Source organism: Seriola aureovittata, chromosome 8, assembly GCF_021018895.1.
Source record: "Seriola aureovittata isolate HTS-2021-v1 ecotype China chromosome 8, ASM2101889v1, whole genome shotgun sequence".
NCBI classification, from domain to species: domain Eukaryota; kingdom Metazoa; phylum Chordata; class Actinopteri; order Carangiformes; family Carangidae; genus Seriola; species Seriola aureovittata.
Window position 1 is genome coordinate 2,015,250 of NC_079371.1, and position 72,089 is coordinate 2,087,338.

Consider the following 72,089-nt stretch of genomic DNA (forward strand, 5'->3'; position numbering starts at 1 on the left):
TTTTTGGATTTGGTTGAGATTTACGAGTCTACGAGCATCACCTGAATGCACCAGAAGCTGCAGAGGAGGATGAGGAGGATGAGGAGGAGGAGGAGGAGGAGGAGGAGGAGGAGGAGGAGGTAAAGACGGATGAAAACAAGAGAGAGAACGAGTGTTCGGGTTTTGTCATGTGTCCATGTGTCAGCATGTGTGCTTTGTGCGATTCTTTTACACTCATGGACACATCTGCATAATTGTGTTTTTGTCTACAGACAATTAATGATGTGAAGTGTGTGTGTGTGTGTGTGTGTGTGTGTGTGTGTGTGTGTGTGTTTTCACCCTGCATTTAGGTGCTATTTGCTGAACTCCTGAAAACAAGCTGCTAGAGATTACAAGAGTGTATCTTCACACCATCATGGAGAGGATGCTTCTTTATGTTGAGGTGTTTTACACACACACACACACACACACACACACACACACACACACACACACACAGTTTCACAGCGGGAGAATAAAAGACTCGTGCTGACAGGACGGCTTAGGAAGCTTCATCGTGATTCCGACATCAGTCAACACTCTGCAGTGGAAGATTAATGTGGCTTTATTTGGACCATTCAAACAAGAAAACTGTGAGTGTACAAGGACTTCCTGTGAAACACACACACACACACACACCAGCTGTGTGGGGTTGGTATTAGTTTATGAACAAGACTTAGAGGTAGAGACAGAAGAGTCATTAAAAGTGGAAGAGTGATTTACATTCTAAGCCTCAGACCATATACAATATATACACATATACAATATATACACATATATATATATATATATATATATATATATATATATTTATATACACACACTCACGCCTCTGAAGCCTCTGAGGCAACACTGTTTATGATCTGTCAGTAGATCAGAATACAAGAAGACAAGAATACATATATATATTTATTTTCTTGTTTTCTTGGCTTCATCTTTTCATGAAGCACTTGAGCTTTTTATTTTTATTTTTTTTAATGTGCTGCATAAATAATTATTAAATAAAAACAGAACAACTAATGAGACCAGTTTATCAACATATGTCACAATGTCTGGTGAAATAAACAAAAGTAGAATCAATGTTGAACATCAGGTCATAAAGAGTCTGTGTGATCAGAGCTGGGACTGAAACGTTTTTCCTTTGCACAAACACAGAGCAGCTTTAGTTTCTGTCCCTTGCTCATTGGCACTTTGGCAGCATTGATGTACCTACACATGTCATATATCTATACGTTCGTACAGTCACTGGCTCCCTGACGCAGGCTGGGATTGAACCCACAACCTCTCTGCTGTGAAGTCATCCTCCCTGCAGTCTCCTCCGGAAGGAAGCGCAGGTTAAATCCCCGACCTCCGGATCGACTCCCACCGCAGGTACCTCTCCCCTAATACCCTGCGGGGATCATTAAAGCTGCGGCTGAGAGTGAAATCAGACCCATGGAGATTTGCTCGTCCTGTACGGCGTCTCCGGGAGGCCTGGTGGAGCTGCCGACTGCGTGTCAGTAATAAGGAGCAGAGGTGGAGGAAGGATTCAAATCCTTCACTTTGGGATAGAAGTCCATTAAAATTCAAAGTCCTCTTTTTAAAATGTTATTTTAGTATGAAAGTAGTTACAGAAACATTTACTAATTATTGAAAGTAGAGGTTCCCACAGTGGCTGATGCCTCTCAGTGTCAGCGCCACCCCGACTCAGTCAGTGTTAGTGCTCCATTGGATCTTTTTTTAGCTGGTGTTTCTGATGCATCCACCATGGGCTCCGTCTCCGTCTGCGGTCTGTGGGAGGCGCTCTGACCTCCTGTTTTACAAACCGAATCAACAAGGTCTGACCAAAGTTTTCTTCATCTTCTAATGGCAAAGGGAAACTGCAGCTCCAGGTGGAGTGTGCAAATAAAAACTATTTCCTCTAACACAGTTAAAGATCAGACGGTCCGTTTGGTGTCAGCAGCCTAAAGTACAGAATTTGAGGTGATGGCTTCTGTTAACCGAGTCCTGACCACCGAGTCAGGCAGAGCGAAGCCGGTGTCGTAGAGTCCGGTTGTATTCCTGCAGGTCTCAGGTCTGTGTGTCAACAGGAATAATGGACGCTCCAACAAACCATCTGTATTTAAATGATGAGTGTCGCTGCTCTTTAACCGACAGTGGTGGAATGTAACTAAGTACAGTTACTCAAGTATTTAAGTACAATTGTGAGGTACATGTATTTGAGTACTTCCATTTGAAGCTACTTTATACTTCACTACATTTCAGAGGGAATATATATTCGACTTTGAAGATCGAGAACATGAGCAGCTCATAAAAAAATGAAGCATTATCACTTCTCAGCAGTATATACAGTTAAAATGTTCTCCACCAGATGAAACTTTAGAACATTAAAATGCTCTTTAAAGCATAAGTAATAATAAATAATAATCCAACGATTGAGTACTTTAACGTATGATACTTTAAGTTCCTTTGCTGCTACTTCTTGCTGCTTTAAATTAATTATGAATGCATGATTTTAATTGTAATGGAGTATTTTTCTGGTGTGGTGGTGCCACTTTGACAGAAAGATTCCCACACTGTTAATCACTGACGCATCATGGTGCCAGTGTTTGTTCTCCATGTGGGTCTGTTAGTCGACCACATTCTATATTGAGTCTTTTTATTTTAATTATCCTTTTAAAACACTCCTGACTGTCCTCTGGTCCACTGCAGAGCGCCGTCTCTCTTTATTGAGAATTAATTTATGCATCGCCTCTTTCCACTGGTCCAACTGTTCTGGCTTATACATTGGTTACCATATTTGGCTGGGACTGGGGGCGCAGACTTGGGCCAATCTGGACTGATTATCGGGTCCTGTTAGCAGCACTCAGACCAGCTTTGGGCCAGTGTCAGCCAATGGAATTAGGCCCTCATGACTCTGGCAACCAGGCGTGCTGGATTCAGCCCAAGGCCATCTTGGCCTTCCTCGGCTACATCTGGCCGGAGAGGTCCCTTTGTCTATTGCTGAGTCTTAAATACTTATTTTCTTATTGTGTGCCAGCGGGGTATTTCCAAATCAAGCAGCAGAGAGCACAATTTAAAGATTTTGTATTTTTATTTATTTTTAAAGAAAACCTTTTCTGTTTTATAAATCTCACAGCTTGCCGAGCTGCACATCACTCGACTTAATGGACTTAACTTAATGTACTGATTTAAGACGAGGACGTGTGTTTATCTTCTCCGACGGTCTTCAGTTCTCTCAGTCAGTCCTGCAGCTCCCGGCCGAGGTGACAGGTCAGATCCCACCCACCTGGACTTAAATATCGGGGTTAGGTGGAACTCAGCAGGAAACTTCCACACACAGCTCAAACACTGTAATCATGAGTGCAGCTTTTTTTTTTCCCCCTTTTTCTTAGATAACACGGTTGTCTGTCCTCACACCAGCAGAAAGCATGAAGGGCGCTTTTACTAAGAGGTGTTGTTGAAGATGTTTTCTTCAGGGAGAGATAGAAATGACTTCTTTGAGTATGTCCTGCAGGACTGAGCACCATCTCCACGATAGTCCTCCGCTGTGCTGGAGAGGGTGGCGACAAGAGTCTGGCAGCTAAAAGCATTCCTGCAGGGTCATCTCCATCGCCTCGCACTCTCTGAAAAAAACCCAGACTCTCATTCGTTGGCTTGTATGCCGAGAGACTCTCAGAGTGCCGCGTCGCTCACGTCTGCCACCACCTGATTTTATTGGACACCTTTATTGTTGTTGGGGCCCAGAGAAGCAGACGTGGATGCTGCATGTTTTAATTAAAAGAGCTGGACCTCAGCCCAGAGGCGGAGAGTCTATATGCCCTTTCTGTCCCAGTCAACTCCGACTAAAGTTAGGCTGCCCGGTGGATGTGTGCTGAACATGATATGGATCACACTGAGGCTTTTGTGTGGGCAGAGAGAGCCCAGTGAGCTGTTCAGCGGGGCGCCACCACACACTGCAGGAAACATCCAGGTTGCATTGAGCTTTTAAAAATAACTAAACAGAAACTGGCTGGTGCAGAAAGATAATCCCACCTGTTTCCAGTTTCTGGATGTTTCCATTAAACTCCATCAACTGCCTCCTGCAAAACCACTAAATGGACGTGCTAATCACAGTAACAGTCAGCAAACAGTTGGCTACTGACCACCTGGAGTAAACACTGTCCGCCTGATCAATGTCAGTCCAGTGTTCACTCTCCTATCAGCTCAGGTTTGGTCTCCACCAGCTCCTGAGAAAAAATACTTGCCTGTTTAGCTGCCAAATGTTTCTCCTTCTTTCAGCAGCCAGTCTGTGGGTGTGTTTACTGTGTGGTGCCGGGCAGGTGATGAAAACACTGAGACTGAACCAGACAGGAAATGTGCTGCAAAAACCAAAACTCGCCAAAAGAGGGAAAAAAAATCTCTGTATCTCAGTATTTTGATCCATTGCCAATGTAAATATATTGATTTCTGCAGCTTTAAGAAGGAAAATACAATTTTAGGGCAAATATCATGTTCAGAAATCCTGAATAAATAATATTTTTTTAACCTGCAGGAATCTTTTAACCTGATATCCTTCTCTGTGAGATTCTGCATACATTTACTGTATATTGCTTTTCTCATTTTGTCTTGTTTAGTTTTGGAAATGGTTAAATCTGATGCAGCAGACACCGACATATTCTGGCTTTTAGTCCCTCGTAAAATCCACAAACACTCAATCCTCCATTTCCCACTATGCAACTTGATAGCATCTCTTTATTAAACCCTCCCTGCTTGGTAAACATATCTCTTTCAAACTCCACCACAGCTCCAGGCTGCCTGTTGTCATTGTGAGACTGTTTCCACAAAAAGAGGTGTAAAATTGGCGGCGGTGCCATTTTGATTGTTTTAATTGTGACTCCCTCGAACACAAAGTATATTATTCAACAGAAAAAGAAAGATTTTAGGGCCCAATAGTTGATTCTCGCAGCTTAAGGTGTCCATTTTTTACAGCGTGCTCTTCCATTGTGCGGCACTGACACACATAAAAAGTTCCTCTGCTTCAATTTGTGCCAATCTGACTTTGGAAAAAGGGGAAAATGTGTTCTTTCTCCACGGTGATCCGTCTTCAAAGTGGGCCTGTGTGTGCTGAGGAGGGTGGCGGGGGGGTGATAAGTGTTGGGGATGTAGTAAATTTGAATACAATGACATAAAATAAAACTGGTTGTCATGCTCAGCGGTTCTGCTCCGGCGGGCCTTTCCTTTCTGTCTAAAGCTGCTCGACACAGTTCCGGATTTACCAAATCCTCCGAAGACGAAACGAACCCTGTCGCTTCATTGTGTGAGAGCTGCCGTCAAACACCCCCCCCCCCCCCCCCCCCCCCCCCCCACACACACCTCACCCTCCTCCTCCATCACCCATCCTCCCGCTGGTCCTAATCTCTCCCTCTCTCTCTCTCTCCCTCTCTCTCTCTCCCTCTCTCCCTCTCTCTCTCTCTCTCTCTCTCTCTCTCGTACAGACGGAGGAGGACAGGCAAGAAGTCAGGTTGCAGTTTGAGCTTTTAAGCATTTGGGGATTGGTTTCAATTTAATGCGGCGATGTAAAAAAGAAAGAATCAATTTAGAACAGCTGGATCCCTGGGGTCACCTGGTCAAGCAAGCAGTGGTAATGACAGAGAGAGAGAGAGAGATAAAAATCACAGACGAAACGAACAGAGAGAAATAATAATTACGGGAAAAACCTGCCACATTACAAGGAAATAAGAAGAAATTAAATCTGAACATTTTTTACTTAATTAACATCGTCTCTGTTTTGTTCAAGTGATCTTTAACACGTTTCTCCACATGGGAGAAATCCTAAAAAGGCTTAATGTGAAAACAGTTTAATGAGGGAAAAAAAAAACTATTTAAACAATTTAAACCAAGATGACAAAAAATGGAAAAGATTCCCAAATGGTAAGAAGAATATGAAAAAAGTAATAAAAAGAAAATGGCTCCATGGTTCAAACAATAGAAGAAAAAAAACTGCTGGTAAAAATTTAGAGGGAAAAATACTGTAAATATTCAGGATGTATGAGGCTATAAATCAGTGTTTCCCAACCTGTCGGCCACACAGTGAAGAAATGATCAAATTATCTAAAAAAAAACTTTATATTTTAAAATGAAATCATCTTTAAAAACTTTTTTTCTTGTATTTTACTTCAGTTCAGTCCTGATGTTGATCTTTACCATTAAAATAAAAACATTATTTGTCCTCCATATTTTGATGGGGTCACCAACATTATTGAGATTTGAAAGGCGGGCCATGAAGATTGGGAACTGCTGCTATAAACGATATGATTCATTTTACAATCAACCTTGGACCTGGTTCATCACATTAAAAGGATATTTTATTACAGTTCAAATTTTCATAGTTTTCATAACAACAACATCGCGCCCTCCAGTTCTATGTGAGATCTGGGATCAGTAAAAACGAAATCTGATGGTTGCGATCGTCTGACAAGCTGTGGAAACAAACAGCTGTGTATTCAGATTATCAAAAACCACTTCATCCAGAGATCAAACTGAGAGTGAGCACATCTGAAATGCCAGTAGTAATCCCTCATTATACAGGAAAACTGTGAGCACACAGCTACAGTAAATACAGCAGGTCACAAGTTGAAACACGGAGTCGGTCTGTAAACTTGTGACGGATGTTTACAGTGATCAGCTTTAGAGAGGAAGTGATAGCATTAGCACACCCTCCACGACATATGAGGCTGAGCTTTTGTCCCTCATATTACCCAAATTACAGGTCTGTAGGTTTGATCATGTTGCTGAACATCACGTCATCTGATGAGGATAAACCGAACACGTCTCACACACACACACACAGAAGAAGAAGAAGGAGGTGTAGTTATGGTACGGTAGCAGGGGACGGTGGCGCCTCCCCACAACTCAACAACCCGCAGAGTAAAGCCTGAAAGCCCTGGGTTATTTTTGGGCTCCAAAAATAGCTCCACAGCTGTAAGGCCAAAGTAAAGAACCATGGGGACATGGGTGAGGGACACGGGAATTTGCACGTATGATAAATCTCCCTGCTCATATCACCAGGCCGGAGTAGGATCTGAAAAACCAGCGCAGCAAAGATTTTATTTTTCAGTTTTCACCTACCAAACTTCTAAATTAGAGCGTGAAGAACACCCTTATTACAACGAGCCAGTCGACACAGACGCTATTGACAAGGTTTAAAAAGATGAAAACTGCAACTGAACCAAATCTGATGCAAAATAAATGAAGCTCGACAATGTTACATCCGTCTTGGTCGGAGCAGAACGAGGCAGCCGCTCCATTTCAGCCATTAGGAGGTTCCCTAAGACAGCTCCCGCCTCCTGCCTCATTCCCAACACGATACACTAACCAGACATTTAACCTTTACCTCCAAAATACGGTTTTCATCGCGCAGCGGCCAAAGAAACAGGCGACTTGGCCGCTGTGCCAGAATCACTTCACAGCCCAGCTCTGTTCCTAAATCAGCAACAACTGGAGCTACATGACAGCGGTCATGTGACCACTCTTTGGAAACGTCTCACTGTCAAGCTGTCACCACGGTTAGATGTTAATTTAGGAAAGTGCACCAGTATAACCAGCAGAGGGCAAAAAAAACTCTCCTGTCACTACTGGATGCATTGGACAGTGTATCTGCGAGCTGGGATACGATACAGGAAGGTAAAGCGCTGATTTCAATCATTTATGACCGTGTAAATATGAGAAAGCACAACCAAAATTTTCAAATAATGTTTATAAGTTTGATTACTGATGTTCTTCGGGGCTTCAGCAGCTGTGTTACTCGTATTTTGATTTGCTTCCTGTCTCGTTTTGTGGGTCAAAACTGTAAACGAAGTAACGAGTGGTCTGCAGACTCTGGAAAAGCATTGCTGCGGACATAACAGATTGCAAATGTGAACTGTTTTAAAGTGCCTTTCTTGATGTTATGTTTTTGTAGTTTTTGTAGTGCATTTTAGCGGTCTTGCCAGTTAAAGCTCATCTGAATTTGACAGACAGGAAGGAAGGAGCTTGAATCAGATCCAGACGGCTCCGCAGAGCGTGAGACGAGCCGGCAGCCAAGCACAGCGACGACTTCAGAGAGCGAGAGACGGAGAGTATTTAAAGGAGTTTCTAAAGGGGCCGTTTGATGTAAAGCTTCCCAGCAGGACTCGCTTTCACACCGCGGACAGGCAGAGAGCTAACATGACAGTTGGCAGTAAATCTTAAAACACTTTTGTTTGTTCCTGTGTAGATAAACACACAGAGGCTCAGAATCTGACAGGAATCTAAAAATACTTGGCAGTTTAATTAGACCAATAATGACCCGGTGAGCTTTCAGGGGGGTAAACAGCCGCTTTCAAGCCTCCTGCCTTTTGTAGTTGTTGTTTGGATGCAGAGCCACCTTCTCTCAGGTAACGAAACTGCCAGAACCCAGAGGAGTCACTTCCACCACTACAATAATAATAATAAAAAAATAAAAAATAAAAAAAGGCTTCTTGTTTCGGTGGAAGGGCACCTCTGCTGTTTATCTGCCAGCAATTAGCATGGCAAATGCTGCGGCTCTGGCCTTCATTCAGCATGACTCAATCAGCGAATACATTAGCAACATAAAGACGACAGGGAGAATGCAAAGCGATGCAGAAAATAAACTACAGACGTGACAACAGAGAGGAGAACGGCTCAGAGAGAAACAAGATGTTTTACACTGAGAAACTAATCGCCCACAATGCAGATCTGCTCACAGAGCGGATGATTAGCGACTCTTCAATCTCTGGAGGTACGTCATGGTAAAAACAAAGACGATGGTGGCATGGTGTCTGGGAAATAATCATCATTCCTGAAAGGGATTACGTTAAAGGATGAAGCAGCGAAGACACAGGAAGACAGGGGCTGCATATCTCACTAAACTGGGATTCACAGGTTAAAGTCTGGATTGAAACTGGTTTCTTTGTGTTTAGGTTACAACCACAGACTGTAAATAAAGACGGACGTAGACTCCATGACGTCACCCACAGGTTTCTGAAGAGCGAGTTTGAAGCTCAGAGTGAGCTGCTCCGCTGTCGCCATCTTGGCAGTGTCTGACTCCGCCCTCAACTCCCTGCTATTCCAAAAATTGGCAAAGAGGTGGGGCATGTGCGGAGCTGAGATTTCTGTGCATACAGGTTTAATAACTGTGAAGCACATGCTCCCGTTAGCAAAATCAGCACAGCTGGGCGTCTTACTCAGAGGCTAACCCGAGGCTAATCCATTTGCTGGTCAGTTAGCTAGTTAATCAGCTAAACTAACATGTGGCCACGCCCTCAATTATCCATAACGTTAGTCCTTAATAAAATGTAAACAGGTGAGTTATATAAACAGGTGTCATGAAGGAGGAAATTAGCTCTAGAGACCAAAACAGTTTCTGTACCAGGCTGTAAAAGTGTTTATTTCTGCTGTAGAGTTGGACATTTTAACATGGGAGTCTACGGGGACTGACTCACTGCTGGAGCCAGACTCTAGTGGCCGTTAGAGGAACTGCAGGTCAGTGTCAGCCTCATTTCTCAGCCCTGGAGGTCGCTGCTTGGTTACAACCGCTGAAAGGGAAAAACATACGGCTTGAACTCGATCCTTGACTTCGCCCTGTGAACCAGGTGCAGGAGAAAATGCGCCTCTGGGAAGAAGAAGAAGAAGAAGAAGAAGAAGAAGGAGTGTTCTTTCTAATGGGGTATGATGAATAAAATTACACCCGTCCTCTGCCTGGATGTGTTTATCTCTCCTCTTTATCTCCTCCCTCACAGCTCCGGTGTGATTTCGACTCCGTTCTTTCCCCCCCAATTTTTTAAATGTTATTTTCCTTCTGCTCCTCTCTAATGCTTCCCTCCACATCCTCCCTCGTCTTCCCTTCCTTCATTTCTCCCTTTCCTCTTGTCTAAAATTGAGAACAGAACAGCTGGTAATTGAAGATCATTGTCTTTCCTCAGGCCCTCAGGATTCGCAATGCCTTTCGCCACAGCTCATCTTCACTAGGCAATTTTTTTGGTCCTCTTTGTTTGCTTTTTTTTCCTCCCCTCCTCTTCCTCTTCTTCGTCTTCTTCTTCTTCTCTCTTTGCCCATAAACTCCACAAGCCCCTTTTGAAATTGGATTTTCATTTGAGATGGACCAGTAGCACCCGTCGTGTTTATGCCACCTTCCTCCCATCAATTTTCCTTTCTGTTCTCCTCACTTCATTTCGGCCCGTTCTCTCCTCTATCTCCTCCTGTGAATTATCTCCTCTCAGTCCACCTCGGACAGGAGCTCCATTTTCCTCCTGATGGATCTTTAAAAAAAGAAAGGAGAAAAAAAAAAAACGCTCTACAGATTGCAGTCCACCGCTGTTCGCCGGAGCGAGCGCGTTGGAAAGAGAAGAAGCTGAGAAGATCGTGATCGGGCAGACAGTGTTCCTGATCCTCTGGCGGCGGCTGAAGTTACAGGACGCTCTGACCTCAGTTAAAGTTCCTGCACAAAGATCCTCAGAAACACAAAAACTATTTCTGTCATTATGAAGTCTATAATAATGTTGGTAACCTTAACAAGTTATATTAAAAGAAACAATTTTTCTTTTTTGTCACAGCTTGTTTGTCAGAGTCGGATGAAAAGATAAAATGCCCAAGCACAAATAGCAGCAGGTATGTCAGTACTGAAGTGCAGAATTACTGGCACTTGAATGATTCCCTCAACTACTTCTCTTTGAGGGAAATCGAAGTCCAGAAGACTTTGAACTGAGTTAAATAACGGTGTGGGCATTCTTCTTCCACTTGTGCCGCGTTTCCTGAATGAACTTCATTTATCTGACGGCTACAAATCAAGAGTTCTGCTAAGTGCTTCAGAGAAGAAGAAAAATGTTTTATCATATTTCTCTAATTCGTACATTCAGAACTCCATCATTTCTGCATAAAGCTTGTGGCTGTGCCTCGATGAATAGGGAACAGATTACAGATGAATGTGTGACCGACGCATTCGGGCAGAGCAGAGCCGGCGTATGTTAATGTCAGGATGGCTGACTTTATTTGGTTTGCAGTGGAAAAGAAAAAAAAGAGTCATTGACACACGACGCAGATATAAATAAACAACTCAAGCTAACAAAGCTAATCAAGCAGCACTGGAAAAAAACCTTTTAAAAACAAGTGTCAACCACATATAAAAACACTGACACGAGGACGCCAGACTCTCACGGCCGGTCGCTGCGTGCGCAAACACTCATTAGTCATATGTCAATCCAGTTTAAGTATAATAAAGTGGATGGTGTGACCCAGCTAATGTGATAATAAGCTCCTCTGTTTTGGACTCTCTGGTGCTCCGTACCCTCAGGAGGAAACATGATGGTCTGCTATTGTCTCACAGTTTAATCAAAGTTTAAACTGATTTTATTTTCATCAGATCCACAAGCAAAGTCAGTCAGGAAGAGCGAGTGATGGTGGGACTGGGTCCGTTAGCTCTGTCTGACTGGTTCATGAGCAACAGGCGTCAAGTCTTAAAAAAAAGGGGAATGGACCGAAGGCAAACATTTATTTCACTTCAGAGGACAATGGAGGAATCATTCGCCAAATTAATGTACAATTTGTCACATTAGCAGACGGAGACATTTCGGTTCGGCCTACACTTTGTGTCTGAGCCGGTCCTCGTGGTTTCATACAAGCTTCACAAATGGTTTAGGGAGTTGAACTGCAACATGTTTGTGCATCAGTTTTTGTGATTCATCATTCATCATTTGTTCCAGGAGTCTGAAGCATTTCATCTTGGGGGGGGGGGGGACACATCCATCAATCAGTTTTAAATACTCCTCCTGTTATTATCTAAAGCATCCAGCGCCCTGTTCTAAACCCGTCTGCATCAGCCGTGAAACCATGAAATACTGTATATTGACTAACACTGTATATTGAGCCAACCCTGCTCCCATCATCAACATGACTGGCAGGTTATGGCAGCATGAAATTAAAAGGATCTTGTTTTATTGCGGCGGAACATCACTCACCGGCCCCGCGTGCGCTCGTCTCCCGCGTGGAGCGGCGAGCTCGAGGATGTCACACGGCGGCCCGGGCCGGCGGCCGCCCCTCAGTCGTAATAAACACGGCCACTGGGATATTGCAGGAATCAGCGATCCGAGCGTTGAGAAATTAGCTTGTCTCTCGCCTTCAGTGTTATTGATCACCTGACTTCCTTATACATTCCCACATAATAGGCAGCACTGACTTAATTAGTCAAAAGAGAGGCTGGGTAATTACATGTCACTTTAACAATGTGTTTTATCGCCTACAAGCTCTGGTGGTACCAAGCAAATCTAATCGTGGATTTAATGCAAAGTGGGATAGAGAGGGAGGGATAGAGAGGAGAGGAGAGAGGGTGTGTAAAGAAGAAGACAGCCACAGAACAAGAATGTGAATAATTCTATCCTTGTTATTTTTTTTGCAGTTCAATACACTGGATTTCGTTGAAAAGTTGGCAGGGCAGGAAACTAATTTTGGTATCTACAGACTACAGCAGCTCTCTCTTTATTAGCTGCTGCCAGAGCTGAGCAAGTCTTTTTAAAAAAAAAGGTATATACACACACACACACACACACAGACACACACACACACACCAAGTCTCGAGTGTGTATGACAAGTCTCGAGTCGGAGACAGAGCGACTCTTTTGGCCTCAAAAACATCAGGTGAGATTCACCAGTGTGGACAGCTGATATTCAAATGATAATCACCACAGATAAATACAGTCCAAGTTAAAAAATAAAATAAACATAATTTCTCTCTCTTTTTTTTTTTTTAAACTAAAATACCATTTTCATACTTTAATTCCAGTCGTCTTCTTTGGTGCAGCCTGTTTACAGTTGCAAGACTTTTAATTTGAAATTTCTGGAGGAGTTGTGAGTGAACTCTGATGAATTAGTGGTGTAACGACAACAGGCGACATTAAAGCACCTATAATATCCTCGTCCCCGACACGTCCTGCAGTGACGTTGTCAGTTGCTCAGTAGCAGCTGCTGCTCTGTCTCTCTCTTAGTTTTCTGACCCTGTTCACAAACGTCTTTCCTGTCGATCTAAATGCAGATTTCACTGTGGTCACTGTTCCTGTAGAGCACCGTCCTCCAGGCCCCCAACTCTTCAGAGTCCCCCGGGCCTGTGGAGCATCTCCGTACATGTCACAGAGCATTATTGGACGTTAAGTGCCTGTACCGTTGTACCACGCATCTGCATTTGTTAACGTTTCTCCACTCATTTAGTCCCGTTTTCTTTCCTTTAATTTGTCACGTCTGTTTTGGAAAATATTTCAACTAAAAAAAAGTTACATACTGCAGCTTTAAAACTGAGTCATTTGTCTGAGCTGCTGTTGTAATGAACCCTACGGGACCAGAACCTCCGTCACAATATGATAAAGTGATTGCACAAACAGTATAACGGTATAATTTCCACAAAAAAACAATCAGTGACCCTGTCTTTAAGTTTCTTGTGTAAGTGGCAGATTGTGCAGATACAACAGGGAACTCACCGTCTCTCGTTTCCAACCTTAGTGAGGTTTTATGATTCAGGGTTTTGTCTCAGTTCACGCAACTTTAAACAGCAAAGTTTTGGTGTCATTGAGCTTCGAAGGCGTGAAGCAGATTTCTCAAAATCAATCTGCATGTTTAAACTCAGTAAAACCGAAACATGATGAGTTTACACAACGCCGGCTTCCTTTGGGCTGGTTTCCTGTCTCTGTGTTGGGTCGAGGGGGAACGAGGCTGGCGCCGCTCAGCGGCTCCCTTCCAGTATCAGACAGGAAGTTAACGGTGTGACATCAGCGCCGCTTCTGCCAACGCTCTTCTGAGACCGTGTTGCTGCCCTGTAACGAGCTGCCCGCCGGCTCCATCACAGACCACACTGATATTTTGGATTTTTTTTTTTTTTTACGCTCCAACAGTGTCGCACAAACACAAACACAAACACAAACACATTAGTCGATGCTGATTAACAAATGACACTGAGAGAGCTGAAGATGAAGGACAAAAAACAATGACAATGGCTCAGATCTCTGTTCTCCTCTGTGTCATGGCTCCGCCCTCTTCTTCCTCTTTGACAGGAATTGATGTGATTGCCCTTGATTTTTTTTTTTTTCTCTCCTTCCTACAACATGTCAGATTTGTATTTCTGGGGCAAGACCGGGAGGAATTAGGTTTAAAAAGGCTCACTCCATATTCAAAAACTCATTTTATCATCAGCTCCTTCACTCTGAAACCGTCTGGCTTCAGGCTGTGAAGCTCAGAGTTGTGGCCGCCGCAGTCTTCGCCCTCCCTACCTCCCTTTTTTTTTGACGAGCCGCTCCATTTATTCGGAGGATCAGCTGTCAGCGCTGTCAGTGTCAGGAAATTTTAAATGAGCTCGTCGACCTGGACGGCGTTTTGGAGACGGATTAGACTCCATATTTTAACTACAGAGCCATCAGCGAGCCCTCGTGTCACGGAGGCAGTGGAGGGTAAAAGCCGCAAAGATTTTATTATTTTATTTTATTTTATTAATGCTTATGGAATGAGTTATACGTTAACGTACATCACGGTGGCCAGAAGCAAGAGGGTCATTTAAGGAAATAAAAAAAATGTTTTTTACTTTCAATTCAGTTTTACAATAATTTAAAAAACTTGACAAACAGTGAAGTCCAAGGATTTTCTCTCATCTCATGTTTCGATGTGTTGAAGGTTTCTGTCGTGTTGGTGTGAATTTTTTTTGTGACGGGTGGGTGTCACTCATACTTGAATATCCTCAAAATTTAAATGCCTTGCATTCACTGGGTTTAATTATTCAACGTTTTTATTTTTTAAAGCCAGCACGTCTGTAAGTGAACACTCCAGTCCAGCCTTGACGAATCTAATGAAAAGCCAACAAGGACGTTTTCCATCAGGCTGATTATGGACTGTATTTCCTTTTCAGACAACATCTCACATTTATATATTTGTTGTCATTGTTTGAAACTTTTAAAAACCCGTTAAAGAAAAAGAGATGATGGTGAACTACAGAGAGTCGCTGGAAGTAAGTAAATTAGGATTTAAGTAAACACTTTTTATTTGCCAGTTGACAAAGCTGCAGCTACAAGATGCTTCACAGTAACAAAGAAAAGCTCAACAGTGAAATCTGAGAAGTTTCATATGATCAAACTTTATACACACACACACACACTTTTATACAGATTTGATGTCACATCTTGTCTAATTGGATTTTTATCATGTTAATTTTATATAACTGAGGTTGTGTTCAGCAGCTTGTACATGATGTTTACCCTTTTATTGGAAAGTAAAAACATTGAAAAATAAAGCTCTGTACAACAACAACAACAACAACAACAACAACAACAACAACAACAACTACTCCTCCAACGACCCTGAGGTGAATCGAGGCTCAGTTCACACAACCTTTGAAAAATGTCAGGGCAGCGTCGTGCTCATGGTTCTCCGAGCTATTTTTTATTTTATTCCATATAAAACATTAGATTTGATTCTGCTGCCAAACAATGAGTCTGAACTGCAGCTCACCTTTGACCCTTTTATTTATTTATTTCCTTTATTTCCTTTTTTATTTTTTTTTGCATTTCTGCTTTTGTTTGACGGAGAAAATAGAGAGTGACAGGAAAGGCAGAAAGGGGGGGGGGGGGGGCAGGGTGACATGCAGCATAGGGCTTCATTCAAACCCTTGTTAGTGGAACAGGGGCACCCCGACCTTTGGTTGCTGAGCAGCGTTTCCTGAAGTGCCACTCAGTGTCTGAAGGGTGGAAGCTGACGGTCGCGTCTCTCCTCCTAAAACCTCAACGTCTGTGCTTTATTTAAGGCTTTTATTCTGAAAAACAACCCGTTCAGTTGCTTCTGGATTGAAAAGAATTTTCAGAAATTTTCAGTGTGTGTGTGTGTGTGTGTGTGTGTGTGTGTGGTCGGTATCAATCACCATCCAATTACATCTCTCGTCTCATCTTTCATCCTGAGCCCCTTCTTTCCTTTCCTTTCCTTTCCTTTCCTTCCTTCCTTCCATCCTTCCTTCCTTCCTTCCTTCCTCGCCTCACTCTCGGGGTCGGCGGCCTCCTCGACCTCTTCACCTCTGAAACTTGACCCCATTGGTAAACACTTACCCGCCCCTCTCATTACATCCATTAGCAGGTCCCACGGGAGAGATCGTGACCTCTGCTCATGACGAGGGGGGGGGGGGGTCTCGCGTCCAGCTCACCTGTCAGCAGGTGGATGGCGGGGCGGAGGACATCCTAGACCTCCGTTATCTAATCTGTTGTCTCCTAATGAGTCATTGAGATGTCTGTACCCCTGTGTGCGGGATGGGGGGGGCTGTTGAAGTCTTTGTGTCCCTGAAGCTAATTACATCGTGGTCGTTTAGTGCGGGACAAGGCCCCCGGCTTCAGGTGGGGAAAGTGATCCGGTGGGCGGGGGGCGGGGGAGTGTCTGGGTGGCTGCTGGTTACCTGTGAATCCCCCTGAAAACAGAGCGTCCTTGTTCTGGTCTTCAGGTGGGTGGGGGTGGGGGTCGTTTGATCCGGCACATTCCTCCCCTCTCGGGCCGTCTTCTCAGGAGGATTAAAGGAGGAATGTCGAACGTCTCACAGGTTTAGAGCGGCGGCGGCGGTGGCGGATCGTTTGCCGCGGTGCTGGAGATCACATCGCCAGGACGCAGACAATCGCTTCTCTCAGGAATTATTTTTCTCCTTTTACCGTCCATGTGAGAATAAAGGCCTTTTGATAGGGAACCGCAGACACACACACACACACACACACACACACACACACACACACACACACACACACACACACACGACAAATTGTGAGCTTTTTAGTTTCTCTTCTTTTCTCCCGCCACTTTAAACTTATTGCAGTGATCTTCCTGTAGACTTGTTTAAACCGTCTTCCAGCAGACGTCACTGTACAACAGGAAGATGTTGGACTGTAACAACATGGCGTCGGCATGAGGCGTTTGGAAAACGTTGGATTTTGTTTATTTAAACAACTTTAAAAAAAAAAAACTGCTTTCAGGAAGTTCCTTGAGATAGTTTCCCAAAAAAAAGGCTTTTATTTTGAAATCTTTACCGATATCACCTTGTCACCTTTCTTCATTCAACAAGAAAAAAATGGGGAAAAAAAGGAATTTGCAAAAACCAGAATTTCTTCCAGTTTGTTGTTTTTCTTTTTTAAATTTATCATCAAGAGGAAAAACAAAATCAGTTAAAACCATAATGTTAAACTAAAACATTAAAACTGTTCAACATCATATGATCTCAGTGAAGAAATAAACACTGAAAAAGGCCTGTTGACTTCTGCTCCTCACTCTCAGGTTTGTATCCGGCTGTTGTGTCGTGGGTTTGATTCCTCCGTCGACCGATGAAGGCAAACTGCCAATAACAAAACAAAACGAAACAAAAACAATCCACTCTGCTGCCAAACACCATCACTGAGGAAGAGTAAAAATGTTGAGACACTGAAGGCTCGGGGCTGACAGCGGCGGGCTGATCTCCGACCTGCTGAAGTGTCCTTGAGCTGAGACACTGAATCCCCTGCTGACTGTGACCTCTGACCCCCCCGAGGGATCAACAAGCTGCCACAAAACATTTCTCTCTCTGCTGGAATGTCAGGGAACTTATTTCTTCAAGTTTGTCTCTTTCAAAAACGTCCGTTCATCATTTCACAGTGTCGGTTTATTTTCCTGTTTTATATTGAAACCTGCAAATTAATTATTCATGGTTTTATACGTATTGCTTCTTCTTTCTTACGTTTGATTGACAGTGATATTGATTACATATCTATCAGTTTCACTGTCCACTTCCTCTCCACAGCTGCTAGACAGGGATGGGCTGTATTTTTGCAAACACTTGATACTATTGTTTTTTTTGTTTGTTTGTTTTTAAGTATTTATTTTTTTGCAGGGTTAGGTTGTTATATAATAATAAATAATCATAATATTGTGTTTTATGTTTCAGGTGTAAGCGACGCTGCCACTGAACAGCAGTAAGTTTTGTCACATGCTAAAGGTACAACGCAGTAAAATCAGGGTCAGACTTTAAAAAGAATAAAATTTATTATACATTTTTTTTGCACATGGTGGGAAATATAATATATTATCGAATATCAGCAGAAACCCTTAATGCAAAGTTGCAGGTGGAAGGAAGGAGGGAAGAAATCTCTGCAACCAAGATATTAATCTATAATGATAACTATATAAAAGCTGTCAGTTGTTTCGTCCCATGTGGTAGAATATGCCGTCATGTTATATCACCTTCTTTGTCTTTGTCTCGTTTCACTGAGAAAAGAAAAGAAAAGACTATATTAAAACCATTCTTCCACTATCAAAACAAAAAGAAAGAACGATGCAGATGGAGGCGAGGGGAAGACGTAGTGCGACGTTTCATTTCACTCTGAGTCTGTTTATTTTTCCGGAGGTTATTTCAATTATTTAATGTTAGAAAGCAGAATCCAGCAGGTTAAACAAACAGGTTCAAACAGATGCTGTTTGTGGAGACGATCACTGAAGCTGAGTGAACGTCCCGCTTTACTTCATGTCGCCTTAAAAAATGGTAAATACAGCACCGGAGAGAGGATTGTTAATATTTTAAAACTGTCATATTTTAAACATTTCCTTCACTGTTTGGAGCGAGCGTCTATTCCTCAATTGTTCCATTTGGACACAAAACAATTCTGTGTCTGTGTGTTTGTGATTTCCGCCTGTTATTACACAGTAATTAAGTCCTGATTTATTCAGGTCTGGTTTTAAATCGTCACTTTCGTCTTCATGGCTTGAGCTTCAGGATCAATTAAACGGAGACGCGAGCTCCACTTCAGGTTGGAAAACATTATAAAAGCAGAACGTGAGCTGGAAGCTGCTCGTCATCGGTTTCATGAAGTCTATAAAAGGACAGTGTTTTGATTATTCACACATACTATTAACATGTAAGTGGTTTTTCAACTTTCAGCCACATGTATATGACGCACACACAAAGACACACACACACACACACACACACACACACACACACACACGCTGAAATCTATTAAGGTTCTTCCTGTCTGTTTTCCCCGGCGTGCACGGCCAGGACTCTGCCTCCTCGTCTCCTGCGAGAGGGAAAATGAATAATTAATCGCTCTAAAGTAGAAGGAAATTATACAACATTATGCCATAGTGTGTCCACTCTAATGGCATGTGGCCCATTTTAATGGCTGGACCAGCCCATGAAGTGCCCCCCCCCCCCCCCCCCCCGCCCCCCCAGAGTGGCTGTAAACCTGCCGGCGGCCCCAGGCGAGCCATATGCCAGATTTATGGTTAACATTTGTTTTTGCCCGCGGGAGCTCCGGGGCCGCTGCACGGTGAGCCCCCCGTACAAGCTGTCCACCGCAGGGCGAGGCGCGGTGGACAGCTGCGGCATCCATGCATTCGAACATACACCGAGTCCGAGAGGAGGGGTCTTATATTCCTCCACATCAGTAAGAAGGTCAAACAGTCAAAACTTCATGTATAGTGAATGATTCTCTGCATCCTGAACATACGCAGATCTGCTCCGAACATGGCACACTGATACGACGTTATCTTCGAGGTTCTTCTGAGGAACCTTTATGAGACTTTGACTTGTTTGTGAATTGATCTGAAAAACATCGATTGCAGATGTTGGAATGCTTCATGAGCTTCTCTTTAGGATGTGTTTCCACCGGGAACTTTCCCCAGGAACCAGGAACCTTCACCCGCCATGTTCAAAAGCCCGCAGCTGCACGACTGTTGTGTTTCATCGTGGTTGGAGATGGAGATGAAAGCCTTCGATAGACGGACCGACGGCGAGGTCCAGGCCGTGCTAACCATTCACACGGAAGATTGATGATACCGGCGTGTCCGTTGCTTTTACGGCGTCATCGTTGTTGTATCGCCTTCGTCTTCTTCTTACCGCCACCTACTGGAATGGAGGTGAAGTGCAGTTACCTCCACTGCGTTTCCACATGTCATCGGCCTGATTTGCATAATCTTCCCCGGACTTCAGGGCGCGGTGGAAACACAGGAACGTTTTAGTTTCTGAAGAAAAAAAGGACTTTTTTTGGTCGAAACGCTGCTTTTGTGACTCTGAGACAACCAGAGGAGCAGCAGCTTCCACAGCAGCAGTGGACGTGAGTGAGGGACTGTTCGTCTCCTGCTGCTGCGAAGGTCGACAATGAACTGTCGAGCTCAAGTTGAAAGTCTCAGTGTTTTGACCACGTCGACTCCTGGAACAATAAAGAAAACACAGTAAACAACAGCTTGAGAAGAAAGGGTGAAACGAGAGTGACTTGACTTGAATTTTGCTGATTTAGGCTTTAGACTTTGCTGCAGAAGACTTAAAGAGCCGTGGCCTTTAGTTCATGCCCTCCTGCGACTCATAGGCTCCATAATTGGGCTGAAACATGGATCAATAAAAGGCCCTTTGAGCAAAGTGCACGCCTGATTCCGTGTTCAAGTTGAACCCGATGCCCCAGATGTTGCGTCAGGCGGCGGCGGCAGCGGCGGCGGCGGGAGGTGCTTCCACCCGTGGTCTCGGCTCGGGTCCGCTGCCTGTTCCTCTTCATTCTTTCCGCCAAGTGGCAGATCTGCTCAGTCATGAACGAGTTCATTACAGTGAGGATGAAGGCGGAGAGGAGGGGAGGAAGTGAGTGAGTGATTACATGCATCCCACCTTCCTCTCCTGTTCTCTGTGATTAAGATGCATCTGCTGAGTCGCTCGCGCCCCGACTGCTTTGTGCATTCATCAACATCAGTTTAATGAAGTGATCAGAGGCTGAGATCAGACGCAGCCCAGAAATATTACTCCATTAGCCTTTCCAAGCTTTCTGCATAACAGGAAACACTGACCCGAGGCACTGGCTTGTTCTTCCTCGTGTTCTCTGGAATAAATAAAATAGAATAATAATAATATAATAAAATAAAAAAAAGCAATGAAGATAAATACAAAGTATAACTGATTACCTGTCCAGCCTCTCCAAACACAAACCACCTTTCCTGAATAAGAGAACAATCTGTCATCCCTGCACTTCAAACAGGAGGAGCCAGAACACACCCGCACCGACTCGACCGCCGCCGCCGCCGCCGCCGCCGCCACCACCGAGCAGGCCCGGGCCTCTCTCTCTCTTGCGGCGATGATGTTAATAAACTGTCAGCGTGTGGCACTTTGTAATTGGGTTTGTGCCTTGTTTAACAAAGAGCGATTGGATAGTTAGGAGGGAGAGCAGCAATCTATCCGCCTCTCCCGTGAAATGAGCCGAGTGTCTCATTCATGAATGTGTTATCCCAGAGGAGCGGCGTCTGAGATGTGTCTGTTATCTCTGGTAAATAAACCGAGGCGCCAGGAAACAACTCCCACCCGCCCCCCTAACCCCCCCCCCCCCACACACACACACACACACACACACACACACACACTCCCCCACTCCTGACATCATAAAGTGTCTGTAATGCTGTCATAAACATGACACGTCGCACACAGTAACCGTTTGCAGCGCTTCGTTCGGAACAAATGAGCCCGTGTCTCTTATTTATGACGTCTGTGTGATTTAGTGACAAACGCAAACCTGCAGACACCGAACAGGAACTGCAGGTGGGTTACAGATGTGACATGTTCATGGCCCAGGGACCCACAGGGGCCCACAGCCGCCGCCGCCCTCTGCCGCCCTCTGTCGCCCTCTGTCGCCCTCTGCTGCAGACCTTCAGCTCATCTCGGTTTGGCCTTCCCAAAACTAGCGATGCCCCAATTGATCGTCAGCTCAGAATTCATGCTTCTCGTCACCGATCACCTGTGGTTAATACTGAGAGAAGCATTGTGTGCCGTGTAGCGTAGTCCCGCCACAGAAATGATCGGTATCGGCCGATCTCACTCTCACGTGATCGTATCAGCGACGCAAAGAACAACAGAGAGCCTCACAGCACGACCGCCACCAGTCCAACACCCTCCGGCTTCCAGCTTGTGTAGTTACATGTTTTGGCTTCACAAGCAGTTTTTTAATCAGAGAAAATAAAAGCTAGTAGTTCCTCTTCTTCATATCTCGTCATGTCGGGGGGGTTGGAGGGGAGGTGGGTACATTACATTAAAGAACAAGTGACTTATTGTGACTAAACGTTTCTGCTGTACTTGGAATCTGTTGGTTAGTTTAATATTATTTATTTATTTAAAGGTTAAAACTGTCTGATAAACGCAGTGACGACGTGGCAGAGCTCACTCTGGACAGATATAGTTACAGACATATATACACAGACATATATATATTTATATATATATATATATAAAGATGTTTATGTGGAGGTCTAATTCAATTCAGTTTTATTAATATTGCGCCAAATCACAACATTCATTATCTCCAGTCACTTTAGAGTCAGGTCAGGACCCGACAGTCCCACCTTCATCACAGTGACAGTAACAATGTGATGTCAGCACTGAGCAAACTGCTTTTCTTTTTATTCTATAAAAAGCTCATTTGACCTTTTAAGGGGAAAGTAGGAAAAAATATATAACGGGGGTCGTTCGTTTCACTGAGATGTAACTTCATTAAAACGTTATATAAACTGGTAAAGTGTCATTTCAACTAGAAAATGCTTTTCATGAGGCCACAGGAAGCAGAGACACGAGCATTACAGCAGTAAAAACATTCAACATGCAGTTAATAACAGGCGCACAGAGAACCAAAGCTCATGGATATTATTCAACAAACTCTGCTTTCACTTCAGCTCTGCGGCTCCACACTGAGCTATTTTTAACTCAACGAGGACCCACAAAGAAAATCTTGCCTTGGGCCTTCAACTCTTCAGAACCAGCCCTGTTTGGCTTTAAGTACTATATCATCCGATAAACTGACTGCAGCTCTGACCAGTCGCTTCAGAGTCCTGACTCCTGCAGTCAACCCCGCCCATCCCCTCCATCCCCCAACACCCCCCCCCCCCCTCTGGCCACGTCTTACTGCGATAAAGCCATCAGCCAGCGGCTCCATGCCTCACCCCCTGCTGCCATCACTGCCGCGGTGATGGGAGTTGGTTGGCAGCAAGTGACAGCAGAGAGAGCCCTCCTCCCCCCTGCAGGTGACACCGCAGCCCTGAAGCGCTCACGCCCGACCCCCCCTCCCTCCCCTAAATCAGCAGTTTCAGTATATATACACACAATGCCCAAGTTCTTAAAAATAAAACATTGTCTTCATACTTTTAGGTGCAATAACAGCAGCGCGGTGCCTTATGGGCGGAGCAACAGAGCTGGCGTCAGGTGGAAGGAGCGATGCCAGGAGGAGGATGAAGAGGGAGGGTAAGGATGGAAAAAGGAGGAGGGGGTTGACAGCTGTCGGTGATCGTTTCCTGTACGGAGCGTAAGGTGACAGCCGGCAGAGCCGACCGGTCTGCGGCGCTGACAGCCGCCAGCTTCTCAGAGGAAAGAGAACGAAACGGAGATATTCTGCTGCCAGGCCACGACGAGACGCTCGACTCACGGCGGCCGCGGCCTCGACAGCCTCGCGGCTGACACTCCGTCTGCAGGTGAGTGTGTGTGTCTGTCTGTAACATGGAGGAAGCCCGTCTCTGAGGAGAGGCAGGTGTGATGGTGCGTCGTACGGTCGATCCTTACAACTTATGACCTGGTGGGTGAAGGCCGAGCAAAAAGGCAGTTATACTCATTTTTAATTACACCTTCTGAAGCTGCTTGGACACATCCTCAGTGACGAGCCCGGGGTCGTGGGGTGTTTCAGGCCTTTAATCATCAGACACCCTCACCTGGGCGACCCACAGTCATCCTCGGACAATACCATGCAGACTGTTCCTGTCCTGTTTAGCCCTTATTCCGCTCGCCGGCCTCGTCTGTCTGGTCTTCCTGGGGGACAGGAAGTTCCAGCTGGACCATATAAACACCATATCCGGGTGGAGCCAAGTGGTTGCGATGTTTCCTGGGAACTAGAGCTGCCCTGAGCGGTGGCGAGAAGCCGCCCTGAACAGCCCGGCTGAGGATGTGTGATGTTATAAGTGTTGTGATTAGCAGAGATACAGATTCATTCTGACGTCTCTCATTGTTCCCCTGCAGAGTAAAAGGAGGACGTGTATTCAGGCAGGTGTGTTCACCCTCATACATGTTACACAGCTCACATCACAGAGGTAAAGCTGCATCTCTTCTTTGACTTCCTGCCTGATCCTCCTCCTCCATCAGAGGAATCAGATTCTCAATATTTTTTTCTTGTCTTTTCCCCTCCCCGTCTGTCTTTGAGCCTGAGCTCTCCCAGGACTGTAGCGCCCACCTGACAGCAATAAAACAGCACCAAACTAACTTGTTAAAAGTCTCGGCCATCACTCAGCCGCTCTGAAAGACAAAAATCCATCTACAGTAAATACCAAGGGCACCGCAGAATGACAAAACGGCAGGTGGCAGATGGATGACACGAGTTTAACTTTCTTTTTAGTCTCTCTAAACAAGGCTGTGGATATTTGAACTGTTTTGTGACTGATGTGTGAAAATGACAGATTACGTTTGAAGTATGTTTGTCTGTAATTTTGACTCTTTACTCATGAGTCATGTCCTTGAATAAATTCAACAAAATTCACAGGGGAAGAAAAAAAGAAAAAAAAGGGCAATTTGTTCATCACAAAAAAAAAAAAGACAATTGCTTCACTCAGTGGTTGCTTCAGTGTAACACGGTACTTGTGCTGGTTACTAAGGACTGACAACAACATGCGACACTTATCACCTGCGAGTCAACAGCTACGCTGGCAGCTCTGTGAGGCTGCGGCGGACCACGTGATGAATCTGAGTCAAAGGAAGGTTCAGTCTGAGGGAAATGACCCGGAAGCGATAAGAGCGTCAACGCTTCCTGTCTCATCTCCTCCCAGACCTGAGCTCCAGATTCATAAATATAGATTTCCTCTCTTTAAATCCAGTTAGGAGTCTTCATGGAGAACATCATATTGAATTTATAGATATCAATATATCATCATCATAACAAAATACTACGTACATGTCGTTTCACTAAATGTCTGAATATAATTATTATTATTTTAATGGCTCAACTTTCTCTACTTGTGTTTTTCCTCATGTCATCTCAACATTTCTATCCTGTTTCTTTTGTTATTGTGGTCAGGAAAAGGAGGAAATCTCATCTGTGCCTTTTAGATAAAGTTGTAAGTGTAGTCACAGTCCTCCTTTTAAATTCTCTTTCACTTCTTCCCTTGACCTCGTCACGTTTTCCATGGAGGTCGAGGGAAAGGTCGTTAGGAAAGAAGATTATTTTGACTTCTCGACCGCTGCCAAGGTCCAAAGTTGAGCTAAAATATTATATTCACTGTACAAAAGAAAAACCATATGTAACCTGCCGTTTGAGGAACTTATCTGCATCACTTACAGTATGTGTCAGTTTTACTGATGATGTTGGTTGTTTCTTTTGTTTTTAAAGATAGAGCTAAAATAATCCAGATTACCTGATGAAACACAGTGAGCCGTGAGCGTGGGGCTGACAGGTAGCTGCGGTGGTGTGGACTGTGTTTTGACAGAGCTAATGTGATGTGTGCGGTGCAGAGATAATCCAGCAGCTCTGTTTAGAGCTAACAGAAGCACTTCATCAGCTGAGTGTGGAATAACACAAACACACTTTACACACAGGCTGATTCCTCTCTCACTCTCCACCTCCTCCTCTGTTTCCTCAGTGAAACACAGTTCCTTTATACCCTAATCAAGGTGATAGCTCTCACCTGGAGGAGGGCGTGGTCAACCTGAGACTCTCAGTGTCAGCTGGTCATCGAAGCTAAGCTAAGCCCCGCCTTTTGCAAAGATATTTTTGTTGATGGCGGCCATGTTTTTTGACCGATCTTGATCATTTATGATGTTAACTTGTATCTTTGTCTCAGAAGGCTGTCTACCAAATTTGGTGTTGCTAATGTCAAAATTCATAAAGTTCTATTCATTTTACTGTTTTTTTAAATTATGCAAATTAGAAAAAAGTGCATCTAGGAAGACTTAAGTTGAACATGTTGAGCTGGACTTTGTGTGTGTGTGTGTGTGTGTGTGTGTGTGTGTGTGTGTGTGAAATTTCAAGTCAATGGGACTAATAGTGTGAGGGGCGTGGCCTTTCCAAAATCGCATTTTCGAGCCTTAATGACAGCGCCACCATCTGGCCGACTGGGCTCATACTTCTTGGAAACTCTGGACGCTCACCAACGCTCTGTGGAAATGTGTGACAATAATCACAAATTTATCTAAAATGAAACTTTAAAAAAAAAACATTAACTTGAACCTCCACCTGGCCCCATGACTGAGCCCCAGGGTCCTAGCCCCGGCACGCAGGTTCGGCCCTGGGCCATCATCCGGCAGCGGCTGCTCGAGCCCGGCGGCTCCTGTAGCGGCAGCAGGATGGATGTGGAGCTCATCCAGCTCCATCGCTGCACTAATCCACCATTCTTCCACTGAATGGAGCATTACCATAAACGCTTGGCAGCAGGAGGGGGCATTGTATTCCAGAAAATCTGTGAGCCTCTCAAATGTGCATTGTTGAAATTCACCTGTTGCCTGGGAGATGAGAATGGACCATTCCCCGCGGCCGGGTCCATTATGTAATGTACTGGACTTTGGGCTCCTAAAGCTCGGCCCCGGAGGCTCGTCCAGTCAGGCAGGACGTCTCTAAATCGCGGAGACGAGCGGTGCCAGGAAGCGCGGGGCTGCTGTGCGTCGGGCTGTTTGGTTTAATTGAATTGTTGCCTGTGGGCTGCTCACAAATGAGCGAGCTTTGCTGTTGTTTCAATTGTCTCATTTAAAGCATTGGACTGGTTTGGATTCTTCTGCTCAGAGAGTCGACTCCACAAGTGACGTTCACACCCAAAACCTCTCTGCAACACTGACACGAGATCAGTTTCCCTGCAGGTTGCGGGATAAGCTGTAATCAGTGAATTAATCATTGCATTAGTAAACTGAAGAATGCATTGTGAAGCCTTTTGAAGCGTAAATACAATCAGCAGGGGCAAAGCTAATGTTCGGCCACAAACCAAACTACACCACGGTCACATGACTTCACTAAACTTCACCTTGTAGTTTGATTTAACTCTGACCTCTTCTACAAAAGTTTACAACAGTTAGCAACAGTTTGTAAGAGCACAAGCACAAACACAACGGGGCAGTGAGTACATGCTAGTCAGGACAATATATTTAAAGTGAGCAATCATTTTACCGTCCTCATGTTGCTGGCTGTCCCTGCAGGTCAAAGTGCCAGACGTGTTGGTGAGAAAGTCAAAGGGTCAAAAACATCTGTATAACCACTTTAATATGAAAAATATCATAAACCGATGAAAACCATTTTAAAAAAGCCTAAAAACATGTTAGACCTCCTCTGTGTTACCGCGGTTAGTGAAGCCTGTTCACGTTCAGGTTCATAGTCATTTATAAAATCAAGAAAAAATTCATCTTAAAACTATGAAATTAATTTGCATTCGGGGAGCAGCAGAGCTCGTCTTTTCCCTCCACTGAAGATCATGAATTCAAACTTTGAGTCTAATGAGAAAAAGGAGTGAGACTGAGTCTCCTCGGTATCGTCGAACCCCAAAGTCCTCACTTCAAAACCTTAATATGAAGATGAGAGCCGGAAAGCAGGGGGGAGTTTTGTTCCAGATCCAGCTCCGGTGTCTCTAAAGTGTCAGGGGCCATAACTGTCTTTTTGTTAAAGCACTCCATCAAGTAATCTGTTTCTCTGCTTTCATGTTTTGGCTGCGGAAGTAGAAGAGATGAAACAGAAAGTCAGGGATAAATCAGCGCTCGTTCCCTCGGCCGTATGTGTCTGCATCTGCCCACAAGATGAAATCCTTTTTATCACAATTTAGGGAGCGAGCGGTGCAGTTATGAGAATTATAGCGGCACTTCATGTAGACGCGTCGTTACTCAAAAGCAGCGGGAAGGCCTCCAAGTAGGTCCATCTTTTATACACAGAGGGGAAATTGCATATTGATTGCAATCTGTGCGTGTTTGTGAGCGCGTGTTTACTAGCATGTGTGTAGATGGGGAGTGTGTGTGTGTGTGTGTGTGTGTGTGTGTGTTTTTCCAGTGTCAGAGCATGTTGCCAGATTTGATGACGAGCCAAAAAAAGAAGAGCAGGAGGGAGGGAAAGAGATGACAGAGAGTAAGAGGACAGAGACAGAAAGAGAGAGGTGGCCTTGCCTGTCGTTTTTGGACGTGACTGATTAAAGTTGCACTTTTTCTGCACTGCAGGTTTAACTGCGACCTGAAAGCGCATTCTTACAACTGGAGTTAAAAGAGGATGCACTCCCACCCCCCGCCTCTCTACACTGTCAACTTTCATCAGGTGACAAAGGTTCAGACAACCTGCCTGCCCTCGTGAAATAGGTGCTGCTGGGAGAAGCTGGAGGACTCGCTTGAAACACTAGCTGCTTTTTTGTTTTAAGTTAAGATGTTATTCTGCAGACATATTTTTACTTTTGGCTCCTGTCTGACATCTGACTGCAGGCTACGCTGCACCTGTTTCTCAGGGCAGTGTATTCTCCTGCAGCACACTCAATTCTATTTGGCCAAAAGCACAAAATTCTCCTGTCAAAGTTCCCCAAAGTTCAACTTGACACGAAAAACTCCCATTGAAGCAAATTGATTGCCATCTAAAATGTTGCTGTTATAAATGCTGTGACTGTACACTTAGAGAGGGAGGGAGGGAGGGAGAGGGGTGCGGGGGGGGACAAAGTGAGATGCAGAGCGAGACAAGGAGGATGGATGATGGAGAGGTGGAGTGGTTAGAGGGGGTGGAGGAGTAGAGGAGTCTGTTTTCACTCTAATCTGTTTACTTTGCAATTTGTGTTTTCAGAGCGAGTCCATTCATTCTGCTTAACCTGACACTTCACTCACCGACAGGAAGAGGGTGTGTGTGTGTGTGTGTGTGTGTGTGTGTGTGTGTGTGTGTGAGAGAGAGACAAAGAGGGACGAATCTCATTTAAACCTCCCTTTTATTGAGATGTGTGTGTCTATATCTATATACATACTGTATGTGGGTGTGTGTGTGAAAGCTCATTTACATGCTGTCTTATTGTAATTGCTTGTGCGTTTATTTGTGTGTGTGTGTGTGTGTGTGTGTGTGTGTGCAGCAGATACCTCATTTGCATCTTGTCACATTGTAATTGCATGTGCCCGCATGTGTGTGTTTGTGTGTATGTAAACTCAAGTATGTTTGCTAAAGTTTGTTTGTGTGTGTGTGTGTGTGTGTGTGTGTGTGTGTGTGTGTCGGCCGAGCGTCCATTAGCGGTGCAGGGTTGGACTGTAATTATTCAGCAGTGAAGCCATTAGCGGAAGGAACAAACAACCGTCCGTCCCTTTGTGTTAGACTTCCTGTGTCTCCGTATCAGAAGTCATTCAATCATTCACTGTTCAATCCTCATTATCAATGTGTGCACACAGTGTGACGTGCAGCAGCGCTGCAGCAAAATGTGTAAATATCTTCATCATGGCCACTTTTCCATCTGAGGAGTTGGCGCTTTCTTCTCTTTATTATTTTCCTATGATGCATTGTGAGATATTGTGAGTCAACTCTACTGGCTAAAATGTTCCCCACAGGACCTTCAGACAACCCTTCAAAGGACTGAACTCACTGTGATGTGGACTGCATAGTGTGTAGTGGATGATGTCAGACACTGTCGGCCTCTGTATCACACTCTTTTACTTGGACTGTTGCTAACGCTGCTGCAGTCTCACAGTGTTAGAGAATGGGGAATAACAGGAGCACCTAGCATTATGCTAATTTATGTTTGCTGGCCTTTTATAGTCACACCATTTAAAGCCCACTGTTGTTGTTACGTATTTAGTGAAACTAGTTACTATCAAACTGCATTGCTCCTTTTTTTAATGATCTGAATCAGTGCGTCCTTATTTAATTTTAGGATTAAAACCAGGAGGCCAACCTGACTCTGTTTTTTCTGCATCCTAGCAACAGCACCTGTTGGTGATATGGAAGACACGGAGACAAAGGAGAAGCAACTAGCACCGGATGGAGCTAGTTAGCCCCTGTATTACTGCACAGCATTGTGAGGAAGATTTTAATTCCATTTATGCTTTAATATATTAAAAAACGTTTTAAATATGTTTCACTTTTTCAAATTAAAAGACCCACAAAATGGCTGACAGTTAGCTAACAATATGCTAACTATTATTCACCTTGGAGGTAGGGTGACATGTTTCCAACCCCCAAACTGGAAACATTAAGTGTACCACATTCACACACACACACACACACACACACACACACACACACACACACACATGCACTCATGGGTGTAATGTGGGACAATTACTTCAGCGGTGAGCGCACTTTTGGACGCCATGAACACAGCCTTTTTTGTTGATACCTTACTGCTCTTTGGCACGACAGCTAACCGTTAGCATACCGACAGGTGCTGTCGGAAAGAGCTACCAGTGTCATAGGCTAGCAACGATACACTGATTGACTGACACACGTACAGACCAATCAGTGTTGAATTCAGATGTGGTGGTACATTGGTTAGGTAATAATGAGCAGCACAGAACTTACAAAACATCTGTGTAAGTGCTGAAAACAAGGAGAATATTCTAATAAGTATTTTAATTGTGGTGAAAACAGGGACATGTTAGGGTTTTATAGATGTGTGTTGGTAATTGGGACACCCAGCTTGAAAACAAACCGGGACATGACATGCTAGGTTAATAAAGTAGTAAGTTAACCACACATTCTAACATTATCAGCTTATAAGAAAGTAGACAAACACCGCTTTATTTACCTCTTACGCTTCAAGTCTTCTGGTTTTGCTTCAGGCAAGGTGAAAAAAAAAAAAAAAGATGCAACCCTCATAAACTACAGTCCCATGTACGCTGCTTGGAAAGGTCAGGTGAGCCCCTGTCTCCTGGAGCTCCTGCCTTCCTCCAAGTTATAATGTTCAGTTTAGCTGAAACTGTTCCAGAAAGGTGTTAGAGGCTGTAGTTTGTGCTGCTGTTTAATTTATTATGTTGTACTGACACGGTTCTAATACTTAGTCTCACCCCATTAGAGATGTATGACACATCCGAAGCTAAAGCCTACACAGGCCGACAGGAAGATTTGTCCACAGTGAAATTAATTTGTGCAGGTAAACGCCGCAGGTGTCAGCCGCTGGTTTCCTGGTCAGCCTGAGCGAAAATGCTCTGACAGAATCTCCCTGCAGTAATCGATGTGAAAAGCGTGTTGTGATAACTCAGCGACCTTTTTAACTCGGAGCAATACAATGAGCAGTAACAACTTTTCTTGAGGTGAACAATCATATATTTTTCAATGTGGAAATGTTTGAACAAGCTTGTCTTGGCCTGAACTCCCCTTGAACCTTTCAGGTTATATATATTTAATGCTACGGTCAGGCTGGACCTGCCTGTTTCGACGAGTTTCAGAGGTACAGTAGACAACAGGATGCTCGCTCAGGGCAATGGACGTGTCGAGGAGCTGTAATCTGAACACACTGCTGCTGCGGGAATCAAAGGAAACCTGAGGGAAGACGAGACAAGGTGAAGGACACTGCAGAAAAACAGATCCACCTCCCCACAGAAAGAGAAAAGGAGGAACTGCTGTTCTTTGAAAGCAGTGAGCGCTGTCAAAACAGAGGCTGGTCAAACAGCTGCTTTGTCAACAGCCATTGTACAGGAGTGTCTTTCTGTCGAACATCAGTCGGAGCAGCGAGGATAAACCTGCACGCTCGGTGTTACCTGCATGCAGCACAGAGGCTCTGACAGTCTCTGTTTTCCTCACTTCACTCCGGTCCTGCTCGCACTTCTCCTTCACTATCAGACGGCGGTTTGTTATATTGAGTGTGTCAACAATGAAGAGAAAACCTTGAGTTTTCTTCCTTTATTTGATTGGGTGAACGGGGAGTGTGTTGTAGCTTCACAGCAGTGCATGATGGGCCTTGGTGAAAAAGTACAACAGCACAGTCGAGCTCTCTGCTGCTTTGCAGTCTGAACAGATCCAGTCAGATTATCCAACATATGAATGGATCACCTGATGATTGTTCATCTGTATCTAAGGTAAAGTACAAACCAAAGTGACTGGGAGGGAATAATCGAAGAGGGTTTTCTTGTCTCTCTCAAGTTTTTTGCACTTTTGGTTCGCCCTCACCGCGGTTGTTGTGTTGTTTTCCAGTCACAGCAGGCAGCTGTTTGCATCACACAAGCTCTGATGAACCCACTTTACACGATTGGCTCAGCACCAGGCGGCAGACACTCACAGTCAGAGACTCGCTGCTGCAGAACGTGGAACAGCTAAAGAGCCAGATATTTTTCTCAGGATCTGCCAGAGAGCAAACCCGAGCTAAAAGGAGATTAGATTAGATTGGATTGGATTGGATTAGATTCATAAGGTGGATTCACCACTCTAATGCCGTGACCATGTTGCTCTGTGTCTGTTAGAATGTGTAAATAAGCCACAGGTTTGCTAACAAGTTCACCATACCACCTTAAACCATTTCACCTCTGCTACAGCTCCACTGGGGAGGTTTTTTGTGCACACTCATCTGGTTGCACACACACCCCCCACTCACACAATGTAGTGGTCACTCCCAGACTCACTCCCGGCAGTACAGTAACCAGAAAGCCGTTTTATTGCAGAGCTTTAACTGTTTCACGAATGGACATATTTTAGTGAAGGATGAGATTGAGCGTGCAAGGCGTAAAAGAGCTACTGTCCTTCCACACGACTGGGTACTTGTGCTGAGGGAGATCTGCTCTCCTGCTCCCGTAAAAACTAAAAAACAGCCTCCAAACAACTTTTCGAAAAGTGCCACAAATATCCGTAGCTTGTTGTGTAGTAAGAGTATTTCTGCTTCCCAAACAATATCAAAGCTAATAACAAATGCATTGCTTTTTCTGTGGCTGCTTCACAATAATAGCTGCCTGGCGTTTTGACAGTGGGAGGCTTTTTATGTGGAGGAGCAGCAGCAGGAAAGGATCAGTTGGCGTTAGAAATACTAAAAGAGCAAACCCTCAATATATCATTATATCATATATGATCTTAACTAGACGCTGTGTGCAGGTCGTCATGAAATGATAGTACAAACAAATCTCTTGAACAGGACTTAGCTCAACACCTAATCTCTGGCTGGACCACGTGTGCGAAGTTAAGGACGTAGTTGAAAACTTGTGGAACCGCTGTAAGCAACGACTTTCACTGGAATGTAAAGCCTGCTGGAAAAGATGCTGAATGTCGCTCAGTGACGTAATACGCTAGATAGCGCATTCATGATGTCATGAAGGTGCGATTTGACGCGAGGATCTTTTTTGGAAGAAAGAAAGAAGTCGCTAAAGTGAAAAATGCTTGTGCCAAATCATTTTGAAAGAGCAATGGCAGATGGGAAAAGTCCAACAACCGGCGGATTAGTGGTATTGTCCAGTTAGCGACCAAGTAGCTAGTTTGCTAACTGGTAGCAATCTTACTGGTGGCTGGCTAATGCCCACAAGTTACCAGATAACTAGCATGCTGCGACCTAGTTAATCGCTAGTTAGCTACAGTAACTTGCCAGCGTATCTTACTAGTCAGCGACAGCAAACGAGTTTCACTCTGCCACTTTTTTTTGTGTGTGTTTGTAGACGCTAACGATGTTGATTCACCACAACACTCCACTGTGTTGCAGGTGAGCTAGAAAACGTTTCTGCATGACGATCAAAACAGCTACAAACACTCTTCATGTTCACTCTCTGGAAATACACTTCTGTTTAGTTATTTGTGTTCAGTTGGAACTACACTTCCCAAGTTGTCACCTGGGGAAAGATGAAATATTACAAGATGTATGAGGGGGGTAAGAGGAAAAGTAAAGGTGCTGAAAGTCCTCAAACTGAAATCTGACCATGGAGGGGAAAAAAAATACTCCTTCAGGTAACAACTTTCTGTTGTTGCACCATATTTCATCTTTGTGAGTGCTGAGAAAAGTTCAGGCTGCTTTGAGCTGGTACACTGAGAGTCTGCTGATCGTGTTGAAGTGTAGAGGAAGTGCAGAGTCAGTCCTCAGACAGGAACGAGGCCTCAGATCAGACAACAAGTCTGTCAACGGGGCTCGAACAGCTGGATGTTCAGCTGAAGTCTGCGCTCTGAGCTGAAGGTCTCTGACAAAGGACTGAACTGTCACCTCTGGAGAGAGACGTTGACGCGGGCAGTTTGAGAGGTGCAGCAGGTGAAGGATTCAAACATCTGTCAGGACGGAGCTGCTGTCTGTCTGTCTGACTGACAGCTCCGCTCGCAGTTATTTACACAGACTGTCAACACAAAAGTTTGTCTCAGAGGGATGCACGGCAGAAAACGGATGAAGAACAACTTCCAACTTTTCATTTTCATTAAGTTTCATTACATAAGATTTGCTCACTAAAGTGCAAACATTTTAAGATCAAGGTATGCATGAAAACATAATGATCTTGAATAAAAAAAAGAGCCGTCTCACTAATAATGTTCATTTCAGACAAACTCATCAACAAATGAAGCTCAGACTCGCATCAAGGTTCTTGAGTTTATCTTCACCACAGCAGCATTAAAGGCCACTTCACATGTCATTTTATGTCAAATTGAGTGTGAAAACAGTTGAATAATGTCTAACAAAAATAACCCTGATGATGTCTTTGATCACATTATGCTTGGAGACTCCAGAGTCTGCGTCACGAACCGAGGCGGAGGAGTTTTGACAGAACACACTTACCAGACAGAGATGGTGTAAAGAAAGGACGCCATCAAACTGCATCGCTGGAATCTCAGGATCCACTTTTTAATGGAGTTTGACTCGACTAAGAGGTAAAGGTCAGGCTATCTTTTTGTTTGTTTGTTTGTTTGTTTTTGAACCTGTCTCTCTCAACCAAACTATGAAAACATGTACCTATCCGCTGTAGTAAACAACCTCCAAAGCTTCCAAGCTCAAAACTAATAAAAGTTGTTTAAACTCCAGCACAACAAGAGCAATGCAGCGTAAAGAGACTTTACTATTTTACTTGTCAATACGAGATTAATAGGACTAATGATGGTTGAAGCACTAAATACATTAGCATGGAAATTAAATGCATCATTTGTTTACTTATTTATTTGTTTTCAACATATAGCAGCAGGGTGTTATTGAAGGAGCCATTGTGGAGTCTGTGGGGCCCCGACTGGGCGCATACTTTTGCTTACGCCTTCGGCCAACTCTGCATACATCTGTAAAGTGAATAAATAAACCTGTGTTTGCATGTTCACTGAAATTCAAATGTTGAACTCCCTCTGAAAAGTTCCCTCTGTGGATCTGATATCAGCCTCTGATCTCTGTTTGTCCTTTTCCCGAGCCGCCCGGCAAAATGTCAGCCCGGCCAGATTGGATGGCCTTTGTTTAAACCATAAAATTTATGTTTTTCACTTTCACTCCAATCTGCGAGCTCACGTCTCCAGCAGACATCCTGATATATGTTTTCTTTTTCCTGTGTCAGGTGGACACTTTGGGGAAAAGGCTGTTGAGAGGCTGAAAGAATGTGCGGCCTTGAGCCAGAGAGTCGGTGGCATCAGCAGCGTCTGATTGGCTGGCAGCCCCGTCCTCCAGCCACCGTGCTTATCCACGCTCATGAAGGGAGGAAAACATCCCCCTCCACTCCCCTCCCCCTTCGCCACTCCAACGCTGCGCTGTGACAGGCTTAACGGTGATATGAGGGGATGTGTTATCTGCTGACTTCCAAATTCATAAATCTTTGAGATCAGACGAAATTGAAGTGGCTTGAAAGGCTCGGAGGGGAGATTGACACGTCTGAGTGGCTCTTTGGGCGCGCCGCTGCAAACTGCATGCTAATGCACCATCATGCATATGTTTGTATGTACTCAGCATATGCGTGTGTGTGTGTGTGTCTATGTCTTCATAACTTGTATGCATTGTGTTTCATACTACCTACGTACAAATGCATATGTATGAGGGATAACGCTCCACTTGTGCACGCACACACACCAGATACACTGTAGAAAAATACATTTTTAGTCTTGTGCTGAGTCCAAAAAATCAGTTTTTCTTTTCAAAAACAACTTGTTGTGAATGTTTTCCCTCTTGTGCACAGAATGATTCCTCTTGTCCTTGGTTTGTCAGTAAGAACAGGAACTAAAACGACACTAAACTCACTTTGTGCACACTTGAGAACTTTTCTTCCCTAAGCTGCAAGAAATTTTGATCTCAGCTACACGAGATGTTTTTGAGGGTTTTAGACGATATTTTTCAATATGGGAGACGAGGGTGCGGCTTAGTTTTTAGATAATACTTTTTCAGTACCTCACACTGCAAGATACAGAAATGTTTTTTTTCTACAAAACCGCGATCACTGTGTCCTCCAGCAAGACGATGTACAATTGTGCAAAGATGTAATTTGTTCCTGTGTAAAGCCAGAGCCCAAGGCCCTATTTAAAGGAGCTATTTGTAAGTTTTGCTATTGCTACATAGCCAATGTTAGCATAAACAGCTGTTTAGCTACTTAGCAGTCTGGAGGAAACGTTGTGAGTTCAGCATCAAACGTCTTTCCTTTACTCATCAAGAGCTGTCTCCAGAGGTGGAAAGAAACACAAATGTTAACTCTCGTCTCTATCCCGTCTTTTCTTCAACCGAAGTTAGCATGCTAACCAGCTAGCCCCGACCCACCTCGTCGCTTTCCGATAGCGACTCACTGCAGCCTCCAGTCTCCCCTGAGGACGCTCAACGACGGCCAAAGCTCTTGTCAAACCACAATCAGGAAACTTACAAAAAGCCCCTTTAAGTTGCTGTATTTTCCTGTTCCCATACTTTGTGCCATGTGGACTGTTTTTGTTGCCGTATATCCACATTGTGTCGGGACTACATCGATCATGTAATTGTGTCCTGAATGAGAACTAGCTTCCCAGGCTACACGTGTCCTTTTAATACCAGCATTAGAAAATGAAATCATTGCACAGACTGCTGATTGGGGGGATTTGCATGTAGTTTGCAGCAGAGAAACAGTTTAAATGACGGGTTGAAGCGTTGGGGTTGAATAGCAGGAAATCTTTGCCGGTGTCTCCTTTTTCCCAGGAAAAATATCTTGATTTTTGTTGATTAGCATCTATGTGCTAAGTGGTGCAGTGAATACTACAGTATGTAATCGCAGTTTTCAGGAGGAAAGATTAATATTTTCCAGAGAATTAATAACGTTTAAAAAAAAACAGGGAAACCGTCAGCCGTAGTTAAAGTCGAGACTCTTTGCAGTGCATGTGTGAGTGCGTCAGGGACACAGTGGTGTGTTGGGTGAAGATTGAGTCTGAGATGGAGTGTGAGATCTGAGCGCTCTCTGCCTCCAGATAACCCCCCTCCCTCCTTCCCTCTCTCTCTCTCTAATTTATTTTCCTTCCTCTGATTTATCTTGTTTTCCTCCGTCTTGTCTGCTCATGCCCAGATAAAATCCCTCAAATTGCATCACCCGCCCCTCTGTAGCTGCGCTGCCTCCGTTTCAGGCCACACTGTGCTGCAACAACAAAAAAAATAATAATGCATCTGGTATCTCTTAGATTTGAGTTATAACACCACTTATACAGCCGACAACTCTTTTGATGTAATTATTTTGTGTGTCTGTGGCGAGATGACACAAATATCACAGAGGATGCTTCGTCGGCCTCGCGCTCCGCCAACAAACACCACGGCAGACAGAGTGCGGGGAGTTACTCACAACTTTTGTCAAAGTTTTAAAACCTACAACACCGCTGCGCCAGGAGGAGGGGCCCAGTGCGTCACTGTTCGGTGTCGGTCCAATTAAAAACTAAAGCAACTGCTGCCGGTTTTTTTTTTCTTTTTCTCTCAGAATGGCTCATTAAAGTCAGAGGTCTGGAGTGTTTGTAGTTGAAGAAGAGGATCTGATCCATGTTATCTTGTGACTGTGACTCATCACATTACCTCCAGCAAGATGCTCAGGTCAACACAATACAAACTGTGGGCTGCTCCTCCTCCTGTGCTTTACATCCCATCTGGAGCAGCGTCCTCGTGCTTTAAGCTGCTGTTCTTTCTACTTTATGTCATTTTAAATCATTTCAGTGAGAAAATTTGACTTAATAATAGAAACAACATAAACTGCTACTGCTATTCTCCTGTGTCATATTCATCCATCCACCACCTCCTCCTCCTGACGTGGACTCTGTCCCTCTTTATCCTACGTCACCGACACTTTTCCCTTCGCCCCTGTCGTCATTACTACGACCACTGGATGTCGCCTAGCAACAAAACGTAACTATGGGTCATAATAACCTGCCGCACAGACGACCTGTGGGCTCATTAAGTGAAGGAGGACAGTCTCCTGCTTTTGATAATCATGCTAACGCTAACATACCGGCGTATTTGATGACAGAGGACGTAAAGAGCAAGACATTAAAAGTGGCTCAATTAGCCATTAGCTCCTGTTAGCATGGATGTGTATCAGTGAATCACTTTGATACTGAAGAACAGTTAAAAACCTGACGATTCTGAGGCAAGTTCTGCATCAATCTGTGGAGATTTATTTGTGATGGACTTTTCTTTTTTACTCGGGAAAGTGTGTGTAAGTCACACTGAGAGTTATGACTCCAAGAAAGAGGCTCATCGTTTCCCCGGTGACGATATACGCCCGTCTAAATGGGACTTAATGTATTGATTTAGAATTTATCATTCCAGTTTGTTTTGCTATTTAAATATTTTAGTACTCAACACTAAACAACACTTCAGCTGCCTCACTGCCGAGACATCGACGAGACGACATGAAGCATCAGCAGGAAGACTCGTCTGAAACTCGTCCAGTGGAACTCCAGTATCTGACCCACTAATGTGGAAAAAACAAAACACATACACAACTGCTTTAACAAGAGAAATTTAAAGATGAACCATTAGAGCTGAACATTAATGGCTTGATTTGTTGCTTTAGACAGTTTTTTTTTTTTTTTTAGATCATATTTAATTTGCAGTGTCTGTTTTCTTTGGCGCGCTCATCTGACAACACGCTTCTCCTCCTCCGTCCAGTTTGTTTCTTTTCATCCGACTTTCATCAGAGACTTTTAATAACCTCTGAACCACCTCGGGAATCTGCTGCAGACGTGTTCGGAAAGACGGGGCTCTTCCTTTTTTTTTAGCTCTGCCAAGCAGGTCATGTTTCTTTGCTTGTTTGTTTGTTTGTTTGTTTGTTTGTTTGTCAGCAGGATTATGCAAAAAATGGTGCATGGATGGGTCGTGGGTCAGAAAGGAACCCATTACATTTTGATGCAGATACAGTTAAAGGCCGATCCAGGAGCTTTCTTTAACACTTTCTTTAACGTGGAGAGATTTTCATCACTTCCTTCAGAAATTAAACTTAATTCAAAAATTCAAACATATTTATGGTGTTGAGATCTGACTAGTAGTTTTATGCAGATCCACATCCACATTACAGACACAGAGTTGTACTTATTAATAATAGTAATTAACAGTAAGATACATGAGAATAAAAGACGTGTGTGTGGAGGTCTGATCTCCACTCAGTGATATTCTACTTGATCACAGTTTTGTTTACTGTTAATTGGCTGATAATCAGATGAAACTGTCTTTTTGTTTCCATGTGAGTTCCTTCCTGGTTGGGAGACGAGGTTTATTTTCGCTCTAACCAATAAGCAGTGAATCGCCGTAGTGTCAACGGTCAATGACACAGGAAGCCGCGGTGGCGTCTGCCAGAAAGTGTTAAGATTCGTTGTTGTGTCATTTGAGGAAATGTACAGGTTTATTTGTGTAAGTCGCCTCACAGCAGCTCGTACAGCAGCTTCCACACTCCTCGGCACCGGGAGATCTGGAGCTCTGCTGACAAACAGCTAATTGGCCTGGATGTTTTTTTTCTTTTTTTTTTTTTTATCCAGCCGCCGTCGAATCGCTGGAAAAATCGGAGTTGTCAGCGGTGATTCAGCGGTTTGTGAGTGTGACTCGTCTGTCACTGTTCTGCAGCCACAATAAGAGATTTCACACAGTTAATCTGGTTTTGCCACAGGCTCGACAACTCCGAGGCAAAGTAAACTCTCCCCATTAAAACTTTTTTTCTGTAGTTGGATTTTGTAATTACTTTTTTGTAATTTGTATTTTGAGCACACAACCAGATCATTTCATCTAAATCTCAGCGGCATGAAAATGGAGGCTGGTTTGTTTTGTTTCCGTCAGGCTTGGCTCTCAGGTTTATTTTAATTTGTTCCAGATAAGGAAACATTCAGAGGATATTTCCCCCTCGCACAGGCACGGACCCACGAGCGCCTCGGCAGTCAGCCGGACGTCGCCGGGCCTGTGGGTGGCGTTCAGCTCCACCTTCCAGCGCAGACAGGAAATGACACGAAGCACCCGGTTAGTCACCCTGTGCAGCAGGTCGTCTCCAGGACGATGGCCTGCTCCTCGGCGGGGTAATCAGCGCTCAGGTGCGGCTCAGTTAATCCTGATCAAACCTGTCATTAAACTCAACAACTTGTGTTTTACATGAGAGGAAGGAAACTGTACTTTTTTTTTTTTTTTTCCTTGAGCAATCATCACGCGGCGATGCGTGCGTTGATTGACACATCCAAATGAATGAACAGTCTATTGAGAGGTCCGTGGTATATCTTTTTCACATCATTACTGAGAACATCAGTAATTTCCATCATGAATACGGCGGCGTCCCCTGACAGCCTCTCATCGCGCGCCGACATCCATCGGGGGAAATGATGGTATTAGACAGGAGGCAGGCTCTCGGGGTGAGGCTTCGTGATGAGAGGGGGGAGGGAGGGTAGAGCTAATTACCCTTTTATTACTGGGGACTAAACCCCCCCCATCCCAGGAGGCCTCGTCTGGCCCTATTTGAGACGAGGAGGATCCGGCACGCCACATTACCTCACTCACGCTCAGTCTTGTCTCTGTAAAGCCCGTCACATTAAGAGCTGCGTGACTGTCGGCTTCCATCAGCGCTGGTTTTGTTTGTTTTTTTCTTTTTTCTTTTTTGTTTTAAATGCAGCCGTTTGATTTGATGTTCGCCTGCAGAGCCACAACTCAGGAGGGTCCGCCATTGTTTTCCTTCGGTGAACAGCAGGTAGGCAGCTGTGCAGACTGAAGTCACAGCAGCTGATGAGACACAAAACACGGAGTAAAAGAGGTTGAATTAAAGACGCATTAAGTAGCTGAAAACTAAAGAGTAATAGTCACAACTTAAGGTCGTTTTGCTTTCGAGTCGCCGGAGGCCGGAGAGTCGTCTTGACCTTTTGATGTTCAACAAGTCAGTTTGTTTTTCATCTTGAAGTTCTGATCAAATCAAACATGTTTAATATTGTCGTATATTTTTAGTCTCGGCTCGTGACAGTGACGTTCAGCACCGAACAGGAAGCAGCATGGAGGAGCACCAGTGTGAGGCTGGCATTAAATACATGAGGGAGGCTGGGAAATCATTTCAAAATAAAACAGGAAATCAGAAAACACAAAGTCAAAACACAGTCATTTTAGGGGCAGATCATGACAATTATAGTGTTGACTTAATAACTTTATATAATAATAATAATAATAATGATGATGATGATGATAATGTATTACTAACTGTTAAGCACTTTGTAACTGCTGTTGTGCAAATTTCTGTGTAAATAAAGTGTGTTACTGCGATTATTATATTTCAAAGAGTCACTCTGAAATTCCTACAAATTTCCACCAGGAGCATGATGGGAAATAATCTCCAAGGACTCTAATCTTGCAATTGGGTTATATTTCACTGTTCATGAATAACCTGTTCTCAGAGACACGAGGGAATTAATAACAGACACGACCACAGTATTACATCACATGTATATAAAAACGTGCAGGTCTGATTAAAGAGATCCCAATTCCCCCGATACAGTTGGTTAATAATCTGAGCAGACAGCCACACGAAGCTGTTGAATTACACCTACACGGCTTGTTCACATACCTGGTGAACTTTGTTTCGATCAAAATATTGTGCTAAATGAATAAATCAGCGGTTAGCGAGATGCTGCGTGGGAGTCGTCCGTGTTATTTAAAGAGTAAACAGAAAAAAACAAAAGGTAAATGTAAATAACGTGAATAAATTCAGCAGGTGTGGTTGTGTACGAGGAAGTCACCGTGTCAGAGGAAATTAATAGAAATATAAACAAATTATGTTTCATTAAATAAAAAGTGATTTGGTCGTTGCACCTTTTGGGGATTGTTTGAGGACGTGAGAAGAAGCAGCGATATCCTGACTTTTAGTTTCCAAAAACACTGGCTCCTACAATCCCCATAATGCAACTGAACGGCACCTGTCTTTGTTCTTTCCACGAGGAAACTGGAGTGGATGTGTGAGATTTTCGCCCCTTTAACAGGAACAAAGAAACATTAAAATCCCAGTTCATGGCTGCTGGAGATTTACCTCCACGCTCAGTATCACCGAATGTTTCTGTGCTGTGTTTATTTTCCATGCAGCGGTAAATTCTTCATTCTGATGAAGGATTGTTGCCGTCGGCTGGTCTCTCCACAACAGCTGCCGCCTCCCGGGCTTTTCTCGGCACAGCGGCGCCCGAGGCTTACGGAGAGAAAATAATGTGACAAACAAAAAGCATCTGACCGGTGAGCGTCCTCTGGGCTGAAACACGTCGCTGACGAACGATGCTGGAGGAGGACGGCTGCAGTCGCTCACGCAGAAGGCAGGTGAACCACAGACGGTCAGAACGTGCTGAAACGTCCCTGAGCAAGAAAACGTGACGTTAAAGTCCAGAGACCGGAGCAGGACGCTGGGTTTTACAAGCTGTACCTGCAGGGAGAAGCACGAATGTGGCGTTTAATGTAAAGCGCTTTGAGTGGTTGATCGCAGTCCATTTCATCTCCCAGCACTGAAGACTGTGGACACTATAGATGCTCACTGAATCCGTGTAGCTTGTGACCTTTGACCTCTTCACTGCTTCAGTGAAATACATAGTAGATTTCATGAAATATGTATTTCCTGCTGACCCGCAGTCGGAGAGATGAATTCTTCAAATATTTTATTTTTCTACTACGTTAAACTCTATTTATATTTGCTGTATTTTATATTTGTATTAAACTGTATTAACTTTTTAATTTATCTTTGTTTTAGATTAAAATACCCAACATGATAGAATGTAATTCAGATCAACACAAAACAAGTCAAACTGTCCGGTTTTTCCAAATGTGTGTTTTGTATTTTTGACCATGTTCTGTAGCAGCAAAGTACATTTAAAATAATAATATACAGTATTGTGTGTGTGTGTGTGTGTTTTATTTTACATTGCACCTAATAAATAATGTGATTCAACAGCTGCTGGGTGTTTATTGTGTACGCAGTCCCCTGGCTGTGCTCTGATGTTCCTGTTTTACATTATTCAGGACAGATGTTGTACAGCTTTAACATGCTGACTGCAGGTGTTTCAGGTGTTCTGAAGCGAGGCGTCGGACGAGAGGGAAGTTTATCGCCCGCATGAAAAGTCTAAAGGTTCATCCTCAGGGGAGCGTGAACATGTGTGTGTGAGGTTTGGACTGAACTAATCCACACACAGAGAGATGTTTCACTCTGGACCGAACAATCTGCTAACGTAGCTTAAAAAATTAATAAAAGTGTATTTTTAAAAAGTGAGGAGAACATGATCTGCCCTCAATCTGACCCGAGTGAAGCTGGTCAGCTTGACTGCACAGAGCCAGAATCTTAAAGACTGGAACCCAGACACTTCAGTCCACACACACACACACACACACACACACACACACACACACACACACACACACACACTTCCTCTCTACACCATAACTATGCAAAATCTGGAACATTTTTAGCTGCTAACAAGGCTGCATCTTGTCCAACTGTGTCACTCCGGAGCCAAAGCCCCTAATAACAGTTTTTGTTGTTTTCTTTTTTTTTTCTCCCTCCAACACAATTCATCCTACAGACTTTTGTGTGTGTGTGTGTGTGTGTGTGTGTGTGTGTGTGTTGCACAGAGCGAGGCGAGCATGGTGTCGACGCTGTACTACACGGCCCAGTCCTGATTCAACCCCCCTCATTAACGGAACAGAAACACCATCCGTGGGGCTCGGCTGTCACTGTTCACATTATAAGTTCATAAGCCCATCTCTAATTCATGGAGGGGAGATTACTGTGTGGACCCTGTTGTGTGTTTGGGAAGAGTTTCAAAGGGGGAGCTCTGCTGGTTGATTTCGTGCTTCCCACGTTTTGCAGATGGGTTAATGAGACAGACTCGGAGAGACAGCCAGAATACCACGCTCATGCTCGTGTGGCTGGAAGCTTCCAGGAGAAGGTAATTTATTCTGTTATATCTCATTTCTATGTAAACACTGGGTATTGTCATCTACATGCTGCCTGTATAGTCTTCTGGGGGTTGAACACATTCTCATTTTTTTTTTTTCCTCTCTGGGTTTTTTTCTTCTTATTATTATAAGTAATATTTGGTGATTACTGACCGGTCAGAACAAACACGGCTCATTCTGCAGGAATGCTTTGGTGAATTTATATTAATGAAGCATCCTTCAGGGTTTGCACTTGGAATTAATAGCAGCGCCTGTAAAAACTCTGTCAATGTGTTTTTCTGGAACCCGACATCCCAGCGCTTTTTAAACGTGCCGTCATGTGACCGAGGGTTTCGCTGTGCACCTGGGTTTTTTTGCAGGTGTTACCTTTTCCACACATTTTCAGACATTATACACATGCATGCTGTCCCTTTAAACCATGACAGACGTAATGTTGCTCTGTATTATCAGATTTGGAGCCATTAGATATAAATATATGATAAAAAATAAAAATACAGACACAGGAACCATGAAAAACCTTTATCATCACTTCTATACATCCGAGTAAATCAGAGGAGATTAATTCAGCTACTGGGAGAAAAGAAAATTCTTGAACTGAGGATAAGAAGCTGTGGCAGGCGATGTAACGCTGTTAGTCCAAGACGCATGTTTCAACTGCCAGAGACTGAAACAGAGACAAACACATGCACTGCATCCTTTAATGAGTTGAGAGTGAACTTTGAGCGGCTGCAGTAACAGAACAACGCGATCGTCTCTGCGCCGAGCTGAAATCGATCTTCTCATCTGACTCTGTGCGGGACGACAAACAGCCACGTTTCCCCCAAAATGCCAGTGTGCTCCTTTTAATTAGACATTTGCACACTAACTGAATCCAAAAGCGTGTGGCCAGCAGCTCTGGTGTATTGACAGTGATGATGATGATGACGATGATGTACAGTCAGACACCTTCGCCTGGACACGGCGCCTCCGAACGCCCGGCCTGATGTGAAATCGAGCTTCTCCATCTGCTGCAGAAAATACCTGATCCTCATAAACAAACAGAGGCTGCCTTCGCCTTCACCTCGCCTCGCCGTGCTGCTGCAGGCCTGTATTCACACACCAATCAATGAGGGGATCCCGCACACTGATATATAGGCTGTGAAAATTGGCTTTCTTCTCCTGCAGAAGATTCTGGTGATTACCTATATAGTGCTGTTGATTGGAGATTGATCGCGGGTTGAAATTAAACAGCAGTGGGTCCGCTTTTTTCTGATTCGTGCGAGGCTCGATGCACTGATGGAGCATGATGGGTAGAAGAGGAGGGAGGAGAAGGGGAGAGGTGGAGGAGATGATCATCAGGGGGAACACTCTAAAAAATCTCCCTCTTAACACGTCGTTTAGTTTGTTATGAGGTGCTGAGTATCTGATCTTCTTAAAACAAGTGAAGAAATCAGCCGATCGTCACTTTTCAACACGAAATCCACTGAAGACGTTTTTCTATAATCCTGTTATTTTCTGTTCCAGCTGACGCGCCACACAAACCCTCTTCAAAGTGTTCAAAGCGCTCGACCTGCGCTCCGCTGCTCGAAACCAACAGCTGTCACAGCCGAGCAACAACACGGAGGCTCTGCTGCACAAAGAGTGAGTCATCGGCGAGCGGAGGGTCAGAGAGACTCAAAGAAAAGCGACAACAGAGAGATATCACCTCGCTGTAATTAGCCGCAGCCAAGATGGTGGAAGAGCTCAACTCTTACTCATCCGACAGACTTTACAAGTGAGAGACATCACCGCAGCGTCAGAGCAGCAGGTGTAAGAGCTGAGTATTAATTCAATAAGTGCGAGGTGATCAGGTGAAGTGAGACAGGAAGTGATAGTTAGACGTGTTGGGATTGTAGAGAGAGGAGGCGCTCTCTGAGGAGATGAGTCTTGAAGACAGACGGACGCAGATGTTCTGGACCATCTGAACGGGTTTCACTGTGCATGAAGGGGGGAAGTCCACCAGAGGAGCGGAGCGAGAGAAAACTGTCACCTTCATCCAAACAGGGAAGTTGGAGTTTATGGTTTTTAATGCCACGACATCTTTGCCCGACCATCGATCAAATGAAGCTTCTCAAACAACAGAGAACATGAGTTTAACGAACGTAGTTTATCAAACATTTCCACGTTATTTGTGATCTGAAAATGTAAAATGTTGGAACACAAAATCTATCTGTCTGTCTGTCTGTCTGTCTGTCTGTCTGCCTGTCTGTCTGTCTGTCTGTCTGTCTGTCTGTCTGTCTGTTTCTTCCTGAGCCTAAATGTCTGCTCCATTTCTTGCAGTGTTCACTTGTCCATCTCTGAAAGTATAAAAATAAAAAAAATAAAAAATAAAATAAAATAAAGCAGTAGAACAAAAAGTTTCTCTCTCTCTGTCTCTCAGTGATGAGCAGTGACTTTGGAACGTGAATGCGAGACGAGCGAGGTCACCGCTGGCGGTGGAAGAACATTTTCATTGTACCCCCAGAAGCAATTGTATTCATGGCGGAGTGAGAGAGAGAGAGAGAGAGAGAGAGAGAGATATTTTGTAAGAGAAATGTTCTGAAGTGCTCTTTGAAAGACGGCCGACTCCCCCTTTCATTATTTGCGGTATCTAAAGCAGAGAGAGATACCGCCATGTTAGCGGGAGGCTGACTGAGAGCTAAGTGCCCCGACTCTGACAGCTCTGCACAAATGCATATCAGCCAGAGCCGAGATGGGAACTACAGAGAGGTTTAACTCATAAAACATTTAAGGGCCTGCTTCAGATTGCACTTAGAAAGTATTTAGAGCGGTACACACAGCAGAAGATAATGAAAATGAAAATAATGTGGCCCCATGCGAACCCGGAGTGAAAGTGTGGATGAATTAACACAGAAAAACCTTAAAGACACTCGGTGCTTTATTAAAGAAAATTCGCGTACGATATCCTGCCGGCTGACGAGAGGCTTTAATCAATATCCATGAACACGAGCTAGAAATCTAAAGAAACCACAGAAGCTCCAGCAGAAAGACGGGACGCTCATGGCAAGAGTCGCTCGATATACAAGCAGAGGGGATGTGCTGCCTTCATGGGCTCATGTTTGGAGTTTTTACGCCCAAATAAACTCAATTTTACAACAGCGCTAACCTGATCTGAACCAGAAAATGGACCCATACGCCCGGAAAATCTCTCAGCAGGCTCTCACTGTCATTTCTCCCAGTCAGCCTCAGTGGAGCTCTACAATACAGGGAGAACAGCAGATTCCTGCACAGAGCCACACAAACAACCATGATCAACTTCGCTGGTGTGGAATTTGAGCTCATTGTCTCCTGTAAAGCTTTCAGACTTCAAAATGAACTTCCGAAATCTAAATCATTATTTGTTTATTTAGTCTGATCCCATTAGCTGCTAACAAGGTAGCAGCTACAGTTTACACCGAGTTAATGCATGTGTTTAAGGCTGCCGCGTTTTATCAGATGGAAATAAATCAGCTGCCTTGTGCTTGACTCTACGACTCATCCTCAGAAAAACATCTGGATCTTCTCCACAATGTGACGTCTGAAACAGTTCTTGACTAAAACAGTCTGTAAAGACGGAGCCACCGGAAGGACCAGCGTGAAGTCACAAGACACAACTGGGCAGATGTTTATCATCAATAAAATACTGGTAAATATGTTCATGCACGCCCCGGAGCAGAGCGTCAGGGAGCAGATGTGGAGCATGGGACAGGTTAGCTGATGGAGTATGAAACAGGTGAGAAGAGTCTCCCTGTGGCGGCGTTCTCTGCCCTGCTCGCTGCCTCACAGGCGACCTCTCCATCCCCTCTCCATGCTTTATGAAGGATTGTGTCCGGTCTCCCAAACATGATACTGTATGGATTTATGGCACAGCGATGACCTGATCCCACGTGGTAACCACCGTGTAAGATTGTACAGTCTGATCACACGCCAGCAGGTGTTAGCAGGTATTTACAAACTAGTTCACAAAAACACTTGAAAACAAGGAGGAGGATTTAAACACAGCTGGTCTTTGCTGCATCTAAATGACATAAACAATAATGATGCTTTTAATTTAGCAATGATGAGCTTCAGAAGTCAATTCTTTAATGTAGAAGCATCAACAGTTTAATTTTGTCCAGACTGACGCCACATCTTGACCCATAAGGAGAATATAAGAGACGTGGTTATTGGGGAATTTCAAAGTAAGAGACAAAACATTAAAACAAAGGAGGCTGAAAATGAGACGACCTCTTTTTTTTGTGTCCATTTAACCTGGCTATATACATATATATATCCATATATATGTGTGTATGTACAGGTGAACTGATGCTAACACAAACTGAACAGTGTGAAGATGAGGAGGAAACAAATCTCATGGCTTTTTTTTTTTTTTTTTAAAGCCTCTTTGCCTGAAATGCACAAGACAAGAAAATTCAGCCGTTCAGTCGGAGGGAAAAGTCCTGGGTGGGAGGTTAGCAGCATGTGGTTAAAAGCTGCATGTCTGCCTCAGTTCTCCCTCTGGTGAGAACAATTTCATCAACAGAAACTCAACAAGACCTCTCTGAAAATAAATTCAGCTCGGGTAATGAAAGAGCCGTTTGCGGCGAGCGCAGGCGGAGAACGTTTTCTACTTTTTAAAATCTCCATTATTTACACCCATCCCGCTTTTGATATGTCGGGCCGCTGCGGCAAATTCTCCCGTGTCGACCGTCCGGCGGAGCCGGTTCTGAAGGTAAACCCGGCAAACCGCGGGGGAACAACACCGGCTTAATGCCGATGATGTCAAGTCGCTGAAACATTTTCATCATCTGGCAACAGTGGGGAAATGTTTTCAATTAATTCTTTTCATGATTTAGTAATTCCAATTTCCCTGAACTTAAACGGATCAGAGCAGCGGTCCTTATTCTTTTCCTCTTCTCTCTTCTTTTTGTTTTCCATTTCTGCAGCAATTGTTTTGTTCACACTCAGAGGTGTCTCACTGTTTCAGCCGCATCATGTTAAGGTCTTTTCTCTCCCTCTCTCTCTCTCCTCTCTCTCTCTCTCTCTCTCTCTCTCTCTCTCTCTCTCTCTCTCCCTCTCTCTCTCTCTCTGGCAGTTTCAGACCCACATTTCAGAGCACTTGTGATTCTCTGCCCCTTCTGTCTGGCAATCCTATCACCCCGGACCATCTACCTCTCCAGCAGCCACTCCATTCTCTGCTTATGTTTGTTTAATACTCGGTGGAGTTGTCTGCGCGGGATTGGGTGTCTGAGGTGTGATGCTGAGAGATTTCCAATTGATGGGGTAGAGAGGATGGGACGGAGAGAGGGGAGAGCGAGAGGGAGGTTACGGAATTGGAGGAGAAAAGAGAAGAGGCCGAGTCGATGGGCGAGCAAAGTGTTTTGGTCCAGAAAGCATTGGGGTGGACTATTTACCGCAGAGAGAGATGGCCAAAGTCGAATGGAAACTGAAAAGACTTCAGTGGAGTGCTGGGAATTCATTTTTCATGAGAAATTGCACAGTTTTGCACCAACATATTGAGCTGCGGTACTTAAATCCTTCTTTTTTTTTTTTTTTACTACAAAAGACAACACTGCTCGGCATTAAAATGATGAGCTGAACTCTGCCTGGCTTCCATGAAATCCCTGCTGCCTTTCAGACAAGAGCGTTGTGATTTTTTGGGAAGATCCAACTGGGTTTATACGGATAAAGTCACGAAACTAGTCCGTCAGTGTTCACCTCCCGGAGTAACATCATGTTCAGGGGTCGAAAAGGTCAGACGATGAAACATCTGGAAAAGCAATGGGAAGGCCCAGAAGTTGAACCTCCTGACCCCAGTTTCTTGAAAGGTGTGATCTGTGATTGATCTGCATCTGGAGGTGGGAGAAAACGTCACAAGAGGAAATGTAAATACTTAGATTTCAGTCCAAACGTTAGCGGATCTGGACGAGCCAGTGGGTGCAGAGCCTGATTTAAACTCAACAGGTTAGTGACGTTCATCCATCGTCCACCTGCTGAACTCACCTGGCTCTGGTATGCCTGGTGTCTGCCTGCAGGTTGTCCCCTTGTAGTGGACAGTGGATGAGAGTCTGCGGAGGTCCTGACAGAAACGCTGAGCCGAAACTCACTCGTAAAGCTCCGTGAAGCCGAGAGGAGCTGCAGATTCTCCTCTGTATCCTTTATATCCTCCTGCTACTGTCTCCAGGAAGTCTGTAAAGAAGGCTACAGGAGTAGGAAGCATATCTTCCTTCGTAAATTAGTTTTTGAAACGGATGACCCCCGTCCGTGGAGCGAGGAGGAAACGTACCTAATAACACCGTCGAAGGATAAAGCTGCTCGAGCAAAACAAGGACATAAAGGTGGATGTGTTCAGTGACACCATCCCATGCTCGGCCTCTCCTGTTAGAGACATTAGGACGGTTTGTTTAACACTTCGGTCCAAAGCAAAACATCTGTAAAATTAAAGGCCAGGATGTCATGAGATCTGACATTGACATTTACAGTACGGTCCCCGGCAGATGATGCCTTCTAATTTTATTGACTCCTGACCTTTTGTGCGGGGCCACCATCAAATGAATTCCCATCACTTTCGCTTTATCAACATGACAAGGTACCATGGAAACTGCCCGGCTCGCTAAGAGCAAAGCGGAGGCTGCAGATGGTTAGTGTTGTGTCTCATGTCAGCTACGGTGGCCACACACACACACACACACACACACACACACACACACACACACACACCCAGCCGCTGACTGGTTTGAACCGTCTCATTATATGGGCTCAATAATACACATGAGTAGGGTTGTGCAGATACATCCTGACTGGGGGGGGGGGGGGGGGGGGGGGGGGGGGGGTGTTAGGTGGCTCTACAGACACTACAGGAGAGGTCATTACATCATTTCTGTGGTTCTGCCCCAGAGCGGCGTTACAGGTATGTGAACAAGAAGAAAATAAAAGAAGCCAAATTCGTGAACGTTCAGAAAACATAATCCTCCGTCCAAAAACTTCGCCTGAATAAAAACAGTCCTAAAAAAAATCTGCTAAATGTCACTGCAAATGCAGGAAGAATCTGATCAGAGAGGAGAACATGATTATGAAACTAACCAGACATTTGTCTTCTCATGGATCAGGAGGTTTGATACCCAGAATCACAAGCTGCTCCTTAGATTTTAAAACTTTCCTGGCACATCCGGAAAATGTCGGCCTGATGGTGCGAGGTCAAAAAAATGTGGTGCCACTTAAAAACTGTTAGAAAGTCATAAGTAGGTTGAGAATAAGGCCACAAAATGCCCTTAATACACCTTGTGAAAGTCTGTCCGGCGGTTGTGGAGGTTATCTTGTGCCGGCTCTGTCCTCAGGCCTCGCTGCAAGCAGCTGAGCAGCGGCGTCACATGACTGCACTCAGCTGTCGGCCCTGGAGGAGCGTCACTCAACTTGTCAGCGTCCGTCGTCGCCAAAAGGATCGTCCGAAACATGATTCTACAACATCTCTGAGGTGCAGTCAAACTTTCACATCGGCAGCCACAAAGGAGGGGAAACCCCCAAAGGGGACAAGTGTTACTGGAACGCCGCCGTCTCTCACCATCCATCACCATCAGGAGGAAGGTGCCATCTGATTGCTTTGCCCTCTCTGCCACCCTCCTCCTCCTCCTTTCATTTAACGCTGGCACCCGTCCAGACACTAATGAGGACTGGCTCTTGTCGTTTTTCTGCAGACGTGGCGTCTTTTCTCCCCCCGGCCTCCCGCTGTCATAAAGCGGCGGCCGGTTAACGGCGGCGACAAGAGTCTTCAAAATGTCAGAGACGAGATAAACGGCGAGGGAGCCTGCGGTCAGCAGTTTGGATAGAGGAGGAGGAGGACGGGAGGAGGCGAAGAGGAGGAGGAGGAGGGGGGGTGTTGTAGTAATTTAAGGTCCCGGTGAGGAGATGCAGGTTCCTTCCCAAACATGTTGGATGTGCCTCTGTTAATGAGCACTTTAAGTATCCTGCCAGCCTCTTTAAACACCCCCATCGTGATGCAAAGTGGGGAAAAGAGGCAGCTTTTAAAGGCAGCATATGGCTGTGGAGGATCTTCCACTGATGTATTGTCACGGGGGATTTCCCCCTCCCCGGCTCTGCTGCGGAGGACGGGCTCTGAAACTGAGCCAGATGTCCGTGTCTTCACAGATGCAAGCCCCCGTCCTGATGTCTTGCTGCTTTATTGGCAGCAGCGGCGGGGGCTGCGGCGGCGGCGGCGGCGGCTGAGACGTGCACTTGGTCGTGACTGTTAAGGCTGCTCTCACACGCTGATAGTAATGATAATGACCATGATTTTTTTTTTTTTTTTTTACGGCTCTGGTATTAATAACAGATGAGGATGGTGATTAAAAAAATAAAAGTTGCAGGTAAATGAATTATACAGTTGGGAGAACAAGTGCGAAACCAACTTTGATCTATTTTTCTTTTCGCCGGTAGGATTTTATGTTTGTGTGAAAACCCAGGGAAGCAAGATTTTAAAAAGTAAAGTGATGAAAGAGCTTTGAACATGCCCACCTACAAGTACAAGTTTTCATAATTTAATCATGGGAGCTGCTGAATGTCTGATTGCTCCTCCAGTCAGAGGAGAGGATTTTTTTTTGACCTCTTTAGTTGTTTTTTTTCTACTCTGCCTGAATTTCCCTTCCTTCATTTTCATCACTGGAGTTTCATCATATTTTATTTCTATTTCCATTCTGTCACTGCGAAAAACAAACAAACTGAAAGTAGTTCATGAAGACTCCCTCACCTACTTCCACTTCATACAGAAATGTAGATTTGATCTATTCAAACACTAACATACGTTCTCTCTCCTCGTAATCCCGCCTACTCCTAAATCACTGAAGTGTCACATTGAACTGACCTGGGTCCAGATCCCTGAGTCGACACCAGCATCAATGATTTGCTGCATGTTTGAATGTATTGATCTAAAGAGTATTTAGATTTTTAAAAAGTAAATAAATACTTGTTTTTTCAAATCGATAATTATGGAATCATTAAGGCTAAAACAGATTCAGGTGGGTGGCTTGTACACAAGGATCAGTGCAGCCCATTTACCATATGCAGATGATACCTCGCTGTACGTTAAGCTTCCAATAATCCTATTTATTGAAACAAAGGTTCAACTAGAAACATCAATCCTTCATTTGTCAAATAAATCTTCGTCCAACGCTTGAGTTCAGCATAAAGACAGGAAGACGGCAAGACTACAGGTCCTGGTCAAGGCCTGAATCCAAATGTCTCCTGTCTTCAGGACTGCACAGGGTGCCAAGGGCTGTCCAGGTCTACATGTCATCAAATCTGCAAGAGACCTGAAGCCTTCAGTCCAGGGAGTCTGCCCCAGGAGCAAACTTCAGCGCACCGGGTTGCATCATCAAACATAATTTGGAGATACATCATTTGTGAAAATATAATTATGATAATTATAATACAAAGTGTGACGAATCACACAATCAGACAGAAATTCAGATATCCATTCTTGACAGCTGTTTTGATGACACAAATATTCTTTGTTGATTTGAAGTGAGACAAATCGACATTGGTGAATTCCGCCCAGAACCATTCAGGGAGTGTTCTGATATTCTGGTCACATCCAGGACCAGTCGGTTCTGAAGTCTGGGAGAAAAAGTTTTATTCCCTCCTTGTGAAAGCACCTTCACAAGACTGGACGTGATGACATTGAACCCATCAGACGTGTCAGAGTACGTACGACTGTGAGAACCCGGTCCGTGACTCTGGAGGATGGACATGTGGATCCATCCAGCGGCTTTTAGTGCACGAACCACCTGCCAGACAAAACTGAGGGACCAAGGAATCGTTAACAGCTTCCTGAGCAGTTCAGTTTTTCAACATAGCATTTAAATAATTAAATACATTTTTGTAGAGAGACTAATTGATTGATTTATTGGAATAATATAGAGCAGTAGGCATCAGTTTTTTTTTTCCGAGGAGAACCGTCTTCTTGGCTGAACTCGGACTCGTCACATCTCACCTCCGACATGACAAAGATGAGCCGGGATCCGCTCACTTCTCCCATCAATAGCAAATATCACACAGTCTGGAGGTAAGACGGCACATCAGTGATAGTGCACATCAAGGGAGATGACTCTTTGCCTTTTAATTGGCTCCAGCAGGTCATCTCTGCTCTGCTCTTATGTGTCTGGGATAATATGCGAGACACATTTGGATTTAATTCTCCCACACTTTTGCTCATTTGATTTTATGCCGAGCCTGGAGAAGAAGAAGAAGAAGAAGAAGAAGCGGGGGGGGGGGGGGGGGTTTAATTGAGAGGGAGAGTTGGTTGAAAAAAGCCAGAGAATGACTGGAGGTGACACATGGAGAACAAGAGTGTGGATTTAAAACATGAAAGGCAGGGAGGGGGGGAGGGGGGGATGAGGGGGGAGGGGAGGATGACTCGGCCGACCCATCGGATTGAAACACCCAGAGATGGAGAGTGACTCATCTGAGATAAAAGAGGGAAGTGAAGGCTGCTGCTGCGACAGCTAATGAAGAGCTCCTCCAGCCGCTCTCTCCCTCACATCCAGCCCTCATTGTTTATTGATGCCTTGCTCCGAGCTTCAGACCAGAGCAGACGATCACCGCTTGCCCATCACGCCGTTTAGAGGCCTTTAGCATAAAAGCAATCATTTTTAAAGGCTTTTTCCTCTGCTGCACTTCAAAAAGAGGCCTCGGTGGCCCTGGTGTTGGGGGAAACAAGACCTGCCATGCTCCCTGAGAGGAGGGGTAATATGAGCCGCCGTCGCCGCCGCCACCTCCGATGCTCTCTTGCAGACAAGATGCAGACGACTTTGATGTGGCGGAGAGCAAGTGAAGAGCCTCTCTCTGAAAACTAAACAAATACCCTCTCGATTGGCTGTGAAAGAGAGCAAATTAGGCCTGTCTGTTGAAGTGAGAGTGATACATAATCAGCTGGAAGGAGAGGGAGAGGAGCTAAATGAGTTTGGGGCTGAATTGATGTGCAAATGTGGCACATTTACATGACCTGCTCATACCAACAACCAGGAAGACTTCAACCACAAACAGGCACTTTGTTTTAGATTCTTTTTATTGAGTTGATGCAGTGCATGCACACACACACACACACACACACACACACACACACACACACACTAACACACACACACAAGCTGTTCAACTGCAAGATCAGTGTCATGTATTTATATTTATCACATTTATGACAGGATGAGGTAAGACTTGAGGAAAGCAGAGACTGTAAATAAAGATGGACGTCGCCTCTGTGACGTCACCCGCAGGTGTCTGAACCTCACAGTGAGCTGCTCCGCCGTCGCCATCATGGCAGTGCCTGGCCCCGCCCCCTAACTACCCAGCTAATCCAAAAATGGTCAAAGAAGAGGAGGCGTGTGTATACGCTCACCTCACCTGTCACTCAAAGAGGCCACGCCCTCAAGCCTCCATAACTTGTTGTCCTCAGGTGAGTTATATAACCAGGTGTCATGAAGGAGGAAATTAGCTCTAGAGACCAAAACAGTTTTTGTACCAGGCTGTAAACATGTTTATTTCTGCCTGATCCCACGTTTCTGTTTTTATCCTACGTATTTTTTTATTTACTGCATTACTATTTCTCTGACAGCTCTAGTTCCAGTTTAATCTTTTACTAATAAAACGTATGTTCAGCTCATGAAATATGATGTTTTGTTGTAGATAAACCAGCAGTTTAGATAATTAGCCCCAACTTCCCCATTTACAGCAGTGAAATGCTGTTAACAAATGAACTGTATGCAACAAGTGATATACTGTTGTAACCCACACAATCTGCTGCATAATGAGCACTTTTATTTATTTGAGGTGCATTTATATATATATATAATTATATATATGTGTGATTTTTTATTCAGGGACTTCACATGTACCGCTGTGTTTCTCTTTTTTTTCTCACTGTGTTCTGTAAATAAACAATAAATAATTCATCAAAAGAAAAAATAGTAAAAAGTAGAAACTACTTGCTTGTGCTTGAAGAGCCTACAGGGGTGTAAATACATATACAACACATGTACACACACACACACACACACACACACACACACACACTGACAAACACACACGGACATGGAAACAGCTTCAGGTCGTCGGCCTGTACCTGCTCCTGATGGTGGATTGATCCAGATGTGACTCACACGAAGCAGGTGACAAAAACTGAAGTCCATAATAAAGGAGTGCGACACTGACCCGGGGCTCCGTGGAGAAGATAAGAAAGATATTCCGACAGTATATGCCGGCGCTCTGCGGGTCTGGATGATGTAAATCTTCATCATCTAAAGTTCTGCGATTTTTAAAAAGCACCAGAAAGTTTTTTTAAAAAGTCAAACTCAGTCCGACTCCTTTCCTGTGTCACCTTAGCAGGTTTTCCAAGGTGGTGAAGTGCCGGTTAAAAAGTTAAAAACAGCACAACAAACAAGTCATCGTTACTGCAGCTAATTAGCGGCTTCCGCCTAAAAAAAGGCAGATATTGAATGAGACGAATGGCTGCCTGCCGGCCTGTCGTCGGTGGGCGTGATGGATGGATGACACCGATTCCCTGCGGCAATGGCAGACACGGAGCTGAGCCGAGCGGAGGGAGGGAGGGAGGGTGTCGTCCTGAGGACAGCGGGATGGTAAACAGGTCGGTAGGACGGCGATGGCCTCTGGTTCTGCTGCTGTAAGTCCCCGCTGAGTCGGATATGTGGAGCACAGCGCATCACCTCAGTGGATCCTCCGCCGCCGCCGCCGCCTGGGACAGACGGCGGTGCTTTTAAAGTCTGAGCCGTTCGGCTTAGTGAGTGTTTGAAGGTGCAGTGTGTGAGTTTCCAACTTTAAAATAACAGTAAATCATAGGGTATTCAGGGGGTTTATTGCAATATGATAAATGTTGATATTTTCTGAAGGTCTGACAAAGACTTTCCTGCAGAAATTTATTCTCAGATCAGTTAACTAACTAACAATGTCCTCAGTTTAACATCTGCTATAAAGCAACAACATCTTCAGCACATTCACATCAGCAGGAGCAGATTCCCTCACAGGCCTTTTTCAGAGTACAAACAACTTCCTGTGGTGAGAGAGGATGTGGCTGCAACGATACCGCACTTACATGTGCTTAAGTAAATACATGTTAAGCAAAGACAGTCTAGACTTCCCATACTGAAGTGTTTACATGTCTAAAGATTCATGTAGTGATGTGTTCTAGCCTCTAATCTAAGCTCAACTTTGGCGGCAGCTGGATTCAGCAGATGTCAGTGAGCGACTTGAGCTGGAACTGATTCTATTCATTTATATATGAAGTAAAGTTACTATAGCAACCTCCCAGACAATTTACTTCTTCAGTTAATCCAAGTGCAGTTTCAGTTTGCAGCGATATAACAAACCTTCACTTGGACTCAAGGATGAACTGTTTAGATTTTGGTGGCTAAAGGTCAAAGGTCAAGGTCAGAGTGACCTCACAGAACACCGTTTAGCCGTTACTCAAGACTTCACACAGCAATTATGACAAAATTTCACTCAAATGGTTCATATTTTATGTGATTCTGGATGAACAGGGATGTAATCTGACTCTAGTCTTAGTGGCGGAGGGATACGACCACGAGGAGGTGATACTTCTATTATTATTATTTTACAAACTCTGTTTCCTGTCTGCTGTCTCTTGTTCCTGTGGTAAGTTGATCTGTAATAGCTGCTTAAATTAAAAGGTCTGTTTTTGTTTCTAGTATTTTTGCAGCTCGTCACCAGTGAAGCTAAAACTTTGGGCGACTTACCGCCACGTTGTTGTTGTTGTTGCTGTTCCAAGACAGTTAGAGGAAGATAAATAGCTGATTGGAGCCTAAAGTGCAGATTTGTGCTTCATTCACTGCACAGCTGCAGAGTCGTGTGTTTCCTGCCCATCAGTAACGTGTGTCGTCTGCAGAGCGGCAGTGTGACAGGACGGCAATTCACTTGTCATGTTCCACACTTCCTTCAGGAACAAATTGTGAGGATGACAGAGGTGAATGAGGCAGATTTAGGTGATCATTTGTGAATGTTTATACTCTTCAGTAAATAAGACGAAATGTGTAAAAACTCTAAAAGCTGAAACTGTGACATGAAGACGACGTGAAATCTCTTTCTTTCTCATGGTTTTTCAGATAAAAAAAAAAAACACAAACAACTTCCACTTTTATTGAGTCATAACAAGCTGTTGCATCAGTTTTCTCATCTGTGTGTGTGTGTGTGTGTGTGTGTGTGTGTGTGTGTGTGTGTGTGTGTGTGTGAGAATATCAATGAGACAACACAGATTGTCCCAGCATACCGTGTTCCCTTTTAAATAAGCGTCTAGGAGGTAAAAGGGGGTGATGGGTTGGGGTGGGGTTACTTGCTGTCCAGGCTAAAACATACACATACACACACCATGTACCACACACACACACACACACACACACACACACACACACACACACACACACACACACACACACACACACACACACACAGTCAGTCTCTGGGGTCTTTCCTCAGCAACCTCTGGCTCTAAAGCTCTTTTCATGGTTGTGAAGTTGAGAGCGGCAGGGTGGAGGTTTGGTTCATCCTCCCGTGGAATTGGATTATTTCTGGATGAGGAGAACACCCTCCTTCTCCTTCTCCTTCTCTCCCCCCCTCCCACCCTCGTCCTCTTCCTCCTTCTCCCTGCAGAGACGGACACATGCAGTTCATCATGCAGAAACACCCCCGCTCTGCTGGTGTCGGTGGGAAGGAGGGCACATACCAGCGCCGCTCAGGTTTTAAAAGTCTCAGGTGGTGAAAAATGCATTTTCTGTGTTGTTACCTTGTGTTCCAGCATTTATACAGACTCAGAATCCTTCTTCTTTGCCATGATGATGAAAGAAACTGTCAAGAGAAAATACTGGAAAGCTTAAAACAGGGTTTTCAGTCCATATTGTAAGCCAGGAGTTCCTGACACTTTGTACTTGTGATGCCTTAAAATGAAGCGCTGTATACACTTTTAAAAAACGACCAACGAAAGAATCCGATATCCGTTTAAATGTACGCTTCATATAGAATTTTTCCAGCGGCTTATCTTCCCGTGAAAACAGCACTTTCCTTTGGCACTACATTTTACAACCGCTGAACTACCGTATTCCTACGCACAGGCGAGACCTGCGCCGCTTTCTGATTCACTCACCTGTGGTTCAGTGGCTGAAAACAAATGTATGATTTTCCAGTGTTGTGCGACAGAGTTGTCTAAATGTGACAGTGGCGCTAGATACGAAGTTACAGTTCACCCTCAGGGGACCATGAATGTCTGTTTGTGCTAATCCAGCCAGTAGTTGATGAGATCGTTGAGTCACAAGCTGCAATGGGACTAAAAATTACTGGAGATTTGTCCATTAGCGCTGCACAAACACTTTCTACTCACTTTAAAATGTGTTGTTAGAAGTTACTTCGCAGATCAAGATTTCACTTAAACACATGGCAACATACGGTTGACCAACTCCCTTGCAGCACTATGGATTATTAAGATGATCAACTGTGCAGTTCTGAGCAACTTTTAGCCTCTTTTAGCTCATTGTTTTCATTCTCTTGCAGCACATAGACTGCACCGGACAGCGGACAGGCACATTCAGAGAGCAGCTGGTGGACATAGTGGAGCATTTAGCAGCTGAAGAGGCGGATGCTTTTATCAGAATCTGACCAACAATAGAGTGAATATCAGACTTATATTCAACAGGTCGCTCCAGTGAGATGATCGTGTTGCTCTGAGTGCATCTAGCTGCTTTGTTGAGTTGTAAAAATTAGGATTATTTCTTGGGTCAAATATTTTTAGTTTTACATTACATAGGCCACATTTTGGTTTAATAAATACTTTATATTTGGGAACTAAAAAGAGCGTAGTGTGATTAAAGTTTGATTTGTGTGGTGTTTTGGTTAAACTGAGAGGTTAAAGGAAGGTTAAATGTGCAGTACAAGTAAAATCACACACATGAAGAGTTTTTATTGTCACAGCTTATATACACCATCCAAGTGGCCTGTACAGTTAAGGTTAAAATTGAGTGTAAACACACGAGTCTAGGCGCGGTTCATGAAGCCGGCAGCGCAGGACAGTTTAGAACTAAATGTAAATAGATATTATGATAGAAATATTTTCAAATTGTAGAACTGCAAAAATAAACAACATCTGGAAACTTAAAACTGTCTGCACCTGTTAGCCTTTAAACTAAACAGCCTCATTTCAGTGTTTGGAGCTAAATGAGCCTCTTTGTTTCCACATTAGCATCATATTTAACACTGGAATTAAACATATGTCTGTATCATGACTAACAGGTAAATCTTGCCCACACAATGTTTTGATAAATTGGCATGAAAAACCTGAATCCTTCCTCCTGTTGTGTATTCAGAGCATATCGGGGCAGAATAAACTCCGACAAATGTAAAATGTCATTGTACAGCTTTAATCCAGGGCTGAAAATGATCCTAACAAATGTCAGCATCAGCTAACCTTCACGCTGAGTGGAAACTGCCATCTGATCAATTACATCTGTCGGCCCGCTGACCTTTCCCAACATTTGTATAAAGGAGAATGCCATTTGATTAGCCCTAATTGCTCCACTTTAGCCGGCTGTCGCTACGTCACTGCTGTTAACGAGAACGTCCTCTTCACTTCCTCTGCGCCTGCCAGTTAAAACAACAGGAGGAGTTTGATACTGAGGAATAACCTTCGATGACCTAAAGGCTGCAGCTGATTGGTTACAGTCAAACAAACGTGGGCGTGAGAACGTCAGCAGAGCAGGAAGTGGCTGCTGAGTTTCTGCAGATGCTTTTAGATGCGTTATGGTCATTAAAATTACCTGAAGTCACATGCAATCAACCGGACCCCCAAACGTCGGAGCAACGGAGCATTACTGCGAGTAATAACTGTAATGTAAACTGGTTTTAAAGAGGCTGCAGATTGAAATGTTGAAATGTACTGTGTTATATTGCTGCAGCCTCCGCCAGCGCCAGGCGAGACGGATCTTGTTCAGGCTCTTGCGTGTATGTAAATTAAGAGCGTGTGACTGACCCTGATGCCAGTCCTACTTCTGGGGTTCACCCTGACCATCGTGATTGAAAGGGCATCCAGCCGCTCGGCTCTCCAGGCCAGAGAAAGTAATTTTGTCATTGACATTCTGCACATTTGCAGCCACGCAACCGTAATTTAACCTGAGCAGCTCACCACTGTGTCTCTAATGTTGTCTATTAGATAAATGTTAATACACTGTTTAGACTAGAGATTTGTCTCAGCGGCGAAGTTTTGAGGAGCTCGTCTGACAAGCTACCGGGGGACTGGGTTTCTGTAAATATGCACATCCTCACATTTACTCATTGTACAGATTAGGTTTGCTAAGGTTTAATGTTGAGATGTGACAGGTGGATGAATCCTGTAGGAGTCATCTTTAGGATATGTTCATTTCTCTGACTCAACAGTACCAACAGGTGTGCTGTGTGTTGTAAATCTAAGTTACTTAATGATCAAACTACATCTGGTTTTCTTTGGTGTTCTTAAAGAGCTGGGTTTGAACCACACAGGATACTGAGAAGTTTTTCTAATATTTTGCACATAAATTTCTTTATTTGAAGTGTTGATCCATAAGAAGATATATTTGTGGTTTTAAGAACCAAAAACCATCTCAGTGTAGTTTTACATCTCCTCTCTCAGGCTTCTCTCTGGAGCTCTAGTAACAACAGGTCGGTGAGCCAATCAGAAGAGAGGAGGCTCTGAGCCTCTCTTCTGATTGGCTGACTGTTTTCTGAGTGATCCAATAAAAATAAAGCAGATTTCAGTTAAAAATACTCAGAGAAACCAAATGCTGTAAAGGTTTGGATGGTGGGTCCAGGTGGGCGGGGCTTGGTGACTGCTTTGTTGTGACATCACAAAGTTCCAGAAGTCCTGACGGCTGGTTTTAAGGCTCAGTTTCTGAATACAGGCTGTGTGCATTTCTCTGTGGACTGAGGCTTTGATACTTTCACAGTATTAATATAGAAGCTAGACCTGATCTATAATCACACTACACATGGACACAGACCTTTACACTGGAGGAGCTTTAATGGTAGACTGGTTTAATTCCACTACAGCAACACATTGAATTCTTCTCTGAGTTCTTTGGAAAAAGTTGATATGACCTGGATGATTAATTCTGTTAGTGTGTTTGCATTTTTCTTTTTTAGAAATAAGTTTTATAGAACAAATTTTAGATGGAAATAACCTGATTTGATGTAGATTTCTTTTGCACTGCAGCGACAGAGAAATAGAAAAAGCAAAACCATCCTGCTGGCCAGGACATTAAATCCGTCAAAGCGTTAATAACCTGTAGCCTTTGTCATTGCCCGCACCGACAATTCTGCTGGTACTAACACATCCCTGACTGTGTTGCCGTGTCCTTCATTTCAGCAGTGGATGAAGCTCTCTGAAATCCACAGGAGATCCTCAGTGTCATGATGAAACTGGTTGAAAGACAACAAATTTACCCTTGTTTGTCCATCTGTCACGCACAATATCTCAGGGACACCGATTGGATTAAGACATTCATTTTTCTTCATTCTAGCACCGTAATCTTGTTCCGTCTCGTCTCCAGATGCTGCCACTTCTCTTTAGAAACGTCTCAAAAGAAGAAGTCGACTTGAATTGAAAAACAGGTTGAAGTGATTTCGCTCCGCCAGAGACTTTTTCTTTTTAAAACTTGTTTTTAGCAGATGAGATTTTTAAGGGCGCTGTATTGGGCAAATCGACACGAGATGAAGGAATATGATCCAGAAAGATACAGTACACATTTTCTGACAGCGTCCCAGAGATCTGATTTTGACAAAATTCAGGGAGTCGGTTCATCTCATTTTAGCTTCATTCCAGCATCTAAAATGACTGTGATTGGCCCAGCGGGGGACATCAGCTACAAGCTCAAAACAAGAAGTCATATTTGTCAGTGATTGGCCCAAAAGGGGGGGGTGGAGTGGGGGGGGGGGGGGGGGGTAGTGTTTACAGCAGCCTGGTTTTTACTTGAAATCTTTTCAGCTCATCCAGCTTCTTCCAAATATCTCTAAAATGGAAATAATTTATGTGTTGTGGCATTAAATGTTCATGCACGCCCAAAAAACTCCATCTGCATGATGCCGCCATGTGGACGCCACTGATGGAGGGTACATTATGTACTGGGGGGGTGGCGGGGGGGTTCTTTGCTTTGTACATACAGGCAGAAACTTCATAGCCGCATTTCTATCTCAGAAATGCAAAGAAAATGTCATTTTCTGAAGGGAAATGCATAAAAAGGTAAATGCCTCTTAAGCTGAAAAGGGGAAAGTGAAATAGAGGAAGAATACACAGACAGCGTTAAGCTTTTTGAAAGAAATAAAAAGAGACAAATATAAAGGCAGAAAGGAAGGAGAGGGAATAGAAGGGTAGAAGTAAATAATGAAAGAATGAGAGGGAACAAGGGTAGACCAAAGGGAATTACAATACAAGTGAAGAAAATAAGAGAACAAAGAAAGAAAAGAAAAGAAAAAAAAAAGACATGAAGAAGAGAAAAAGTCAAACTCAAGACTTTTTGAAATTTGGCAAGTTGAACTCAGGAGCCCAAGCTCCGAGAAACAGGAGGATGTAGTTCACTCGGTTTTCAGTTTTCAGGACAGCAATGTTCTGACATGAGCGGCTCAGCTGGGCTCCGGTGATTACACTTTAATGTGACTGTAAGTAACGTCGGTTCAGAGCTGCACTGAATCCACCCTTTTATTTTAGAGCTGTTAATCATCACGGCCACATCAACAGATACACTTGTTATCATATCATACACGCCACCGCCTCCGTTTGACTTCAGCCATGTTTCTAAATCTTTTTTTAGAGATGCTGTGAAACTTAATTATTAAGTATATTATAAAATAATGCAAAAAATGTTCAGAGCTAAATCAAAGTCACTTCCAACAAGACAGGAGAAAATATAATCTGAGAGGGGTTTGTAAGTTTATTGTACAAAAAGATAAAAATGGAATTAAAAGGAGAAGTGTATTTCATCTTTTAGGATTACATCATGGAAAAATGCTAATATAAATGTAAAAATATTTGATTTCCCTTTGGTTTTATTGAAAATAGTGTTTTACAGAGCTGTTTCTGTGAAGGAGGATCTTTTCTTTTTGGTGTGCAGCTTAAATTGATAAGAATGTAGGCAACTATATACAAGCATTTTGCTTCAGTCATCACTTAGTACAGAGACCACTGACTTTGTTTTTTGTGAGTTTTTTTATCCATTGTTTATATTTACTGTAATATGTGTGATGACTGAGTAAAAACTACTACTAGCATAAAGTCGACAGAGCAACACCGTCGTACGAACCTTAGCTTTACCTCCAGACATCAAATGTGTCAGCGAAAGAAATCTGAGCCCAATGCCCCAAAATGTCAAAGCTAACGTTCAAGAATCCATTATTCTTGATGAATAAACAAAATCTAAAACAAAAAATATCGGTGTAATTCTGGATTTGAATATTTTCTAAGTGAAGTCAGCTCCAGGTGGCGAAAAGGAAAATTGGAGGCAGTTGAACTTGGCTAAATGTTGATTTTGAAGTTGGGAATGTGACTGATGAGGTTTCATGAGAACGGACGAGAAGGCAGATTAAGACAGAAGACAGAGGGAAATGATGGGAAAAAACAGGAAGGAAGATAAGATGGTGAGAAAACTGGACAGAAGTAGGTGGAAGAGGAATGACGGGTGCAGATAAAGGAAGAAAATGAACCACAAGAACAGAAGAAGCAAGTCAAACGTGTATAAAAATCAAGATGGAGTTGTGTATGGCATGCATGCAGGGCTTGAACTCTGCGACTCGACATGATAAATCACCCAGGATTCACTGGGACGTCAACAAAGTGTCCCAGAGCCTCAGAGCTGCGGTTGCTGCATTAACAGGAGATGGATGGAGATGTACAGAGTCCTGGTGTACACAGTCTCATGCTCTTTGCTCTTCGCCCGACCATCCATCATGATTCGAAGCTCATATGCTGCCGCATGCATGTACACACATCCATCAGGGACGCACTCAGGAAGACTAAAAGCTGGAGATCAGTTATCCTTCATATCAAACAACAGAGCTGCGTCTCAAAAGAAGAAAAATGAATAAATAAATGAATATTTAAAGTCCTCGCCAGCTTTCATCCACTGATGAATATCATCTTGACATCATCTTGACAAGGACATAGAGTTTTCTTTAAAGGGCCGCGAGCTCCGTCACCGAAGGAAACAATTACTGTGGCTAACGGCTATCGCTGTGTTTTTGCTGAGTCATAGCGTGGCTAACAGTTACGCTAGCACAGACCTAGCTGTGAGTGAACAGCTAACAAACTTTAAAACCCTGATGACAGTTTGAGCTGCGAGTGGTCATGGTACCATCTTGAAAAGAGCGCGGGGACGTCAGGATCCTTCACAGGCAGCAGCCGAGTCGCGTTCAAGAAAAACCCCGTGACATAATGAGAACGAGGCGGTGGTGCACGCCGCTGCAGAAATAACTCTGAAACTGACATATTTCTTTGTGGAAATAAAGAATAAAATGTTAACTACTCCCAACAGCTGTAGGAAAATGTTAGTGAAGCGCGGGTGTTTTTATTTTAATACTGAAACACACACAGCACACGGCTGACTTTCCCATTTTATGTAGCTGTTTTTACGGTGGTCCTGAGAGCTCGGCGCACCGCAGCTTCAGAAAACACATGCAAATAGACAAAACACAAAAGAAAACATTCAGAAAACATCTTCATCAGTTTGACAACACATGTGCTGCAAATACTCACGACAACAGCAGTGTTTCCAGGGGACAGTAAAAAGAGATGAACCTGGCTGAGATGGGTTTGTTTATTTGGTTGTGTTGTCAAATTGATGATGTTTCCTGAATGTGTGTTTCGTCTATTTGCATGTTTCTTCGCAGTGTGTTGAGCTCTGAGTGCCACTGTACCATTTTATATTTTTCTTCAAATAATCAAATATTTTCTAACACAGTTCATTTTTTATTTTCTTATTTTTTGTACTGATGACTCAACCAGGAGATTATGTGCATCAAAGCCTTGAGGACCTGTCATTCACCGACACTGTCGAGAGCTGTTTGGATGCAGGAAACGCTGCGTTCAGCATCAACCACTTCACCACTCAAAAGTCCTGCAAGTTCTGCAACTCTAGTCTAGCATTGTAATCAAATCAGCCAGGATGAATGGGGCCTGGCAGACAGTGTGTGTGTGTGTGTGTGTGTGTGTGTGTGTGTGTGTGTGTGTGTGTGTGTGCTTGAGGAGCCGCACAGCACAGTTCGAAATGTCAGGCCCCGATTGATTTCTTCTCTCTCTGATTAATTCATCTTACGCTCTAATATTCTGCATAGAAAATTGTTGAATGGCATTCAGCGAGATTAAAACCACAAACAGCGCTCTTCATAATTTGACAGGTGATTGGCCGGAGGCAGACTCCTGGATGATTGCATCATTAGGGGCTTTTTTTATTTTTAATTTTTTTCCCAGAGAGGAATTAAGCGCACCATCAGGCTTTTTTACATCCATGTGGCCTCGCTCAGACGCTGCTGCTCCGCCTGCCAGTTCACTTAATAACTCTCACACTGTTTGACTTCATGAACATGGACTGTGAATACACACCGACTGCTGTGGTTTCAGTTCTCCATCTCAAAGAACAGTTATACCTCCATTTCAATAAACGTGTCTCAATCTGCAGCTGAGAGCTGAGCTTTTCAACGAGCGACCCGATCGATCATAAAAATCAATAATTTCTTAATAGCCTGGGAACGATTTCCAAGAAATTAGAACCAGACGTTCGTGGTCCCCAGAAGATGAAGACCTGAAGATGCTCCCATCATCCTCAGCTCTAGTTTGTCCAGGGTAAACATTACACCTGCTAAACATCAGCATGTGGGGATGCTAACATTAGCATTTAGCTCAAAGCACCGATGGTTACCGCCCTACAGCTGCTGGCGTTAGTCTTGTTTTATTTTGTGAATATAAACCCCACACTATTCGAATTACAAAAAACTTTATGCTTTATGCACACACACACACACACACACACACACACACACACACACACACACACACATTTATATTATAATACAGAGCAATAGAACAAACAGGAGTACACAGGCATCGCCTCATATAACATACACGTTTGTACCTCCAGTTAGTGCCTCTACCTACCTAATTACCTGGCTCAGGTGAATCTAATCAGATGTGGGCAGACCTGGGACTGATATGCCAGGACCAGGAATGTGCACCACTGCCTAAGGGTTTAGGCAACTGGGGTCCAAACCTGTGTTAACTATAAGAGACAGGATGGAGATTACAGTCCGTGTCACTTTGTATTCTGTGTATCATTCGTGCAGCAGCTACATGGATTCCTTCATTAATTTGTGAGCGGACAATTGCTTTTCTCACCGACTGTTGTGACTGATAAAGTTGTGTTTCATCATGTCTTTGTTTTTCCTCCTTCCTGATTTTCACCTGTGATAAATCTTTACCGTCACATTCACTTTAACCCGAGCCTGCACTCGCAGCAGCGTCAGGGCTGTCACAACATCAGATTTATTTATGCAAGCATTTAATGACTGAATGGGGCGCTGGGTGATATTATATCCGTGATGTGACATTTACTTCACACTGTGACTCAGCACAAAGTTAGCTAAGCTTTGGGACCACATAATGGCGTTACAACATAATGACTGAGGGCGTGTTACCGTGGAGGCAGACATATAATTGGAGAAGACGTCCAGTTGATCCATATTCCTCTGTTGTAAATCGACACCTGATGACACTCACTGTCACTTTCCCTTACCGTTGCAAAGCGTGGCTCCGGTCACCTAGCAACCTTGACAACACAAGAAGGTCGTGGGGTTGAATCCCTGCAGCCTGCTTCTGTTTCCTCCCACAGTCCAGAGACATGCAGGTTAGACTGACAGGCAACTCTAAGTATGTGCTGTGTGTACTGCGAGTCAGCCCGGTGGTTCATGTCCACCACCAGCTGCAACAAGCTCCAGCTATAACACATCCTCAGCAGAATAGAGATGATGATGGTTTAAAGCGGGTGCAGATAACGGATGGAACTGGCCCCTTTTTTTCTTTTAAATTCAGTTCAAGCAGTGGTGGAGGCACAGGAAAGTTCCTTCTCACAATCTGAGACGGATCAATAAGAGCTACCGGCATGAATTACAAATTCATGACTCATTGTCTCTACTGTCTGTTCACTGTTTTAGTCAGTCACCTCCCAGACTCCGTGCTCCCACACCTACAAGTACAGGAACCAGACGGTTAATGCAGAATATTGAACAACACGCTCCAACACTTGCATTTTAGTTTTAATTTCGGCCTGACTTATATAAAGTGAAGGTAAATAAGTGAAAACAAGGTATTAATTATAGTTTTGACCAGTGGCATCCTGTGACGCCCCTCTGCTTGGTTTCCTGCTGTGGCTGCACTTGTCTTCAGGGCTGCAGACCAATTGAAGACCTTAATCAGCATCATGGGAAACACCTTGGCGCGATGTGTCCCATGCATATAAGCAGAGCAGCAGCAGATCTCCTCACCACACTCACCTCTGCAGTGCTGGGTTTAGTTTTCCTTTGTTTTCCATGCAGCACATTCTCACTCACCCACTCCCTGCTCCACTGACCTTACAGACTCCTCCCCTCTACTTTTTGTGTTTATTTTAATCATTTTGTTGTAAATAAATGAGTTTGTAATTTAGTATACCCGTGTGTCTCCCATCTTTTTGTGCAGTGTAAGAGCCGGGCTGCGACACATCCTTTTAATCTGTCCAGATTCTGCCTGAATGAAAACACGACAGCCCTTTATCGGATCTATAGTCACAAGAATGTGGGACCTCAACATGAAGCTACGGGTCCAGATACTGTAGTTGAAGACATCCTTCTTCTTGTGTTGCTGCGAATGTTTTCACACGCCATGTGTTTCACCAGAACAAGTCGTGATTGTCCAGTAAAACAGACTCAAATGAAGAAATCAATCCACTCCACTCATTATAGTTGACTGTACACAAAAATCTGCGGCTGACTGGAGCAGAAAATCAGACAGGTCCAACTGTTGGAGCTCCATCCATCATTTCTCCGCTCAGCATGGAAGTTGAAACAATAAAAAAAACTGATTTATGGTCTTCAAATGAATAAACAAGTCAACGTGTTTTTGGCTGTGAGTGATTTATAAATTCAGAAAAAAATCTGCTGTAAATTCTCCACGACAAAAAAAAAGAAAAATCCCTCCAGAGAGAGGTAATCACTTCACAAATACGCCTTCTCATTCCTCCCTGTCATACCCAGAATGCTTTGCTGAAACATGAAATATTCAGAGGCAAAACTACGATTGTGGAAATGCGATATGACGATAATAATAACCTGCAGTTTGTAAACATCCGCTCAGGTACGACGCCGCATTCACATCCACTCGTATAATTCCGTCTCCCTCAGTTTGAATGAGGACGCGATAATGCGGGCGGACTGCGGCCGTCTTTGGGAAGTTTAATCATTCATGGTGGGAAAATTGCTTCTTTATGTGCAATAAATATTGATTTATGCCTCATGCATATCTGGATTGTGGTGCAGCTCACCAGGTCCTCCTCATTGTCCATATTTTACTGCTTTGTTAGCCACTCCATCTCTTTCTCCCTCTGCGTTGGTGACTTATCAGTTTTGCCTCCTCGGGAATTACCTCATCATATTTACAGCTTCTCTCCCACAATCCCTCTCTTCGTTTTTCAGATGGTAGCAACACACGAGGAGGCAGATCATCCTGCCACCCGCCTCATGTGAAAGCTCTTTGGTCACTTTTGACCTTTTATTCACGCGGAGTGGCCTCTCGAGATCAGAATCTCTTTTTGGACAGAGCGCGGCGGAAATGGCAGAATAATTATGTTCCGTGGTGATAACTCACACAAAGGAGAGAGATGAAGAACAGACATCAGGCGTTAAAAGATGCTAAATACAGTACATCCTAAAAAACACATTAAAAATGAAGTAATGCCTCTACTTTGGTTAAAATCCATTTTATCACAGATTTTATTTCTCCCATAAAAATCTTGTTTTATTTTATTTTTTCTGTGCCAGGACATTATATTTTTAACATCTATAATAACAAAATAAAAGTACAGCAATCAGACTTGACAGCCTGAACCAAAGTGAGGGAATTAAACATCCTTCCAGGAATTCACTGCTCCAAAAAACAAAACTGAATCAGACAAGACCTTCTCTGCTGTTGTGTGCATGCATATGTAATAGTGTGTTTATGTAGTTGTGCTAAATTATGATCAGGGTAGTAGAAGAGTAGATTCCTGTTAAATCCTCACTGTGGACATGGTGGAGACTCTTATTTTGAAATCTACACTAGTTCCTGGTTTTCTGAGTCCATATATTTTCACTTTCCCATAAAAGGTAATGTTCTGTTTTCTACAGGACGTTTAGTGACTGTTTTATTTTACAAACTGAACCGTGTGTGTGTGTGTGTGTGTGTGTGTGCATATTCCTTGTAATGGAATATCGCCTGCTGTTTATTTCATCAATTTTACATTATCCTCATGATCACATCTGCTTCTGTGACTATAAATCTGTTATATGTAACCTCTACAGTGTGTGCTGTGTATATACTGTACGTTAAGTGTGTGTGAGGTCTCTCCATAAGTCACTGTGCATCATAAGTACACACAGGCTTTCCTGGCTGCAGGCCTCATCTGATCATATGTTTAACCTGAGCGGTAGAAAGCCCCTCAGATTCTCAGTAGATCAGTGTGATGGAAGCGACAGAGCATCTAAGTGGGACATCAAACCATCACTTTCCTGTAGCTGCAGGTGTTGTAGAGACAAACTGCACCCCGGGCTCCGTGTTGTCCGTTACCGTCGGCTCTTCTCCCGGGTGTCCTGGCCTCCCGTAAACCTGCTGTCACGTTTATTTGCTCCTTCTCGATGACGGCGGTGGCGGCGGCGGCGGCTGCAGCGGGGGGGGTTTGTCCTGGACGGGGGAGGCAGCGAGCCAATGAGCCACAAAGAGGAGAATGATGGATCCCCGGCCCCGGCTCAAACGGGGGCCGCTGTCAAGGAGCTCGCGTGGTCATTAGAGCGAGCTCCAAACACCGGCAGCAGTAGGATGACAAATCACAACAAACTCCCAGTACGCCACAGCTCTCTCTCTCTCTCTCTCTCTTTCTCTCTCTCTCTCTCTCTCTCTCTCTCTCTCTCTCTCTCTCTCTCTTTCCACATCCGTGACTGAACCAACGCAGAGTGTTGGACAGTTTGTGCAGAACTATGATTAAGCTGTCACCATGGGGAGGCCAGTTTGTCAGCAGTTGGGATCTCTGCAGCAATTTCTTTAGACAAGTCTGCCTTAATTGAGTATTCAGTCCCAGAGCGCTCCTGGTTGGTTTCACCCCTGCCTGTTCCCTCGAGGCTAAACAAACTGCGGTGCTAGCCAGCTAAGGCTTTCCACAACAACATCAGAAGTTGGCTCGTGACCAAAGCAGCAGCAGCAGCAGCAGCAGCAGCGAGGGAACAACATTGTCAGTCATGTTCTCTCACAAAACAACCATCTGTAAGACTTTCCTGCTTCCTATTGTTATGGGAGCGGAGCACGAGGCACAAGGGCGTTTGGCTAAAAAATAAATTAAATAAAATCGGAGGCGAACAGGACAGGTATGGACACGTTTCCTTTTTGTTTTATTTTATTTTATTTATAGCGGTTCGGCATCACTGCTTTTCAAAAACTTTCCTGCAGCGTTCTTGCATACTTTTTGGTCCCTGGAGGCCACTCCCCCCTCCCACACCCCCACCACCCGCTGTTCACTTGGCTAAAGCAGAGGCGCCAGCTGATTGGCCACCCGGAACTTCACCTGTACTCCACTCTAGCTGCCCAATTACCCACAAGTCCGTGGGGTCCTTCGTTA

The 72,089-nt window shown here is 44.1% G+C and overlaps 1 long non-coding RNA gene across 1 annotated transcript; it reads left to right on the forward strand.

Moving 5' to 3' along the window:
* The first annotated feature begins 23,293 nt into the window (after window positions 1-23,293).
* LOC130174119 (uncharacterized) lies at window positions 23,294-29,937 on the forward strand. The gene is made up of 3 exons (XR_008828543.1): window positions 23,294-23,472; window positions 28,166-28,259; window positions 29,883-29,937. It is a non-coding gene; the product is annotated as an uncharacterized LOC130174119 (long non-coding RNA).
* The last annotated feature ends 42,152 nt before the right edge of the window (window positions 29,938-72,089 follow it).